This window comes from Mastigoproctus giganteus, chromosome 4 (assembly GCF_048544385.1).
Source record: "Mastigoproctus giganteus isolate SK-2022 chromosome 4, ASM4854438v1, whole genome shotgun sequence".
Taxonomy (NCBI): domain Eukaryota; kingdom Metazoa; phylum Arthropoda; class Arachnida; order Uropygi; family Thelyphonidae; genus Mastigoproctus; species Mastigoproctus giganteus.
Genome location: NC_143578.1, coordinates 55,722,974 through 55,795,062, shown reverse-complemented (window position 1 = coordinate 55,795,062; position 72,089 = coordinate 55,722,974).

Here is a 72,089-nt window from a genome sequence, read left to right as displayed (position 1 = left end):
TCGATTCCCGCCTCGGGCTTGGATCAAAGTACTGCAAAAACCTTGGGAGGTGCAATATGGCCACAGAAGCCGATGCGCCAACAACTACCAAATCAAAAAAAAAAAAAAAAAAAAAAAAGAAAGAGAGAGCAGGAATTATAGAAGCCAATTCAGAAGAACAGTGCCCATGGAAGTATCTGTAGAAAAGGTATGCAGCAGAAACAGTATGTCTACGAGACAGAGTGGAGAGACTCTGTTAGAGATGAGTCATTAATTAATCTAACTGCCCTCTTCTGAATGGAATCTAGAAGCCTGAGAGAGGTTTTGGGGGCACCGTCCCAGATGTGGGAACAATATTTCATGGTAGGGTGGATTTGCAATTTGTACAGAGTGAACAGCTGTTTGGAAGAAAAGTAACAGCGAGAGCTAAAGAGAAAACCAAGTTTTTTTTTTAGATGCAGAGGGGAAGCAATATTTGTAATGTGCTTGTGCCAAGAGAGATTAGAAGTGAGGGTAATCCCCAAAAGAGATGCATCAACTTGCCTAGAAATCGGAGTGTCACCAAAGATAAGCATAGGAGCAGAAGAATCCTTTTTGCGAGATATAAGACAAGAGTTTTTTTAGAAGGATTGAAATCAAATAAGTTGTCTTTGCTCCACTGGAGAATTACCTGGAGATCGGCATTTAAAGAATTGGTAGCGGATATTTGAGAAGTTGAAGCTGGTTGAGCAGGGCAAGGTTTCTCAAAATGGAAAGTTGAATGCAGTGTGCTATCATCAGCAAAACTATGGATAGGATTTCCAGACAATGGAAAAAGGGCATTAATATATAAGAGGAAAAGAGTGGGGGAAAGAATTGAACCTTGGAGAACACCAGCATTAATGGAGAACTTAGAAGACAGAGAGCCATCTACCTTCACCCTCAGTGAGCGATCAGAGAGAAAACTGGATAACCAATTACAAAAAACAGTTGGCAAACCATAAGTTTGAAGCTTGTTAAGAAGACCTTTATGCCAAACACGATCGAAAGCCTTTAATATGTCTAGAGTAAATGCTTGTTTCACCAATCTTTTCCATTGAATTTATTCATAAATGGGTAACATAAGCCAGGATATCCTGGATTGACCAGTGGATTGACCAATCACCAGTGGATTGACTTTGACGGGATCCATACTGGCAATCGTTGATCAGACAGAAGGTTTCTAGGTGGTTTAAGAGTTAGTGGTTAATTCATTTCTCCATTACTTTAGAAAGAATAGAAGTAATTACAATGGGACGATAATTGGATGGGAGGGATGTCACCCTTTTTAGGAACTGGCTGGATATGAGCAAATTTCCAAGCAGAAGGAAAAACACCTTTGGAATAAGAAAGTGAAAAGAGGGTGAAAATAACAAGAGTAAGTTCAGGAGCACAGGTTTTGAGAACAAGTGGAGAAATACCATCAGGACCTGGAGCTTTCTTAGCATCAAGATTCATCAAAATCCCTCTGACATCCTTTTGACGGAAAACCAAAGGGAGCATTGAATGGAGCACGTTGGGGAATTGTGGGTGTTTTACCAAGATCATTAATACAAGAGTTGAAAGAAAAATGGGATGCTAGCAGGTCAGCTTTATCCTTAGCCGAAGTGACAACAGAACCATCTGGTTTTGACAGAGGTGGGAGCAGAGATGGGCAAAAGTTGCGGCCAATAGCTTTGGCAAGAGACCAGAATGCTCTGCTACCATTAGGGCAAGAAGCAAGTTTTCTGCTCTTGGCCTGTTCAAAATAACTGCTTTCCAGTTGTTGCGAGCTTTGGTGTAGGCAGAAAATGAAACTGAAGAATTGGAAACAAGCCAATTACAATATGCAACATTCTTCTCCTGAACAGCCTTAGCACATTTATTGGAAAACCAAGGTTTAGATAAAAGATGAGATTTTAAAGTGGAGTGTGGGATAAAGGATTCCATTCCTACAAGGATAATTTCACTGACACAATCTGAGCAAACGTTGACATCAGAAGTTTTGAAACAGTAGTCGGATCAAGGAAAAGAAGAAAATAAATCTCGCAGGTCATCCCATTTTGCATTCTAGTAATGCCAAACAACAAGAGGTTCGGAATTGTCATGAGATAAAGGCTCCATTGGAGAAGAGACAATCGCTAAGTTATGATCTGAGGTGCCTAAAGGACCACTCATTTCAACAGTTTACTTAGAAGGGTTGTTTGTGAGAAAAAGATCAAGCACGTTGCCTTTATGGTTAGAATTATCCGGTATTCTTGTAGGTAAATGAATAATCTGTGCAGGGTCATTAGTAATTGCAAAAGCCTCAGCATCTCTACCACCTGGGTCGGTGTGACTAGAAAACGGAAGCCAGCTGGTGTTGTAAACATTAAAATCACCAAGGAAAATTACTTCACTGTTAGGAAAGTTGGGCTGGAGAAAGTCAAGTTGTAAAGAGAGGAAGTCTAAGAGCTCCAAGTGATTAGTGGAGTTGGGAGAATGGTAGAGACAACAGATGAATTTGACACAATGAGGTAGAGAGATGTTAAGCCAGAGAAGATTGAAAAGAGGATACTCCAAATTGGCAAGTCTCTGACAGGGAATATCGGAACGGGCATATACACAAGTACCATCTTTGAGGCGAAAGGAATCGTACAGCGAATAGTTTGGGCAACTGAGATGAACAGTAGTTGAGTCAACTGATAACTGAAATTCTGTCAGGAAAAGTACATGGGGGCTTGACAGACTGCAAGTGGAAATGGACATCGTTGAGATTAGAATTGAGACCACATATATTTGAAATGAACTAGGAAGTGTTAGGGAGATTTAGATCTTTTTGCAGATAAGCTTACTCTATTAGTTTGACAATTCATGATGTATTCAATAGTAAGAAAAATTGTGAGGGGGTACATGCTGTATGAAGTAATGAATTTTTGGATATGGCATTCACATGGTAAGAATATACCCAGATCCTTGACATAACGTGGTCTCGACAATGGCCCCTGCACACTACTTGGACTCCCTCCAGTCACTGTCTGGCAGTGTAGAGCTAGTAAGAGTATAGACTAGCTGATCCAGAAGCCTCCTAAAGAGTTACTATTAGGTTCGGTCCAGTGTACTAACTAGTGGCTGGCCTGCGAACACAGTCTTAGAGCTGTATCCTCGAATGTAAGGAAGATTGGATCTTGCCATGATGTCCATCACAACCACAAAAGTCATTAGTCATACTACATGATGGAAGAGATGGGGTAGGATTGACCGGAACTTAGATCTGGAGAATAAACATGGGTTCCTCTACTTCAAGCCTCCAACAAGTAAAGTGGTGGTATTGCAATGGTTGATGAGAGTCATCTACCACCTAGTATTGCCTGGTAACACAGAGGGGCGGCATTCCTCCATGTGGTGTGGGTGCCACACCTCTAACTCTGCTTACTTTGGTTCACACCTGGGTGGTCAGGATTCATGTGATTCCTGTTGGTTCACACCTGCGGGTGTGAACCAACAGGAATCACATGAATTTGCAGAATCTCGAGGAATGTCAGTAATGAGCACTTTTTTCAAGAAAAGGGTGAGCAGAAAGTGGACATGGAAGAGCCCAAATGGATTAACAACTAATGAAATTGACTCCATCCTCACTAACAGAGGATATATTGTGAATGTTACTGTCCTGAACAAGGTAAATGTTGGAAGTGATTACAAAATGGTAAGATGCACACTTGATATAGATAAATGGAAAAACTGACTTGAGTAAATGATACAAGTCTTTGAGATAATGGAAAAGGAGAAAAAGCATTATGTACTGGAACTTAAGAACAAGTTTAAGCTTCTGCAGACTGCTCAGGACCAAGATATCGATGAGGAGTATTGCAACTTTCTGAACGTGATAAAGCCCAAGAAACCTATAGGTAAAGTAAAATGAAATCCAAAGAAGAAAAATTGGTCAAGAAACACTTGCCATGATGAACCAAAGATGACAAATGAAGAGCAAGATAAACACTGACAAGGAGAAAATTGAGTGTACTGAGTTATGCAAAGCCATTAGAAAGAGACTCAGAGAGGATATAAAAAGATTTAACACAAGAAAAGTAGAACTAGCATTACGGGAAAGCAAAGGACTTAAATCAGCAGCCATGAGCTGAAAGACAAATGATACTGAAACTGAAGAATAGTGATGGTGTACTTATAAATAGCAGAGACGGCATAATTCAAATAACAGAAGACTATTAGTAACACATATGACATACCCGATATCCTTCCTGATGAGTTAGAACATGCGTTGAAGAATCAGAAAGCCCCAAGATAAGATGAGGTTACTGTAGAGTTGTTAAAATTGGGAGGAAGTGACATGACACAAAAACTGGCAGGACTCTTCACAAAATGCATTAGGAAAGGAGTGGAATAATTCAATCATAGTTTTGCTGCATAAGAAAGGAGATAAATCAGAAAATGGAAATTATAGACCAATTAGCTTGTTATCCCACATCTACAAGTTGTTCACAAGGGTCATTACTAATAGATTAGAAAGAATACTTGATAAGAATCAACCGAAAGAGCAAGCTGGCTTTTGGACAGGATTTTCAGGTATGGATCACCTTCACGTAATATCAAAGCTAATGGAGAAAGCAAATGAATATAAAACATCATTATGCCTGGCATTTTGTGGATTATGAAAAGGCATTTGACTCCATACAGCATAAGGCAATGCTTTGGGGTGTGGAAAGACAAGGCATAGATACCCCATATATTATGATATTGAAGAAAATATAGGAGAATGCTACCTCCTTTATTAGACTAGACAAAGACAGTAGCAAATTTAAAATTGAGAAAGGAATTCGAGAAGGAGACTATCTCTGAAGTTGTTTACTGCTGCCCTTGAGGAAGCTTTCAGAAGATTAGACTGGTCACAGAAAGGAGTCAATGTGAACGGAGAGTACCTACACCATTTTCGATTTGCAGATGACATTTTGGTCATAAGCCACGATCCCAAAGAATTAAAGGAAAATCTTAATCAGTTATGCAGAGTTAGTAAGGATTTTGGACTAAAGATGAATATGGCTACAACAAAAGTAATGATGAACAAGTATGCCACAGAAAGGGATATAATGATTGAAGGAGCACTAATTGAAAAGGTGGAGTCATATACTTATCTGGGACAAGTCATTAGCTGTAATAATCATAACTGGCTGGAAGTCAAGAGAAGAATAAATTTTGGATGGATAGCATTCAGGAAATATAGTCGCATACTGAGGAGCAATATCCCACTTTGTCTGAAACGTAAAATAATGAACCAATGTATACTACCCACCATGACTTATGGAAGTGAAACTTGGGCACTCACCAAAAGAATGGAAGAGAAGCTGAGAACTACGTAGCGAAGAATGGAACGAATTATATTGGGAATCGGACTATTAGATAAGAAGAGAAACATGGATTAGGCAGCAAATTCAAGTAAAGGACATTCTTATCAAAACTAAAGAACTAAAATGGTCTTGTACAGGACAAATAGCTCGAAGACATGATGACAGATGGACTAAGAAAATCGCAGAATGGTACCCAAACGGAGCTAGAAGAAAACCGGGAAGACAATGATGGAGATGGACAGATGAAATTCATGAGTTTGTGGGTAGTAAATGGATGGCCATTGTACAAACCAGAAGGAACTGGAAAGTTGCTGAAGAGGCCTTCATACAGCAGTGAATTGAAAATGGCTGATGATAATAGCATTCGGTAGACTACATGCTATAGTGCCGGTAGTCTGCATGTTATAGTAGCACCAAATAAAGTTAAAATCTGGGGCCTGTCAGGCTGTATATCATCCCTGTTACAAAGGGGTGATACCATTGCTGGGTTAAAAAAGTAACTAATGTATCTGGAAGCTTGGGTTAATTACAAAACAGCAGCTTTAGAAATTTAATTTTTTTTGATATATTTTTGGTATTTTTATTAACAGCTTCCAAGTGTGCTCATAGTTGTAAGTGTACTGTGTCTGTAGAAGTGAGAGTTCACTGGCTGATTTGCTTTTCATGCAGGTTGAAACACTGAATTACTCGCAGGGGAAAATTCATACACCTTAATGTGGCATATCTTTCCTTTCCTCTCCAGTTACACCAGTTACAAATTGTCATAATGGTGAAGCTATTAAAAACATTCGTACTTAAAAATTGCCTTCCCACCATTTTTTTTTTTTTTTTTTTTTTATAATGAGACCAAGTGACCAGTAGGAGGATAAAGATATCTATGGAAGATTTGATGAATTTGCTATGACTGGAAATGAATACACCCACCAGGCTGTTTCATTCTGTGGGGTCATTTTGCTATTGCTGTCAACATCTGGCAAATATAAATGATAAGGTTGAGGGCCTGTGGGCAAATATTAGGTTTGCAGTCTAGAGAACGGACTTCTGTGGTAGTCAAAGGAAATTGCCATGAAGTACATGCAAGGTTAGTGAGTTTACTGCAGGGTGTATTTGACTGTGAGGAGGTGGTAGCTCTTTTCTGTTTTGTACAAGTAATGACTTGATTTTTAAACAAGTCAGTCTTATTTTGTTTTAAATAATATTTCACAGAAGTAGGTTTTTTTTTTTTTCTCTTTCTTTTGTAATATGTTGAAGTTGGATTTTAAAACAGATGTAACATATATTTCAGAGTCCAGAAAGTGATGGTAGTCTTTTAAAGAAAGTAGAAATTCAAATTGCTATGGTTAATGAAGTGATGAAGCCTTTATTTGGATCAAGTTTTATCCATCAACCTGTAAGTATACTAACTGATCAATGTGATGCTGTTAAAGTGGCTGCTCATTTGCATTGCTGTAGATATTTTTAATTATCATGGACATTATTGTTATATGACTAATAGTTGTAAAAAATTTTTTGGTCAATACCTAAAAAAACAAAAAAGAGAGAGAAAAAGGAAAACTGTTTGCCTCTTGTATGAAATGTGTTGTCACAAGCATAAAATGCAATATAATTATAAATAAAGAGCTGTAAAAACTTATTTTGTTAGATAAGCACTGCAAAACTCAAAATTAAATACAAATATTTAATAATTAATTAAATGCAAACAGTTCCAAGACATTGAACATATATAAATACGTACGAGAGAGATATGAGATGCATATAGGAATATAATATATACAAGAACATATTTATACTTGGAGAAAGTAAGGTGCAAAAATGAATCTTTGAAAAGTTGTTGCATAATATATTTTTTTTTTTTTTTTTTTTTTTATTATTTATTTTATTTTTTTGTTGTTAGATGTCTGTAGTTGATTAATTTGATTATTTTTTGCAAATTTAACAACAACAGAATGGAAATAAAAACTAATCCTGGTGGAAGGAGTGGCCATATTTGTTCAGCTTGGTTTTCAGTTACCTTGTAGATCTGTTGCCAAGTAACTGTAAATAAACATCAATCATGTAGCTGTCATGAGATCATAACCTAAACCACGAAGTGCTACTAATGAATAAAACAGGATAACTGTATTCTGAAAACAACTTCAAAGAAGTGTGTAAGGATGCTGTTCCGCCAGTATGGAACCAAATTACATTAGTGGCTGCTGCATTCTAACAAGTAACAAATTCCACTCATAGGATTTGGCTCATACAAGACCTTTCTTGGTTATGTAAAACATTTCCAATTCTGAAGTTTCTGCAAGATGAAAGCCAGTCTATATTGTTTAGTAATGTCTTGTTTTGTCTTAATACCTGAGATAGTGGACTATAAGTGGATTTATAAGCAACACATTATTAGCATGATCCATGATTAATGGTGTGGAAAGGATATGGGACAGGCATCTAGTGGGATTTTTTTTTAATGCTACATGGTGTGCAAAACATATCTAGCTGCTCTGCAGAAGTTCTTCTTGCCTTTCTTTGACAATATCCCATTATCAAAATGCATGGCTATGTTCTTTCAGTAGAACAGTGTACTACTACATATTGTACGTAGCACCAACACCTCAACTGAGTTTTTTACTAATTTAGTATATTCATGTTTATTGTCTTTACTGTGTATGGGTTGAAGGCTCAGTATTCTGACAGAAGGTACCTTGATGTTAGACTTGAATTTCTGTAAATCGTAATTTTTGAGAAATACATGATGAAAAGGAAGGTTCCAAAAAAAATAAGAATTAGAAAGAATAAATAAGGAAGAGGAAAACTTGGTTCTCTGATTTCGGAGTTGGATGGTGAATGGATGCTGACTACGTGTGACATTTGTTCGTCACTTTTTTGGAAAAGAGTGAAAGAATTGCAGATGCTAGTTCAGAAGAAGAGTGCAGAATTGTGGAAATACCTTTAGAAAAGGAATGCAGCAGAAACTGATCTCTATAAGAAAGCAGAAACATTTCTGAGACAGAGTGGAAAAACTTTGTAAGAGATGGATCATTAATTAACCTGACTGCCATCTTTTGAATGGAATTAAGAAGCTTGACAGAGGTTTTGAGGGGCACAACCCCCAGATGTGAGAATAGTATTCTCTGATAGGGCGGATTTGAGATTTGTACACAGTGAATAGTTATTTGCAACTGAGGGCAAAAAAGAAACACCAAATTTTTTTTTTTTTTTTTGATCCAGAGAAAGCAATGTTTGTGATGCATTTATGCCAAGAGATATTAGAAGTTCCCTAATAAGAGATATGCCATCTTGTCTATAAATCTGAGTGTCATCAAAGATGAGCATAGGAATAGGAGATTTTTTTTGCAAGAAACAAGACAGAGTTTTAGAATGATTGAAGTTAGCAAAGTTTTCTTTTCTCCACTGGAGATCAGTTTAAGGAATTTGTTGTAGATATTTGAGAAGTTGAGGCTATTTGTGTAGATCAAAGTTTCTGAAACTGGAAGGCAGAAACTATTAATAGGATTTCCAGTCAGAAAAACATTTATATTATGTCATGAGCAACATAAGTCAATATATCATCAGTGGATTAATACTGATGGAATCCATATTGCTGATCATTAATTAGAAGGTTTCAAGATATGTAGTTTAAGATCTGGTAGTTAATGTATTTTTTTCCATTACTTTGGAACTAGTAGAAGTAAGTGCATTTGGGGAGGGATTGTAAGGGAAGGATTTATCATCCTTTTTAGGAGCTGGCTAGATATGAGCAGGGTTCCAAAAAGAAGGGATAAAACTAGTGGAATAGGAAAGTGTGAAAAGCACCACAGAACAGGAGAGTAAGCTTAGGAGCACAGATTTTGGGAGCAACTGGCAAAATCCCCTCAGGACCTGGAGCTTTCTTGGCATTTAAGATTGTTCAGAATTCTTCTAACACCTCTCTTTAAGAAGACTGTGGGAGGCATGAAGTGGAATATATGACAGGAGGTGGGTCACAGATTGTTGATACAACAATTAGAAGAAAAATAAAAATAGGATGCTGGTAAGTCAGCTTGGTCTTTAGCTGAGGATTTTTTGCCAGCAGATTGTAACAGAGGAGTGAGTATTGATGGACAGAAGTTGCAGCTAATAGCTTTGGAAATAGACCAGAATGTTCAACTACGGTTTGGACAAGAAGCAAGCTTTCTACTCTTAGCCTATTAAAAAATAGTTTGTGCTAATTAATAACCATTTTACAATTCTTGTGAGCTTAGTATGGGCATTAGCATTAGTAGAGGCATTTGATGCAAGAAAGCAAGCTTATGCAGCATCAGCCATTGTTAGCCCCATCAAATTTTTGTGTACCCCTCTGTCGCGAATGGGCAGATAATGAAGCTGAAGATTTGAATACAAGCCAATGTGATATGCTACATTCTTATCTTGAACAGCCTTAGCACATTTATTGGAAAACTAAGGTTTAGATAAGGGATGAGAGTTTAGGGTGAAATGCAGAATAAAGGATTTGATATCTACAAGAATAATTTTGCTGCTAATAGATTTGGGATTGGAAGATTTAAAACCAGTGATCCAACTAAGGAAACTAAGAATATAAATCACATAGATCATCCCATTTTACATTCCTGTAATGTCAAGCAACACAAGGCTGAAAGTGGCCATGAGGTAGAGGTTCTTTTGAAGTAGAGACCGTCACCAATTTATGATCTAAAGTGCCTCTAGGACAACTAATATTTGCCATGTACTTTGATGGGGTTGTTAATGAGAAAAAGATCCAGAGAAAGCAATGTTTGTGATGCATTTATGCCAAGAGATATTAGAAGTTTCCTAATAAGAGATATGCAATCTTGTCTAGAAATCTGAGTATCATCAAAGATGAGCATAGGAATAGGAAATTTTTTTTTTTTTTTTTTTTGCAAGGAACGAGACAGAGTTTCCTACAGAATATTAGTATTGTCTAATATTGTGTAGGAAAATGAGCAAGTTGTATGAGGTCATCAGTAATTGTAAAAATCTCAGCACCTTGATCATCCGGGCCTATGTAACTCGAAAACTGAAGTTGGAGTTGAACATTAAAATCGCTAACGAAGTTACTTCACTGTTAGAATGGAGAAAATCAAGTGTCGAAGAAAGGAAGGCAAAGAGTTCCAAGCGATTAGTGGAGAGCAATAGAGGCAACAGAAGAATTGCCAGAATGGGGTATACAGATTTTCAGCCAGAGGAGATTCCAAATTAGGAAGTCACTGGCAAGGAATATATGAGATGATATATGCATGGATATCACCTTTTGAAGTGAAAGAAAGCTTAGAGCAATTAATTAGGGCAGCTAAGATGAGTAGTGATGAGGCAACCAATATTTAGAATAATGACAGAAAAAGTGAGCCTTGGGAGTTTTCAGGTGAAAATTGACATCATTGATATTGGAACTGAGACCACATATGAGGAACACTTGAAATGTACATGGCCTGAGTATGAAAAGTTTATTTAAGGATTCAGATAACGTTACCTAGCCAACATACTCCCCTTTGGAGTCGATTCCCTTTTGCCACCAGTGCTGCAATGCATTGATTCCAGCTGCAATTTTTTTTTTTTTTTTTTTTTTTTCCCCTCTTGAGCCTCCAGGAATTAGCATTAGTAGAGGCATTTGATGCAAGAAAGCAAGCTTATGCAGCATCAGCCAAAAAAAAAAAAAAAAAAACCACTTCACCCCTCTGTTCATTCAAAAATACCTGTCCAGCTGAGCCTTAAACTTATTTAAACTATCAACTTCCACGACAAGGGTTGGAAGTCTGTTCCACCAACCAACCACCCACTGGCTAAAGGCAAATTTCCGCACATCTATCCTACATCTGTCTTTCCTCAATTTGAATTTATGCCCTCTCAGGTGATTATTCTGGGTGAGAGGAAGAATCCCACTAGCATTGAGCATGCTCAAACCATTCAAGGCTTTATACACCTCTATCAGATCACCTCGCTGGTGCCTAGTCTCCAGACACTGTAATTTGCAAAACTTAAGCCTTTCTTCATAAGAGCACCCCTTTGTTCCATTCACTAATCTTGTTGCCCTTCTCTTTACTCGTTCCAGCAGCTCTACATCCTTCTTGAAATGAAGCCTCCAGACCTGTATACAGTACTCTAGGTGTGGCCTGACCATTGCCTTATACAAGGGAATAATCACCTCCTTGTCCCTGCTAGAAAAATTCCTATATATCATTGACAATACACCATGAGCTACTCTTTCAGCCCATCTGCACTGCTCAGAGAACTTCATATCTGCCTGCACAACCACCCCCAGGTCCCTTTCATTCTCTACCACTGTCAATGTAGTACCACAGAGTTGATGCGGTGCTCTGGGGTTGCTGTTTCCCATGTGTAGTACTTTACATTTGTCAATGTTAAACTTCATTTGCCACTTCTCAGCCCATCTGCTCAACCTTTCCAGATCCTGTTGCAGCAGCGTAGTGTCCTTGACAACCCTGCCTACCTTTGTATCGTCTGCAAACTTTGACATTAAGCTTGATATACCATCATCAATATCATTTATGAATACAGAAAACAATAATGGACCCAACACTGAGCCCTGAGGGACTCCACTAATAACATTAGTCCACGATGAGCAGTGTCCATTGATTACCACTCTGTCTTCTCCCCCTCAGCCACCCCTTTATCCACAGCAGCAATTTGCCTCCAATGTCACACTGCTCCAATTTGTGCAGCAGTCTTCCATGTGCAACAGCGTCAAAAGCCTTTCTAAGATCCAAGTGTATAATATCAAAGTTATTCCCTGCATCCAGTTCCTTTGACTGCATCATAGTATCCAATCAGATTGGTCAGGCAAGACTTCCCCTTAACAAAACCATGCTGTGTCTGAGCTATAACTGAAGTCTTGTCTAAATGATCCTGCAGTGCTTCTTTAACTAGTGCCTCCATTAATTTTCCTGGAACAGAAGTTAAACCCACAGGTCTATAATTACTTGTGTCAGCCTTTGATCCTCCTTTGTGAATTGGGGTCACATTTGCACATCTCCAGTCTGTGGGTACCTCCCCTGAGTCCAAGGAAGCTCTCAAGGAAGCTCTTCCTCTGCTGCCTCCTTTAATATAACTGGATAGATCCCATCCACCCCTATGCCTTTCTTGTGTTTATCTTCAACAATTTCTCCTCCACTTTACTCTCAGTTATTACAAGATTCTGTAGCTTACTGCTAGAGTTGAATACACATCTGGCTTTCCCCTCGCTAAATAACTCCTCATGTGTGAATGTCGATGCGAAATATTCATTTAGTTTGTTAGCTACCTGAGCAGGATCATCAACAGTTGACCCATCGATATCAAGTGGACCAATCTGATTCATCCCCTTCCTTCTAGAGTTTACATAAGTAAAGAACTCGTTGCTGTTTTTCTTTGCATCCCTTGCCAAAGATTTCTCGTAATCTGCCTTCGCCTGCCTAACCTCCTTTGTAACTTGGTTACAGATCAACTTGTATCTATCATAGGCTTCTGTGTCATTTGTTAATTTGTATGTATCCCATGCATGTTTCTTCTCTGCCATATGCCTCATCAGATCATCTGACATCCATTTAGGCCTAAACCTTGAACAATATTTCTTGGTTGGTATGTAAAGCCTAGTAGCTTCCAAGATAAGTTCTTTGAATGCTTCCCATTTTGCATTTGCTGTTGGTAACATCATCAGTTGGTCCCACTGTATAGAATTTAAATACTGTCTCAGTCCATCGTAGTCGCCTTTACGAAAGCAATAACCGTTCCCTTTACCCCTAATGGTAGTTACCTCTTTGAGTAAATCTCACTTCAGCACACTGATCACTGCCACCTAGTGGTTCATTTATCTGCAGATTCTTAATGCATGAAGAATCACTGCTGATAATCAAATCAGGAGTATTCCTCCCTCTAGTTGCCTCCCGAACATGCTGATGTAGAAAACAATCATCCAATAAATCCACAAAAGCCTTGCTAGTGTGTGAGTGACCAGCCCCCAAATTCCAGTCAATATCTGGGAAATTAAAATCTCCCATTATAAGACTCTGATTTACTGGCCCACTCTATTTCCCTGTACAGTTTCTTATTATACTCATCAGAGTCATTAGGCCTATAGCACACTCCTACTCTCAATTTTGATCTCCCAATGCTTATGTCACACCAAACTGACTCGACACTGCGCTGTCCAGCGATGTCCACTGGCTTCACTTCCTTGGATTTTATGTATTTCTTAACTAATAGCATAACCCCTCCTCCCTTCCTATCCAGTCAATCCTTTCTGTAGACATTGTACTCCCCAAATTCCAGTTCTGCATTCCTTATATCTGTGTGACACCACGTCTCTGATATCCCAACAATATCTGCCTTTGATGTTTTGAGCAATACCTCAAATTCATCAAATTTATTTACTAAATTCCTAGCATTGGTGTACACGCAAGTATACGTGCACCTATTTCTATTCTTAGCTACCAGAATGCATATACTGCAGCAGTGGGATCACAATTGGTGGGAAAATGGATGTCAACTAAGTATTTTTTCCAAATACAAAACATGTAAAAGTTCAATGATGCTAGATCTGGTGAATACAAGAATGGTACAATTTTTCAAAGCCACACTCATGCAGTCTAACCATGGAAGTGATAGAGGCATGTTTTCCTGTGGAAAAAGACTCCTTTCATATGTTTACCTCAGTATTTTTCTTTGATATTTTCATGCAAACACCTCAAGGTCTGTGTAGTATAACCCCTGTCACTGTCTGGTCTTTCTGAAGCTAATCCACTAAAAACATTTCATCAGAATTCCAAAAAACCAATGCCACCATCTTGACAGGTGGTGGCATCACCATCTTGAAAGCTAAGGAATCAACTTAGCTTTCTTTGGAGTTGGAGGAGAGCTGAGTTTCCACTATTTGGACTGCTCCTTTGTCTCTAACTGAAAGCGATGCCCACATCTCATCCATGGTCACAAACCTCTGAAGTGAAATTTGCTGGTTCTGCTTGAAAACAATGAAAATGTTTACTTGACAACTCTTCTATATTTTTTATCTGCTGTCAACATCTTTGGAACCCGTGGTGCCGACACCTTTTTCATAGCAAGAACCACTGTTATTATGCGATACACACCCATTCAGACAAGACTCCCAAGCTGGCAATGTACCGAACTGTCACTTGCTGATTGCTCATCATCAGATTATGCACACTGTCAACAACTTCTGGAGTGGAGTCGTGGACGTTGCCAGTCTTCTACAGCATGGGTCACCTTCCAGGCTCTGGCCCCAGGTGCCAAGCATTTGTGACAGCAATTTCTCTGACTTTCAGTGCGATTTCTTAAAAGTGATATACAGTTATTTTACGGTCCTTTCGTTAAGCAATCTATTTATTTAATAACAGCTCTTGTCAAAAAAGTTCTTGTACAGAGCAAGAAAGGGAAGCCACCTTTCTTTTTTCTCATAGATCTATTACTAACCCTATACTATTTTATGCTTGGTCACACCAGGCACTGCTCCTGCCTCCCCGTGGCGGGGCCAGAAACCTTGACAGAAAAGCTCATCTGGCAAGGGCGAAAAAGAGCAAATATGGAGCAAAATGTGTTTCCACCTCTAGAGCCAACAAGCTCTCGGCCAGAGAATGATACTGATTTTTGTCATCATACAACCAAAGAATTTGAAAACTAATTCACCAACAACAGAGTTTCCTGCATTTCTAATTATGCACTCACTTTCAGACTAACCTGTCAGCAAGTTATCTCCTTTCCTCATCCAGAAAAACCTGGAGAGTATTGCTGGATCTCCTAAGACTGTTAAAAGGTTACAATCTGGAGACCTACTATTAGAAACAGCAAACCGTAGACATTCAGAGAAACTTCTACAACTGACAAATTTTGGAGGTATACCAGTGAGTGTATCTCCCCATAAAACACTAAATACATTTAAAGGTGTGATATCTAGCTGGAATCTGTTGAATGTGACGGAGGACAAAATAACTCAAGAACTTCATGATCAAAATGTTATTGTGGCTAAAAGAATCATGATTAAAAAAGACAATAACCTTACACCCACTAGGAATATTATCCTTACATTTAATTCCCCAAACCTACCATCATCAGTGAAAGCTGGTTATCTTCTTTGCCGTATTCGTCCATACATACCCAATCCTTTGAGATGTTACAAGTGCCAAAAGTATGGCCACTCTCAAACGACATGCAGAGGAAACCCAGTATGTCCCAACTGTGGATCTTCTGATCATACACAATCTGAATGTTTGGCGACAGAAAAGACTTGCCCCAACTGCAAAGGCAACCATCCTGCGTACTCATGTGACAGATGGAAGGCTGAGAAAAAAATTGTTAAATATAAAGTTGAGAACAAGGTAACCTATCAAGAAGTGAGAAAAGTAATTGCTCCTACTATGCCCAAACGTACCTATGCTAATATTACACAAAAACAACAAACTGATGTTACAGTCCCCTTAAACATATCAATCTCCGACTGGGCTCGAGCTGTCCTCTCTCAGCAACAGTCCAGTGTCCCTAAACAATCAGACCAGGCAAGTAACGCCTCTTATAGTACCGGTGACATGTCCTTCCCCACCCATGATTGCTACTGCATCACATAGTAAAAGTTGCATACAAAAGGTTTCAAAAAAATATATTCAAGACACCTCCATGGATACTAATTACTCATCCAACCAGGAAGATCCGATTTTAGAAATATATGTGGAGGAAGAAATGGACACTGTCGGCCTGCATTTTCAAAAAAAGACAAACAGAAATCTGACCGACATAAAACTACCATACTGAAAAAGCAGTCAGATAAGCTCCTTGTTCTCATCTCAAGTAATGCCTTATATTTTACAAAATAAGGTAATATTCATTACCTTATTTTTTGCTACTCTCCAGTGGGTTTCTACTTGCAAGAAACCCACTACTCTCCAGTATTTAACTTCCCAAATTTCCACCTCCATAAAGAACTACTCTATATATCGAAAAGATCGCAATACATCAAATGCTGCCCATGGTGGTGTGGCCATCTTGATCAACTCGCAGATCCCAACAAAGCAAATTGTTCTTCAAACAGAAATTGAAGCTGTCGCTGTAAGTTTCATTACTCAGATTGCAATAACACTAGTTTCAATCTATCTTCCACCAAATCAATACCTTCTCTTACCAAGGTCTGGAAAATCTTCTACTGCAGTGATCCCTACCCTTTATGTGGATCTTCCAAATTAGATACACATGTCCGACTGATTGAAACCTTTATAGATAGGCAAAATCTTACCATTCTTAATACAGGTGAACCTACATACATACAATTGCCAACTGGACAAACTTCTGCAATTGACCTCTCAATTTGCTCCCCGGTACTGTTTCTAGTCACAGAATGGTCTGTTATGAATGATCCCATGGGCAGCATTCATTTCCCAGTTATTTGTAATATGCTCACTGCACAACCACCATTAGCCGAACCCTGCCGGAAATGTAAATTTTCTTGTGCCAACTGGGTGAAATTTCAGTCAGCAATTAAGCTGAATGAGGAAGTTATCCGATTACAACCCATAGATGAAGTGACAGAATATCTCGCATCCCACTTGTTATCAGCTGCTAAAATCTTGATTCCATTGATGAAACCCATGGCCTGGCGTCATTTTAACTACTAGTGGAATGATGAATGCACGAAAACAAAGAGGGAAAAAAAAATAAAGTGTGGAATTTATTCAGACAATCCTCAACCACAGCTAATCTCATCAACTATAAGAAACTAAGGGCAAGAGTGCGTCTCATTCAAAAAGAAGCCAAGAAGGACTCCTGGACTTGCTTTGCATCCACTGTAAATAGAAACACTGACTGCAAATTAATATGGAAGAAAATTAGACAACTTTCTGGAAAGTTTCTGACCATCCCTTCAACAATCCTTTCCTGGAATGGGCAAGAACTCTCTGCTCCTCTGACTATAGCAAATGCCTTGGGCAAAACCTTTGCTTAAGTCTCAGCGGCATCAAGCTATTCCCCGGAATTACAGAAAACAAGAACATCACTGAACAGTGACCCATCAACTTTCGCACCTCTGTAATCTTTCCATATAACCGGCGTCTTCAGTATTTGGAACTTCTACAAGCCATTAGAACAGCACGCAACAGTGCAGCAGGGCCCAATGGAATATGTTACAGCACCTTGAAGACAAACAATTACAGCTGCTGCTGTTATTTTATAACCAAATATTTCTTGAAAACGTTTATCCTACATCTTGGCACCATACCACAGTTTTGGCCTTTTTGAAACCTGGTAAAGATCCCTCCAGTCCTTTTAGCTACTGGCCAATTTCCCTTTCCAGTTGCCTTGGTAAAATCCTTGAGAAAATGATCCACAGATGACTCGTTTGGATAATTGAAGACCAAAAACTAATGAGTAATAGTCAACATGGCTTTTGCCAAAACAGGTCTGCCTTTGATCTTATGATCAAGGCCGAGTCGCAGTTCGCAATGCCTTTGTCAGACATGAACACCTTATTATGGTCTCCATCGACATAGAGCAGGCATCTGATACCACTTGGCATCACGGCATTCTTAGAGACCTTCATGCCCTTGGTCTAAGAGGCAATCTGTCTATATTCATTAAGAACTTTTTATGGAGTTGTTCTTATCAAGTACGATATTTTAACTCCCTTTCTATGACATTCTTGCAGGAAGGAGTTCCACAAGGGTCTGTACTGAGTGCAACTCTTTTTGCCATTAGAATTGACTCCATTACTAAAGAACTTCCAAATACTGTTGGGGCTTACCTTTATGATGACTATCTTTCTTTCTTGCCATTCTCAGAACATGAGATCTATTGAATGTCAATTGCAGAAATCACTAAATAAAAGTACCAAAGTGGGCAGTGCTCAATGGTTATCGTCTTTCGCAACAGAAAACTGTCGCTATACATTTTTGCAATCAATGCAAATTATGTTCAGATCCCGAACTTCACATATCAGACTTTACCATTCCGATTGGCAACAGCATCAGATTCTTGGGGTTAACCCTTGACAAGAAGTTAAACTTCCTTGAACATATTAAATTCATACATAATAACTGTCTCAAAAAGCTCAATATACTAAGTTTTATCCGCCCTGTCTTCTTGGGGAGCAGATCGTACCTCATTGCTTCGACTATATAGAGCATTGATTAGATCACTTTTGGATTATAGTGCTTCAGTCTAAGGTTCTGCCCGAAAGAGTGTACTACGCTGGCTGGATCCTATACAACACAGTGCATCACGAATTACGCTTGGAGTCTTCAGGACATCTCCAACTCACAATCTATATATTGAAGCTCATGAACTCCCTTTGCACCTCCACAGAAAAATGTTACTACTGAAGTATGCAGCCAAAATAGCAAGTTGCTGTTTGCATCCTATTCACCCATACCTCTTCAATCCTCAACTAACTAATCTCTACAGAAATAAACCTAATAAAATAAGGCCAGCAGGCCTATGGCTTTTTGAAATATCACAAAGTTGGAAAGTTCCTCTTCACAATAGTCAACAGGTAATGAATTACTTTCATCCACCTTGGACTACTCCTCCTCAACTGAAATTTGATACTTATTTTCTTCTATGAGGTAAGAACCTTCTACCGACTCTCAACCTGAAACAACTCCATGCAAGTCATATTCAGAGCCATGTTGACTTCCTGCCAATATATACCGATGGGTCCTATTCTCAATCAGCCATTGGAGCAGCAGCAGTGTTTCCTTCCACTATTATTTCAGCTTCCCTTCCACCTGAGTATAGCAACTTTTCCACAGAACTAATGGAATAAAATTAGCTCTAGAAATTTGAATCTTTACCCATCTTCTAAATTTAATTTACAGACTCTCTCAGCTCAATTAGAGCAATGCAAAATTCATTCCATATGAATTACCCTGTTTTAAACCAAATCAGGAAGTTGCTCTTGAAAATTGAACAAGGTCAACAATTAGTGAACTTTTGTTGGATTCCAGCACATTCAGGGATAAAGGGAAATGAACTGGCAGATATATCGGCAAAAAATCCCTCCACATTAGATTTGACCTCTGCTCATATTCCAGCCTCTGACCATAATATCATCATAAAAGCAGCATGCTCTGAACAGTGGAAAGAGCTATGGCACACCCAGAGTAATAACAAACTTTTCCAGTTGAAACAGGAACCAAAATTTTGGCACTCAAGCATCCAACCAACTAGAAGGGAAGAAGTGGTACTTGCACAGGCAAGAATAGGACATACTCATCTGACCCACCTCCATCTACTCACAGGTGATGTCCCTCAGTGTCCACACTGCTTAGTACATTTAACGATCAAGCATATTCTTGTTGACTGTCCTGAATATAACCAAGACAGAACATCAGTCCTGCTTTCTCTGAATAAACTACAAGAACCAATATCACTAGAGCATATTATAGGCAACAAGGCAAATATTAATGAACATTTCAATTTTTTGAAAAAAATTGGAATTTATCATTGCTTCTGAATAGTTTCTAAAATGACATTGAAATGCCTTCAATTGTGAATTATTTCCTAATACATCTCAATGGACAGGCGCACTATAGCCAGTGTAGCCACCATTACACACACTCACATTCTTCCAGCTCTCGCTTACCCTTTTAAATTCTGCTGCCCACTTTTTAACTATGGAATAGGAAGGGGCATCCTCCCCCAATGTTATAACCATATGTTCATGAATTGCAATTGCCATTAGTCCCTTTGTTCCCAAATATTGGGTGACTGCACAGTGACTGATTTTTGTCTACCTTTCCTCATTCACACAATTTTAACTTTGGGACCTGTATTTAAAAAAAGACTTTATTGAACCTCATGATCAAGTTATAATTGCAAAATCCAAAGATGAACTACAGATAGCAACAAATGAACTTAATAAAATAGGTAAAAAGTAAGAGATGAAAATCTCCACCTCAAAAACAAAATCAATGGGATTATGTGGAAAAAACATAGAAAGCGTCAAAATTGTTATTGATGATAAAATAATAGAACAAATATGACTTCACCTATTTGGGAAATTTAATATCAAATGAAGGGAAAGATATCCACACTAAACTACAAAAATATAATAAAATGAATGGAACGATTAAACGCCACTTCGGAAAACAAAATTACGACTGCACAACATCACTTCAAAACCACCCCTCTTTTACAGCTGTGAGACTTGGGTCATAAATAAGAAATATGCACACAAACTAGAAGCAGCAAAAATGAGATTTTTAAGACCATTATTAGGCTTTACAAGACTAGACCACCAAAGAAATTTAGATATGTGCGAGAAATTAAAAGTAGATAACATAGTAAATGACATAAAACTGTATCAGGAAAAATGGATCAGCCACATAGAAAGAATGAACCCACACCGGATCCCAAAATTAGCCTTTAACTACAAACCTACAGGCAAGAGATGTTGGTCGACCAAGACAACGATGGGGGAGATCAAGAGCTACAACGGAACAGGTTTTAAAAGACCTAAGCCATACCAAATTCATCATGATGATGATGAACCTCATTAAATGTGGTGAGTTACTGTTTGAAGCTATAAATTAAGTGTAGAAATTTTTAATGCTGTACCACTATCCTTTCGTACCTAGGCAACAACTTTTCAAACCTTGACCTTGTATATTTGTGAAATGAGTAAGTTTTTGGAAGGTTTGGATCTTTTCACAGAAGTTTGTTCTATTTGAATCTAACAGATCTTTGGTTACTATATGTATCGTGCTGCTTTTGTTACTTATTTAGCTCCTTTGTTGATAATGCCACCACATAGTGGCCTCTTATTTCATTTTGCCATGCCATAGATGACAATGCAAGCTGTCAACATCAAAAAACTATGTGGGTAAACCAAAACTGCTAATGGAAAACAGAAATACTTATTTGAAAATCACAGTAGTAGTAGTAGATTCTCTGGGATTCACTGAGAAAATATTTATTGTTCAGATCCTTCCAAAATAGTTGTCCTGAAGGGTGTTTTTGAATTCCAGACACCTTTCTCTTTAAAAGATAATCGGTGTATTTCTTTTTTTGCACATTTTGTCTGTCTTTTTTTTTTTGCCCGAAACATAGAAGGCTTCATACCATTGCATTAACCATGTCAAAATATTGGAAACGTAGATAGTGTTAATTTTAAATTCACAGATATAAAATTAACAGTAGTTCATATTGAATTATTTTTTTCATTGCTCCCTTAAATTTCAAATTAACAAGGTTTTATATTATATTGTAAGGTACATGCAGTGAATTAAATTATTTTATATATTAATTAATTGGGGAACATTAATTAGTTATTTACTCTTAAATAAATTTTAAAAATTAAGTTTACTTAATTATCTTAAATAATTAAATGTAATCTCCATAAATTACACTAATAACATTAAAATGCAGTTTATTACATTTTATAAAACATATCTAATTCAGAACTAGCATTTCATCATCTACAACTAATCATTTTTAATGCAGAAGTAAAGTTTTGAAACCATGTTCCTGCAAAAAATTAATTTTTGTGTATGAAAAGATATATACAGATTCGGATTTTTCGAAACTTACAATTATGCAGTAGGGATTTAGTTTATTGCTATAGCATTGATGAGATAGACATGAAAATTATAAATGGTTAAAATGAATCTTATATAATTAATGATGTTTGCTAGTCTATTTTCCATGACTTATGAAGAATTCCTTATGCTTATGTTTTCCTTCTTTTAGATCCTAACAAAGTTAACTGCTGAAGAAGTTAAAATAATTAACTCAGTTATTCAGAATTGTAGACCAGGTATAATATTTTATATAGTTGCTTTGTTAATCCTGTACTTGTTTGTTTGTTGTTGGTTTTTTTATTTTTTTTTTCTGCAATATGTTAATAAGTTAAATTGTAATTAGCAAGAAAGAATATTTTTATAATATAACCAGTGGTGAGCTATAGTGAGCTCGCAAGAGCCCATTGTTATTTATTTATTTTTTTTTGAAAATTTGCGAGCCCATTGTTGACGATAATTTATTTTACAAATGAAATCCTGAATGCAATTATTGAGTATCCAGAGCCGAAACTATGGTGGGGCGAGCGGGGACCCCATTCCCAGCATTTTAATGCCGCAGTCAATCGGTTATGTATATTAAAATTGCTTCATTTTTGATTTAGTTATAGTCGGACCTTGTTTAACAAACTTCTTTATAGCAAATTTTTTTGATTTCCCCTTGGTAATTACATTTAAAATAGTTTCCATTGAACGAAGAAAATTTCCATATAATAAACGGATTAGAAGAGACAACTTTGTATGTATTGTTTTCACCTCTGGCCTTTAGGTAATTAGAAAGTGGGAATTAAGGGTGAAAGGGATTACCATTTCACTATGTTAGTGGTCTGCATAAAACCTATGCAGTCGTATACAGAGAAGTCACGCTAGTCAATATTTTCCATAGCCAGTCAGAGGATTAAAAAGATAAGTCTTCTTAATCCTCTGACACCAACCGGGCTAGCCGGGTGGGTAAAGTGCCTGCCTGGCAACCCAAAGGTTGCGGGTTCGAATCCCACCTCGGGCTTCCATAAAGTACTGCAAAAACCTTGGCAGGTGCACTATGGCCACATAAGCAGATGCGCCAACAACTACCAAAAAAAAAAAAAAATCCTCTGACTCTGGTCAACCTATGTTGTGGGTCCCCTTTATTCTGACAAACAGGCGTATGTTTTTTGGAGAAGTGAGTGATCCACACCTTCCAGTAAATATCTCCTATCTATGTTTACATGGTCACAGTAGCTGAATATCTGTGTGATTCCAACATTTTGCACTGTATTCAAAGAATTAGTGAGAGTAGTAACATGGGGGGGGGGGGGAATTGAGGTAACTAAGATATTATATAAACTTTATGAAGATGAAATGGTGGCAGATTTTTAAACTTTGTCGAGGCTTTCACTGTGTAGAAAATGTTTTAAAATATAATGGCATACAGGCAATAATTTAAAAAAAAAAAAAAAAAATACCATCACCAATCTCCAACAAACTAGCGCAAATTAAGGATAATTGCTAAAGAACTATCGGTTGTGTGTTTGGGCGACGATGTGCAGCTTGTAGCTTGCGGATGGCAATTGCGGATTAGAGGAATTATCCCACTTTGTGCAAACATTTTGAATCAGAAGTTAAATATTCCGGATTATTAAATTGACTTTTAAATTTGGAATTTATTAACCATTTAGCACTAATGATCGACATCTTGCAAGGAGCTCTTACCTCTCAGAAGCTTTACAGAATCACAATGGTAAAAGCATATAAACTAATTATTCGAACTATCAATGCTATTGCTAATTTGAAAAATTCTGAAGGAATTATGAAGCTAAAATTGAGAGCATGTTGAAGTGGAAAGAATTTGAAGGAAAATCAGAAATAAAAAAATTACCTGGTGACAAGTTACTAAATGCATTGTTTTATCCTTAAAGGATAAGTTATTAATGCAACAGGATGATTTTAAATTAAATAAAGAATGAAGATACCATTGAAAGAAATTTTAAACATATGCTACCCGAAATCATGGAATGTGAAAGAACTTTCGTCTTGGTAGCAAGACTGTAAAAACCAAATAAGAAATTTAAGTTTTCTAATAAAATATGAAATAAAAATTGATGATTTTAGAGATTTTGTCGAAGACAGTTTATCTTTTAAAATCGAGTGAAATTCCCTTTTCAATTAAGAAAGCCAGAAAATATCTTTTGAAACCATTGTGATTAGCAGTGCTGAAGCTGAGTGAGCTTTCAGCATAATGAATAATATTGGGACAGTTAAACATGTTGCAGATTATGATGACCATACATCTAAATGAAAAACTATTGCTTCTGTTTGATCCGGATCGTTATGTCAAATCATAAAGAAGTACATTCTATATGGCAATTTTTAGAATAAATTTTCTTGAATATTTGTGAAAATTTTTTTATGTAATCTGTGGATTTTTTTTTTTTTTTTTTTTTTTTTTTATGTAATATTTGTTTTTATATTGTGGAATATTTTGTGATATGGGAAATATTTCATGTTATTTATTTGCAATATTAAAATTTTATCATGGAAAAAAATTTATCCATTAGTTAAAGAAAGTAAAAAAAACGTATAAAAAAAGTTGCGTGTGTGTGTCGCGTGCACACGGTAGATGGTTATGCAAAACATCCTCCACATTTCTTTTAAGTATTTTGATTTGTATATATTGATTACGAAACAAAATAGCTTTTTTTATTGTAAATATTTTATTGATCATTCACAGATTTTCATAATTTCTGGAAGACAAGATACAATGGATTTATAACTAAAGTAAGAGATGTATACTTGCGATTGAAACGTATCTAAATGTCTCTGTAAAACAGCACAGACTGATGTACCGATCTTGTAGCGAAGCGACATACGCAGCTGTTGGGGCACCTGACAATGGAATGTGAAGATAAGAAATTTTTGACAAATAATTGTTGCAATCATACTTCCTGCAGTAGTAACTTCAGGAAGCATGAGTGTAATGTCATACTATTCTAAAAAGTTAGAACTGCAGACACTGTCTTATCCAGTTATCATAAGGTGAGGCATGATGACCAGGTTTTTTTTTTTGTTAGATAGACCTAGGAACGTTTTACACATTCACTTATACGCATGGTTAAGGGGATAATATGCTGCATCTGTCCATCCGCCCATGACTCGATATCATACCAGTCATGAAAAATGCGCCATGCGCTCTAATCACACTACTAGTAGTGTGAGCATGGGAAGCACCTCTGGTGGAAGCTGTGGATGACGTCACTTCCACGACCGGTCAAATATACTTGGTAGAAAGTCAGAAAAACTGCGAGCCCATTGTTAAAATATTCACAGCTCACTACTGAATATAACTATTAAAAGTATGTCTAAAACCATATTAGTGTGTAGAAAATTTAGGTATAGCTGAAGTTTTAGCAGTTTTAAATGTGCAAATTATGTATCATCATCAGCTATTTTCAATCCACTGCAGGATTTGAAGGCCTCTCCGGGAACTTTCCAGTTCCTTTTGTATTTGTGCAATAGCCATCCATTTATTGCCCATTAACTCTTTAATTTCATTTGTCCATCTCTGTTGTTGTCTTCCTGGTTTTCTTTCAACTTCTCTTGGGTACCATTCTGTTATTTTCTTAGTCCATCTGTCGTCATGTCTTCGAGCTGTGTCCTACCCAAGTCCATTTTAATTTTGATAAGAATATCTTTTACTTGAGTTTGCTGCTTAATCCATGTGTGTCTTATCCAACAGTTTGATTCCTTATATAATTCATTCCATTCTTCGCTGTGTAATTTTCAGCTTCTTGTCCATTCTTTTGATGAGTGCCCAAGTTTCACTTTCATAAATCATGGTGGGTAGTATACATTTGTTCATTATTTTACGTTTCAGACAAATTCGGATATTGCTCCTCAGTATTGACTATATTTCCTGAATGCTATCCATCTGAAATTATTCTTCTCTTGACTTCCAGCCATTTATGATTATTACAGATAATGACTTGTCTGAGATAAGTATATATATCCACCTTTTCAATTCCTTCAATGATTATATCCCTTCCTGTGGCATACTTGTTCATCAGTACTTTTGTTTTAACCATATTCATCTTTAGTCCAAAATCGTTACTATCTCTGCATAAATAATTAATATAATATTTTCTTCTAATTCTTCGGGATCGTGGCTTATGATCACAATGTCATCTGCAAATCGTAAATGGTTTAAGTACTCTTCATTCACATTGACTCCTTTTTTGCGACCAGTCCAGTCTTCTGAAAGCTTCTTCAAGGGCAGCAGTAAACAACTTCAGAGATACTGTCTACTTGTCAAACTCCTTTCTCGATTTTAAATTTACTACTGTCTTTATCTAGTTTAATAAAGGAGGTCGTGTTCTCATGTTTTCTTCAAAATCATAATATATGGAGTATCTATGCCTTGTCTTTCCAGTGCCCAAAACATTGCCTTATGCTTTATGGAGTCAAACGCCTTTTCATAATCAATAAATTCCAGGCTTAATTCCGTCTTATATTCATTTGCTTCCTCCATTAGCTGTGATATTACAAGAATTCTGTTCTAAAGCCAGCTTGCTCTTTTGGTTGATTCTCAAGTATTCTTTCTAATCTGTTAGTAACGACCTTTGTGAACAACTTGTAAATGTGGGACAACAAGCTAAATTGGTCTATAATTTCCAATTTCTGATTTATCTTATTTTTTATACGGAAAAATTATGATTGCATTATTCCACTCCTTTGGTGTTATGCCTTTCCTAATGTATTTTATGAAGATTCTTGCCAGTTTCTGTGTCATGTCTCTTCCTCCCAACCTTAACAACTCTACAGTATCTTCATCTGGGACTTTCTGATTCTTCATTTTCTTCATTGCATGTTTTACCTCATCAGGAAGGATGTCGGGTATGTTGTAAGCGCTGATAATTTGTGATTCATCTTTCCCCATTGCTTGAATCATTCCCTCACTCCTATATTTCTTTGTAGTTTGTTTTTTGTTGTTTGTTTTTTGGTTTTTAGGAGCATTAGCAACTAAGACCATATTGCTCCGGGAATATGCGGTGGTCATTCCCTGACCTTTCCACATCCTCCGTATGTGGTCTAATCAAGAAACGTGTGTTATGCACTGCTGCTCCTTCCCACCTGGCTACGGAGGCGCCAATTATTCTTTGTAGTGGTCTTCTATTTGAATTATGCATTCTCTGCTATTTATAAGTACACCATCACTATTCTTCAGATTTAGTATCATTTGTCTTTCTGTACTACTGCTCATGACTGCTTATTTAAGTCTTTTGTTTTCCATTAATGCTTGTTCTACTTTTCTTGTGTTAAATATTTTTTTGACCTCTCTGAGTCTTTCTGGTGGCTGTGCATAAGTCAGCATACTCAATTTTGTCCTTGTCATTGCTCTTCATTTGTTGTTTTTGGTTTATCATGACAAGTATTTCTTGACTAATTTTTTCTTTGGATTTCTTTTTACCTATAGGTTCCTTGGGCTTTATTGCTTTAAGGAAGTTGTTGTATTCCTCATTGATATGTTGGTCCTGCAAGGTCTGCAGAAGCTCAGACTTGTTCCTAAGTTCCACTACATACTGCCTTTTCTCCTCATCTATCATCTCAAAGACCTTCATTATTTACTTGAGTTAGTTGTTTCCTTTATTTTCTTACATGTATATCAAGGGTGCATCTCACCATTCTGTGATCATTTCCAACATTTACCTTGTTTGGGACAGTAGCACCATTTAAATATCTTCTGTTAGTGAAGTTGAAGTAAATCTCTTTAGTTGTTTATCGTTTGAGTTCTATGTCCACTTTGTTTTCGCACTTTTCTTGAAAAAAGTGTTCATTATTGATATTCCTCTAGATTCTGCAAATTCCACAAGTCTTTCAAAAATTACCCATGGTTTCCATTTCTGTGCTGTTTTGCCTCTTTCCAACCTTAGCATTGAAGTCCCCCATAATTATGATGTAGTGAGTTTTCTGTTCGTCTAGATTTCTCTCAATTTCGATGTAGGTTTCTTCAACCACTTCATCGTCATGGCTAGATGTTGGTGCATATATCATTATAACCTTTGGTTTGTACATCTTAGAAATCCTGCATAATAGTCTTAACACCTTGGTGATGTACTTTTGAATTCCAAAATGTTGTTGTTTTTAATGTCTTTATTATCTATATAATATCGGTGTAGATACCCCATAGATAATTCTTAAGAAACTACGATGGTAGTGTGGGAGGCATCATTTGCTCTGTATCTCATATTGTGCTCTTCCTTTGCGAGTCACCATGGTATTGCACTACCTCGAATAAGTAACACTTCCCCAAGAGAGAAGACTATTGTTACTTATTCTCAGCGTGTACCACCACCTAGACGACACAGTTTCAAAACTATTGGCTTATCACCGGTGGCTGGGCAGGTATCCTGGTATATACCAGGATGCCTGGGCAGGTATCTGTAATATACTAATATATATGATATTAGTATATTACAGATTGTTATACAGGTTACATAAAGAAACAAACTTTTTCAGCTGACAGCACTCTAAAATTGCTATAATTTGTGGCACCCTTTGAAACAGCACCATAACTTGGGCAGGATGACACAAAACCATTCTTAAAATCTTCGCTTCATGCTGCTTTTAAGTGTTGATTTTTCCAGCAGTTGAAGCTGCTGTATTCCAGATTTGTGATTTGCACATTTTAACCAGATGTGCTTTTTCTTAACTATGATAAATTTACCCATGGCAATTGGAACCAACATGGAAAAATGATACTATAAATAGAAAAAACAGAAGATAAAAATGAAATATCATGTAGAAATAGTAATAAAGAAATGAAGATACGTTAAAACTCACTAATGCTTGTTATTGTGTGGGAGGAAAAAAGACACAGCACTAGACTATAAAACTAAGCAGTATGTGAACCATATAACATTTTGCTTAACACATTACAAGATAATTTCATTAAAGTGAGGGAATTTTGGGATTTCTTTTATGGTAGAATGCTAGTTAACTGAGTGACCAGTTACCAGATTAAAGAGCCCAGACAAAATTTCAATTACGGTTCTCTGTACTGATTGTTAAAATAAGTTTATCTATATATTGCATCCCTCAAAAAAATAAATTTTCAGAAAGTTTGCAGCACCCAGTTTGCAAAGCACTGTTATGGAATATGGCACCATTAACAACTGTAACTGTAATTAGAGCATGAGAAATCCATGGTATCTTTTAAACCACTTTGGCACAATTATGATCACAGTAGTCTGCATCTTGCAAAGGATTGGTGCAGACATATAGCACACTAAGTTACAGTACAATGCAGTGACTTGATTAGTTGATAAATAGCATGACTTACTGATTAAAAGAACTGTTCTATATATTGAAAAACGATAGCCCAACTAGTCATTCTGGTTTTCATTATGACAGTGTGAAAACAAAGAGTTACATGAAGTATTCGGCTTTCGTTGTACAGTATAAATAGATAAATTTATATTGTACACAGTATAAATGTATTGTGAGTCTTTAATCAGTTTCATTGGATTGTTTCTGTTACATATGTATACTGTTGAGTTTAGTGAATAAATGTACATTATGCAAATGTGATAAAGTAGTATTTTTTTTATACAGTATTTAAAAAAAAAGTGAATTTCAAACCATACAGTAGATACTGAAAATCTTGCTCATTGCTATTTTGAATATCATTTTCATCGGACGGTACAACCATTATATCAGGTGACTGGTGGGCCTATTGTTTACTCCATTACTGGCTGTATGGAAAGAGGAGTACATTAAAGTGTTAGAAGCTTAATCTGTGCTTAAAAGAGATAATACACAAATATTTTGCAAAATGTTTTCAGTTTAGAGAATTAGTTGAAAGAACAAAACCTTTTTTTAAATGCTGTACTGTATATTTTATTTCTAATACTTCATTCTTACAAAACCTTTTTTTAAATCCAGGGATGGGATACACTTAAATAGAAAGGGTGCAAGAATATTTGCTGATGCTATCGAGGCAGTGTTAGGTGGGTCGGAAAACCGCTAGCTTGGGGGGAGACAAAGACCAATAGATTGACAGTAGCCACTGGCAGAGGTGAAAGAGATTCTTACACTGCTTCTATTAGAATGAGCAGAAGCCTGAAAAACAAGATGCATGGTATTTCAGAGACTGCTGGGAGCCATTGCGGTACAAGTAAACACATGGGTTGTGTTAGGGTAGCTAAGAATAGAAACAGGTGCAGGTATACTTGCGTGTACACCAATGCTAGGAGTTTAGTAAATAAATTTGATGAATTTGAGGTATTGCTCAAAACATCAAAGGCAGATACTGTTGGGATATCAGAGACGTGGTGTCACACAGATATAAGGGATGCGGAACTGCAATTTGGGGAGTACAACGTCTACAGAAAGGATAGACAGGATAGGAAGGGGGGAGGTGTTATGCTATTAGTTAAGAAACACATAAAAACCAAGGAAGTGAAGCCAGTCGACATCGCTGGACAGTGCAGTGTGGAGTCAGTTTGGTGTGACATAAACATTGGGAGATCAAAATTGAGAGTAGGAGTGTGCTATAGGCCTAATGACTCTGATGAGTATAATAAGGAACTGTACAGGGAAATAGTGGGCCAGTAAATCAGAGTGTCTTATAATGGGAGATTTTAATTTCCCAGATATTGACTGGAATTTGGGGGCTGGTTACTCACACACTAGCAGGGCTTTTGTGGATTTATTGGATGATTGTTTTCTAAATCAGCATGTTCGGGAGGGAACTAGAGGGAGTAATACTCTTGATTTGATTATCAGCAGTGATTCTTCATGCATTAAGAATCTGCAGATAAATGAACCACTAGGTGGCAGTGATCACAGGTGCTGAAGTGGGATTTACTCAAAGAGGTAACTACCATTAGGGGTAAAGGGAAGGGTTATTGCTTCCGTAAAGGCGACTACGATGGACTGAGACAGTATTTAAATTCTATACAGTGGGACCGACTGATGATGTTACCAACAGCAAATTCAAAATGGGAAGCATTCAAAGAACTTATCTTGGAAGCTACTAGGCTTTACATACCAACTAAGAAATTTTGTTCAAGGTTTAGGCCAAAATGGATGTCAGATGAACTAATGAGGCATATGGCAGAGAAGAAAAATGCATGGGATACTTACAAATTAACACATGACACAGAAGCCTATGATAGATACAACTTGATATGAAACCAAGTTACAAAGGAGGTTAGGCAGGCGAAGGCAGATTACGAGAAATCCTTGGCAAGGGATGCAAAGAAAAACAGCAAAGAGTTCTTTACTTATGTAAACTCTAGAAGGAAGGGGATGAATTAGATTGGTCCACTTGATATTGATGGGTCAAGTGTTGATGATCCTGCTCAGGTAGCTAACAAACTAAATGAATATTTTGCATCGACATTCACACATGAGAAGTTATTCAGCGAGGGGAATGCCAGAGGTGTATTCAACTCTAGCAGTAAGCTACAGAATCTTGAAATAACTGGGAGTAAAGTGGAGGAGAAACTGTTGAAGATAAACACAAGAAAGGCACCCGGGGTGGATGGGATCTATCCAGTTATATTAAAGGAGGCAGCAAAGGAAGTAAGCAAACCCTTAGCCATAATTATGAGAGCTTCCTTGGACTCAGGGGAGGTACCCATAGACTGGAAATGTGCAAATGTGACCCCAATTCACAAAGGAGGATCAAAGGCTGACACAAGTAATTATAGACCTGTGAGCTTAACTTCTGTTCCAGGAAAATTAATGGAGGCACTGGTTAAAGAAGCACTGCAGGATCATTTAGACAAGACTTCAGTTATAGCTCAGACACAGCATGGTTTTGTTAAGGGGAAGTCTTGCCTGACCAACTTGATTGGATACTATGATGCAGTCACAAAAGAACTGGATGCAGGAAATAACTTTGATATTATATACTTGGATCTTAGAAAGGCTTTTGATACTGTTGCACATGGAAGACTGCTACACAAATTGGAGCAGTGTGACAATGGAGGCAAATTGCTGCTATGGATAAAGGGGTGGTTGAGGGGGAGAAGACAGAGAGTGGTAATCAATGGACACTGCTCATCGTGGACTGATGTTATTAGTGGAGTCCCTCAGGGCTCAGTGTTGGGTCCAATATTGTTTTCTGTATTTATAAATGATATTGATGATGGTATATCGGGCTTAATGTCCAAGTTTGCAGACGATACAAAGGTTGGCAGGGTTGTCAAGGACACTACTGACACTATGCTGCTGCAACAGGATCTGGAAAGATTGAGCAGATGGGCTGAGAGGTGGCAAATGAAGTTTAACATTGACAAATGTATAGTACTACACATGGGAAACAGCAACCCCAGAGCAACGTATCAACTCTGTGGTACTACACTGACAGTGGTAGAGAATGAAAGGGACTTGGGGGTGGTTGTGCAGGCAGATATGAAGTTCTCTGAGCAGTGCAGATGGGCTGCAAGTGTAGCTCATGGAGTATTGTCAATGATATACAGGAATTTTTCCAGCAGGGATAAGGAGGTGATTATTCCATTGTATAAGGCGATGGTCAGGCCACACCTAGAGTACTGTATACAGGTCTGGAGGCCTCATTTCAAGAAGGATGTAGAGCTGCTGGAACGAGTACAGAGAAGGGCAACAAGATTAGTGAATGGAAAAAAGGGGTGCTCTTACGAAGAAAGGCTTAAGTTTTGCAAATTACAGTGTCTGGAGACTAGGCACCAGCGAGGTGATCTGATAGAGGTGTATAAAGCCTTGAATGGTTTAAGCATGCTCAATGCTGATGGGATTCTTCCTCTAGCTTCCTCAGAAAAATCACCTGAGAGGGCATAAATTCAAATTGAGGAAAGATAGATGTAGGATAGACGTGCGGAAATTTGCCTTTAGCCAGCGGGTGGTTGGTTGGTGGAACAGACTTCCATCCCTTGTGGTGGAGGTTGATAGCCTAAATAAGTTTAAGGCTCAGCTGGACAGGTATTTTGAACGAACAGAGGGGTGAAGTGGAAGTGGTTTTTTTTTTTTTTTGGCTGATGCTGCATAAGCTTGCATTTCTTGCATCAAATGCCTCTGCTAATGCTAAAGTGTTAGAAGCTTAATCTGTGCTTAAGAGATAATACACAAATATTTTGCAAAATGTTTTCAGTTTAGAGAATTAGTTGAAAGAACAAAGCATTTTTTTAAATGCTGTACTGTATATTTTATTTCTAATACTTCATTCTTACAAAGTCACTTAGGGTTGGTAACAATATTGAAATCCATACTATTTCCACATAATGTAACTACTTTGATTTTAATGAACTTAAACTTTTCTGTTCTTTTTACTCGCTTTGGTTTTATGCACATAAAAAATTTTATTTTATTGATGTGTTACAGATAGAGAAAACATTTTCCTATTTTTTAAACCCATGATGGTTCTGATTATTAATATTTTTGGCAATTTTTCTGAATTTCATGTGGAACTCTGTCATCAAGCCATAGATTGGTATCTTCATTAAATTAAGAAAGATTAAATGTAAGCATGCTATAAGGTTAGTTTTCAATTTTACTCTTCAGTTTGCATTTAGTCTTTCATGATTTAATGCAAATACCCTTATCTTTGATCATCATAGGAAATTCAAAAATGTTTCCAAAGGTTTTATAATTGGAACTACTATTTACATTATTAAATTTAATTTAACAAGTTTATTTATTAGCTTACAGGTGCTCAAAATATGTAAAAGAAGTGGAAACATATGGATTATTGCTTCCAGATTATTGCTCTTTACCACCATCTCTGAATATACATCCTACTACAGGATCTGTTCTAGGGATAGAAATTAAAGTAAGGTCTGACTTAAGCATTTTTCAAATTTTAAGTTATACTTCTAATACTAATTTACTGTATACAATTATTACAACATCCACCTATGTTATTTCAAATAATCAAATATACTTGGATATTTTCAGGGGATAAAAATGTAAACTCTCCTCCTTAGTTGAAAACTTAACAAGTGGGAATATGTAGAACATGCTCATCATTTGAAAATATTAAAAAAAAAAAATAGATTAATATGGACTTTTTTACAATAAGAGCCATAGAAACATCAAGCTCAGCAAAAGTTAGATGTTTAATAGAAAAATGTAAACTGAAGTTTGTACTAGCAAAAGCAGTTTTCCCTAATGGTATATGGCGCCTCCGTAGCCAGGTGGGAAGGAGCACCAGTGTGTAGCACACGCTTCTTGATTAGACCGGGGTTCGAGCCCGTCACCACCAAATACGGAGGACGCGGAAAGGTCAGGGAATGACCACCGCACATCCCCGGAGCAATATGGCCTTAGTTGCTAATGCTCCTAAAAACCAAATAACAACAACCCTAATGGTATATATCTTTCATATGCATCATGGTAGTTCAGTATTGCACAGCAAATAATTGATACTGTCCAACATGAATGCTTATATATAAATTTGAACACTATGCCAATGGTTGGCAGGAAGGTGCTTTGGTGATAAAAGATTGATTAAATGATAGGAAACAAAATTATTATAAATGGTTAGTAAAAACTATTACTAAAGTTAAAGTTAACATGGTTCAGTATAGGATCGCTCGTTGTTTTTGAAATTTGTTAATAGCACTGATGAAGATTTAAGCTTATGTTAAACTTTTGCTAAACAAAAGCTTATGTTAAACTTTTGCTAATGGTATCAGGGTTGGTAAGGTGATAAACAGTGGTAACTAAGGTATGCTATTTCCACAAGTCCTAGATAAATTATTCAGTTTTCTGAAAAATGACAGTTAAAGTAATAGGATGATAGTAATCAGATTTCTTTATTATTTGGGAAACAACTTTTATCCCTACAGTTAGTTCGATCTGGCTCCAAGGCAAGTGCTATTGGACCATATGGCATCCATTAATAAATGGTTAATTTCTCAAAAATATATTGATCACCTGCTCTCTGTGTATAACAGAATCTTTATTGAAGAGCAATTTCCAGATGTCTGGGGCATGGCAATCATTCTTGCTTTTGCTAAGCCAGGAAGGGATCCTAAACTTCCTATCATGCCCATCTTATATGGTATTTAGAATCAAATGACCTTCTCTCCATAATGCAGTGAAACTTCTGAAAAAACAAGTCTACGCTGAACCATTTAATTAGACTGGAAACATCCTTCTGGGATGCTTTTCTAAAACAACATCTGGAGTCTGTATTCTTTGACATAGTAGAGAAAGCATATGACAACCTTGGAGATTTGGAATTTTAAGATCAACATAGCCTCAGTCTTAGAGGATATCTCCCTGTTTTTGTTAAGAACTTTTTAGCCAATTGGTGTTTCTAAGTTTGTGTAGTATCCACCCTCTTTTGACCCTTTTGCTAAGAGGAGGGTGTATTGCAGGAATCAGTTTTAAGTGTTACGCTTTTGCCATCAAAGTAAATTCAATCACAAAGTAACTTCTCCCAACTGTAAATAGCATCCTATATATTTGACTTTAGCATGCATTTCTCAGTAATGCAACATGAGAGTTATTGAGAGACAACCGCAACAAGCCCCTGATCGCCTTAATTGTTGGGCACTAACAAATTGATTTAGGTTCTCGCCACAAATGAACATTTGCATACGTTTTTCTCATAAGTGTAGTCTTCATCCTGAACCTGAATCGAAGCTTGGATAAAATGCTATTCCAGTAGGTTCAGCCCAAAATTCTTGGGACCCATATTCAATAAAAAGTTGACCTTTCTGAAACATATCCATCAACTCTGTACAAAGTGTAAGAGAGTACGATCCAAACTAGATTACAGATCCTAGGTATATGCTTTAGCCACAGATACTCTACTTTGATGGCTGGATCCTGTCCGTCATTGTGGCTACTGGAGCATTTTGAACATCTCCTGTCTAGCCTGTACATTGAAGCCAGTTATCTCTAATGTATGCTTTCAGACTATCCTACATGGACATCTGTTTTTAAGACATGATGGAAAAATTTTTGCAATGACTATCAGACTGCCAGTCATCCTTTTGGCAATTGCATCCAAAAGCTACTCAGAGTTTAACATCATGGTAGACAAGGTTGCCTACACACCAGAGCAAACTCTTCCACCTGGAATTCTCATATTCCATCATGCCACTTTTCCTTTAAGAAATGGGTAAAATCTGATACTCCATCTGTCTACTTGCACCTCTGTTCTGCACATAGAGAAGAACAGTAACTTCGTACCAGTTTACATGGACGACTCAAAATTGGAATCATGTAGTATCTCCTGCTGTCTTTCCAAACACTACTATATCTCAGCAGATTCTTCCTGAATCCAGCATATACATTGCAGAGCTGAATGCTAGCTTTGGATCACATTAGAACTTGTTAATACCAAAGTTCTATAATATATTCCAATGCTTAGAGCGTATTACAAGCTTTATTATCTTTGAGACAAAATTCTCATCCATTCTGTCTTGGGTTCGGTATCATTCATCTTTAGAACACAATTTTGGTATTCACGTCTGGATTCCTAGCCACGTTGAGATTAGGGGAAATGATTTTGCTGACACTGCAGCCAAATCAGAAATTCTCATTAATATTAATTGCCTGTCAATTCCCTATACAGACTACAGGCAAATCATACACAACAAGATTATACTCCCAATAGCATAATTTGTGCATAGACAGACAACAAATAAATTATATCAGATAAAGCCTGTAATTGAAATGTGGCAGTCTAGTCTGCACAGGAATCGTAGCAAAGAAGTTGTTCTTGCTTGACTCTGCATAGAATGCAGTCATCTTACTCACTTATCCCTGCTGAAGGCTGATGATCCTTCTATGTTGGTTGGTTGGTTGGTGTCGTGTCCATTTGAAGTCAAATTGAACCATGCGCTGATATCACTGCTTTAGCTAAGTCCATGATCTTTTCGTTATAAAGTTCTCCCTGAAAAGGGGATTCGTCCATGCTTTGCAAAGTCGCCTGAATTGCAGGACAGCTGAAGATGTGTTCCGGAGTAAGCTGTTCTTTCGGACAGTTTCTGCAACGTTTATAAGTTCTGGTACCATCCGCACTAATTTTCATACCTGCCATGTGTCGAGTTCTCAGTCTGGCAATGGTCTTAGTGATGTTCCTATTTGCATTAATCTCGCAGATTTGGTGATCAGTTTCTATATGTTTCTGTCTGTGTCTGGCGATGGCGTTAGCATCATCTAGAGTTATGGTTTTTGAGGTGTTGTGATTTAAGTTTCTTGCCTCTTTTGCCAGTTTATCAGCCGCCTCATTTCCTTCTATACCCACATGCGCAGGCATCCACTGTAGTGTGCAGCTCTTTCCCAATTGATGAACTATCTCCAAATGTCGGTGAATGTCCTGTGCGTCCATGTTTTATTGCCAGCAGGGCCGCTCTTGAGTCGCAGAAGAGTACAAGCCCTCTGGCTCTGTCTATGTCTCTTAGTGAAATATAACTATTTAGGGCCTCAAGGATTGCCCTTAGCTCACATGTAAAGTTAGAGGCGATGCTGCCTGCACCTATGCTTTGTTGCATTTTTGTAGTATTTGTCAGGGTGGTGTGTATGCCTGCTCCGCCCTTGAGGATCGTCTCGTCAGAGGATCCATCGGTATACATCTGTACTAAGTCACACCTCGAATAAGTCTCAATTGTTTTGATTCCTATAGCTTTGACAATGGTCTCGATTTCTTTTTTTGTGCAGTGTTCCACGAGATCCAAGTTTATTGTGGTATTTTGGGGGATGCAAGATGGTAAGGTAGGCTCTTGAAGTATGTCATATTTTGTGAGTTCAAGATCAAGACTTTCTCTGATTTCCTTATCGTATTTCATGGTAGATGACCTTTTGAGTCTTGACCTGCAATTCCAATTTATAAAGGTCCTACGGGAGATATGATCAATGTCTCTGCTGTTAGCCTTATTAGTGAATTTAATTGTGTGATATCTTCTTTGATTGAGTGTCTGAAGGCCGCATTCCCGCTCTGCTTTGGTGTTGTTTGTAGACGAAACAGCCCCGATGATTATTTTGGCTGCTCTTGCTTGGATCCTGTCCAGTTTTCCAAGTGCAGACGCAGAAGCATGCGCCCATATTGGTGCTGCATATTCCAAATTAGCCCTGATAAGTGAGGTATAAGTTGTTTTAAGTGTTTTCGGATTTGCTCCCCAGTTCGTACCACATAAGCTTTTTAGGATGTTTAACTTCTTCAGTGCTCTGTTGGAGCTATTTTCAATGTGTTTGGTGAAACGTAGTTCTGTGTCGAGGGTTATACCCAGATATTTTGGGTTATCCATTTTTGAAGTGGGCACGCCGTCTATAGCGATAGCTGGGTTAAAGTTCTTTCTGCGGCTTCTGTCTGTGGTAAAAACTGTGTGGTTAGTTTTATGGGGATTTATCTGTAATTTCAGTTCTCTTGCCCAGTCCACAATTCCTTTTAGTGATCTGTTTATGGATATTTCTGATTTTGCCATGTCTCTGCTGGTATGCCATATTGCTATGTCATCTGCATAGCATGCAATCTTGGTGTCTTCGTCTATATGTTGATGGACGTTATTAGTGTATAGCAGGAAGAGCAGGGGACTGAGAACAGAGCCTTGCGGGACTCCCTGCCATGTTCTTCTGTCCCTGGAGTAGGCCCCATTATATCTTACTCTGATCTTTCTGTCTCTTAGAAAGTCTGCAATCCATATTAGGGCGTTACCCTTTATACCATGTTTGTATGCTATTTCAATTAATTTCTTTCTCCAGACTGTGTCAAAGGCCGATGTCATGTCGAGGAAGACAGCAATAGTCTTTTTTTGAAGGGTTTTCTTGCAAGCCGTCTATGATTGACTGACATAGATAAAAGAGTTGATCTTCTGTGGCATGTTGTTTCTTGTAAGCTGTTTGGTAGAAATTTAATATTTTTGTTTTTGTGAGTTCATTCATAATTCTAGAATGTATTATACGTTCCGTGATTTTGCAGAGAATACTAGTGAGTGCAATGGGTCTGTAATGTTTACACTCGGTGGGCGATTTCCCCGGCTTAAGTAAGGGGACAATGATTGAGGTTTTCCATGCCTTGGGGAGTTTTCCCTTTTGCCAAGTTATGTTTATTATTTCCAGTAAGCATTTTGTAGCGGTTTCTCCAAAGTGCTTGACCATCTCCCCAAAAATTAGATCACTGCCTGGAGATTTTCTTGCATCAATGTTCCTGATCGCTGTCTTAAGCTCTTGGCAAGTTATAGCCTGAGTAAAGATATCATCATTTTTGTATCCTCTTGCCTCTGTCAGAAGTCATCTAACTCTTCTATTCAATTTCTTGTCTTCCCTATTGAAGGATAATTTACTGATGTTGGAGTAGTGTGTTGCTAGCATATTTGCTGCCGCTTTGTTTGTATCTGCATCAGAACCAGAAGAGTTAATGATGTTTGAATTCTGATCTGTTGTACTAGAAGAGCATTTATTTAGGGCTCCGACGACTTTCCAATACTTTGCATCTTTCCTTGGGTCTAAGCTGTTGCAAAATTCTGCCCATTTTTTACTCTTACCCTTTGCTATCTCTTCCTCTACCTTTCTTGTAGCTTCGGCAAGCCTGTTTCTGTTTAGGCTTGTGTTGTTGGTCTTTACTAGTTCGTTTAAATGGTCCCTTTCTTTAATCAAAGAATCAATGTTGAGATCTTTCCAATAAGGGACCCACTTTTTTTTCCTTTTACCTCTGGGTATGAACCTCTTGGCCGCAATTGTGATGTTCTTTGTAAGGTTTGAAGTCTTTTCTTCAAGACATTCAGTTCGAGGCTCATTTAAGCATAGTTTGTCCAGTAACTGTGTAAAACCTGTCCAATCTGCTTTTCTGAAGTTCTGTGATCTCTTTTTCTGATCAACTTCCTCCACTTGAAATTTAAGTGTGGTTATAATGGGGCGATGATCACTCATGGCACTATTCAAGATTCTCCAGCTGCAAAGGCTTGAGATATGATAGCTGACTGCTGTGAGATCAAGGGCAGATTCCGTGCCAGTAGTTCTTGATAAGTAGGTATTTTGCTTGTTATTTAATATGATCAGACCTAGATCAATTAGGATATCTTCTACCTGCTGTCCCTTTTCATCCAGGACAGGTGATCCCCAAGTGGGACTTTTTGCATTAAAGTCTCCTACCATAATAACAGAGTCTATTGGGATGTTTCTTATTTCATTGAATGAATTGGGGCTGATGGAGGAGTTATCGGGATGATACACATTGACCAAGATGAAGGAGTGCTCTGGAGAGATGATCTCCAGAGCCTGGACTTCTGTGTTGCCAGTATCTTGCCCTGCAGTGATAACTTTATACTTGACAGCAGAGTCTTTAATTAGGAACGCTAATCCACCTCCACGTTTATTCTCTATTCTTTCGAATCGTAGTGTAACCTTTAATGTTGAGCTGTATTTTGTCGTTCAGCCATGTCTCCTGAAGACAGGCAATGTGAACATCATTTTCAAGACTCACACAAGATCCTTCTATGTGTGAGTCTTGCAACACCATTTTAACTATAAAACATTTTAATTAATTGCATTTAATTTTACCTATGCTTGGAGTATATGTTTTACCTAGGGCTTACAATACGAGTCAAAATCTTAATATCGGTATTTTTAATTTATGAAACTGGGATACTGGTATTCCAAAAACAGAGGTTTTTCTCAATAAATTTTGATGACAGTTAGGTGCAATAAAGTAAGGAAAAAACAAGTACTGTAATTACTTGAATTAAAGTTTTAAATAAACATTTATTGCAATAAGAATTATTCTGAAAAAAAATCATAAAAATACACTTATTCTAAAAACAAAAAAATAAATATTGTTACTGCAAAGTTTAGTTATGTTTAAACATCCACTCTACCTGTCCAAATAAAGTGAGCTCTTAAGAAACATAAGCAATCAATAGTATGATCGTTTAAAATGGATCTAATTTTGGTACATATTTGATTAGCGGCTGAAAACACCCTTTCAGATTCTATTCTGGTACTATTGTACTGAGATAATCGTAAACAATCTGTCTATATTTTCTAGGCTTTGAACTTTTTTAGCAAAAATAATTAAGTATTTCATTAATTTCTGGTTCATCTTTTAAAATCTCATTGGCATCAGGCAATTTCTTATTTTGGAAATAATTTGTGGAACACTGATGTTCTGCTCAGTGTTGGTCTTCCATAGTTCAATTATGTTCATTTTCTGAAGGAGAAAGGCATTTTATTCAGCAAACTATAATTTTCACTATAGTATCTTTACTGAGTCTGGGAGAGAGCAAAGAGTTGGGATAAGGAATAAAGAGAGCAAAGAGCTCTTCTTCATATATAAATGCAAAGAAGAGGAGGATAAATCAGGTCAGATGTATATGTAATTGCATGGGATAGTATTAGATACCCCAACTGATGTTGCAGATAAACTCGACAGTTACTTTGCATCGATATTTACAGAAGAAAAACGCTTCACGTCAATGAGAAATTATGGGATTGAAGTTGAAAAAAATGTAATTAATGATGTTGAAATTTCATATGTTGATATAATGAGAACTTTCACTCCCACAGGCGAGTAAGACTCCTGTGGTTGATGGCATATACCCTATAATCTTAAAGGAGGCGGCAACTGAGTGCATTGAACCATTAAGGCTAGTTATGAGAGTGTCACCGGACTCGAGAGATTCCGTTGGATTGGTGTGAATTGGAACATAAAGGCGGTTCTAGGAGTGTAACGGGAAATTACTGACTGGCCAGTCTAACTTCAGTAGTAGGGAAAATCATGGAGGCAATGATCAAGGGTGGAATTCAGGATCATTTAGATGGAAATGAAATTCTGTAGGATACACAGCATGGTTTTGTAAAGGGAAAATGTTTAAAAAATCTGGTTAACCATTTTGATAGGTCACTCGTGAGCTGGATTTAGAAAATAATTTCAACATTGTTTATTTGGATTTCAGCAAAGCATTTGACACAGTCCCATGTGAGCAGTTACTTTATAAGTTGGATCAGGCTGGAATCATAGGGAAAATCCTTAGATGGATAGCACGAGGGCACCAGGCAGGGGGTTGTGATAAATGGTTATTCCTCAGATTGGATTAATGTAAGTGGGGTTCCCCAAGGATCAGTATTGGGACCACTGTTTTTTTTTGATTATCTTAAATGACATCTATGAAGGGATATAGAGTGTGATGTCTAAACTTGCAGATGATGTAAAGATCAGTAGAGTAGTGAATAATCTAATCGCCGCCAAGCAAAGCTTTCTTCAGAGTGACCTAGATGGCCCAGAGTACCAAGCAGGCCCCGGGTGCCAAGCGATTGTGACTGAGCGATTTCTCTGTGCTATTACTGTGATTTATCAAAAGTGATTTATAGTTATTTTGCGTTCTTCACGTTAATAAATCTATTCATTTAAAAACAGCTCTTGTTACAAAAACACTTGTACAGAGCAAGAAAGGAAAGGCACCTTTCTTTATTTCTTCTAGTTTACTACTAACCACTTACTACTTTTCGCTTGGTCACACCAGGCACTGCTCCTGCCTCCCCGTGGCAGGGCCGGTAACCTTGGCAGAAAAGTTCATCTGCCAGGGGCTAAGAGGAGCCAACATGGAACAAAGTATGTTTCCAACTTTAGAGCCGTCGAGCTGTCGGCCAAACACAGAAAATGACCATGATTCGTCGCAAGCAAAGAGGTTGAAAACCAATCCCTCGGCGACAGACTTACCATTCTTAATTATGCACTCACTATCTGACCAGCCTCTCAGTAAGCTATCCCCTTTTTTAATCCAAAAACACCTGGAAGGTATTGCAGGGTCTCCCAAGACGGTTAAGAGACTGCAATCAGGGGACTTACTTATTGAAACTATAAATGGCAGACACGCTGAAAAATTACTAAAAAAGACAACTTTCGCTGGTATTCCAGTGAAAGTAACTCCACATGCAACCCTAAATACATCAAAGGGTGTAATATCTAGTTGGGACCTGATGAATGTGATGGAGGAAGAAATTAAAGAAGAGCTTCAGGAACAAAACGTAATTGCTGTAAAAAGAATTATGATAAAAAAAGACAATATTCTCACACCTACCAGAAATATCATTCTTACATTCAATAGTCCAAGCCTACCCACATCAATAAAAGCTGGATATCTACTTTGCCGCACTCGTCCTTTCATACCCAATCCGTTGAGATGTTATAAATGCCAGAAGTATGGCCACTCTCAAACAACGTGCAGAAGCAACCCAGTTTGTCCCAACTGTGGATCCTCCGATCACATTCAAAGTGATTGTTTGGTGAAAGAAATTATATGTCCCAACTGCAAAGGCAACCATCCAGCCTACTCTAAGACATGTGAGAGGTGGAAAACAGAGAAAAAAATTGTGAAATATAAAGTTGAAAACAGAGTTAGTTATCAGGAGGCTAGAAAATTAATTGCACCGAGTATACCTAATCGTACCTATGCCAATATTACAAAAAAATATCAAACCATTGCCACACAAACCGATGTTACCGTTCCTTCAAACACTTCCATCTCTGACTGGGCTCGGGCTGTCCTCTCTCAGCAACAGTCCAGTGCTGTTAAGCACTCAGACCAAGCAAATAATACGCCTCTCACAATACCAGCAAAATCTCAATCTCCGCCAGTGAATGCCACTACAAATAATGATAGTTCGAGTTCGAAAAAGATTATCCAAGACAAATCGATGGAGGCAGAGTATCCATCCAAACAGGAAGATCCAATTCTGGAAATATTTGCTGAAGAAGAGATGGACACTGGTCACCCTTCCTTTCCGAAAAGAGACAAACCAAAGCCAGAACGCCATAAGACAGCCACGTCAGATACAGCTTCTTCCTCTAAATTCAAATAATGTCTAACATCTTGCAATGGAATTGCAGAGGCTTTCGTGGAAACATTGACGACATCCGTTATTTAATTAATCGCTACTCTCCAGTTGGTTTCTGCCTGCAAGAAACCTATTTAACTCCTCAAATTTCCATTTCCATCAAAAACTACTCTGTCTATAGACAAGATCGGAATACATCAGATTCTGCTCGTGGTGGTGTAGCTATTTTAATTAGTAAAAGGATTCCAGCTAAGCAAATTACTCTCCAAACCCAAATCGAAGCTGTCGCTGTGTGTCTGATTACTCAAACTGCATTAACTTTAGTCTCAGTTTATCTCCCACCAAATCATGCTTACTCTTATAATGATCTTAAAGAACTTTTATTGCAGCTACCCTCCCCTATCTGCCTGCTAGGGGATTTCAATGGCCACCACCCTTTATGGGGTTCATCTAAATTAGACAGACGCGGCCGACTGATTGAAACTTTACTGGAAAAAGAAAACCTCACTCTTCTTAACAGTGGCTCGCACACCCATATACAGTTACCCAATGGACAGACTTCTGCCATTGACCTATCGATTTGCTCCCCGATACTGTTTTCAGCTATGCAGTGGTCCACCCTGGATGATCCCATGGGCAGTGATCATTTTCCAATTGTTTGTAATCTGTTTACTACCCAACCACAATTACAACATCCCTGTAGGAAATGGAAATTCTCTAAAGCCAATTGGGCGAAATTTCAGTCAGCAATCACTCTTGACAAAAAAACTATTCAACTACAGCCCATTGATGAAGTTACTGATTATATTACATCCCGCCTTTTAGTTGCAACTAAGTACTCAACTCCGTTATCAAATCCCCCGTCCCGACGGCATTTCAACTACTGGTGGAACGAAGAGTGCACAAAAGCAAAGAAGGAAAAAAATAAAGCATTTAATTTATTCCGTCGATTTCCAACCACAGCTAATCTAATTAGCTACAAGAAACTAAGGGCAAAGGCGCGTTACATTCAAAAGCAGGCCAAGAAAGATTCTTGGACTAGGTTCGCATCAACTATCAATAGGAACACTGACTCCAGACTAATATGGAAAAAAATTAGGCAGCTTTCTGGGAAGTTTCCAACTGTTCCTTCCCCAATTCTCTCCTGCAATGGGCAAGAACTCTCTGCTCCTGTAGATATAGCCAATGCCTTGGGCAAAACGTTTGCTGAAATATCAGCTGCATCAAACTACACTCCAAAATTCCAGAAAATTAAGACTGCCAAAGAACAGAGACCTATCAACTTTCGAACCTCACTGTCACTTCCATATAATCAGCCTCTGCAATATTGTGAACTTTTACAGGCCATCAGAACAACACGAAACAGTGCCTCTGGGCCAGATGGCATATATTATGTCATGCTGCAGCATCTCGATGAGAAAAACTTACAAATGATTCTAATCTTTTTTTTAACCGGATCTTCCTGGAAAATATCTATCCAACCTCTTGGCACCACGCTACAGTTTTGGCATTTTTGAAACCTGGAAAAGATCCCTCCAGTTCTAATAGTTACAAACCAATATCACTGTCAAGTTGCCTTGGTAAAATTCTTGAAAAAATGATCCATAGTCGACTCACTTTGATCATTGAAACTCAACATCTACTGAGTAATTGTCAACATGGCTTTCGCAAAAACAGGTCATCCCTAGATCTGATGATCAAGGCGGAATCTGAAATTCGCAATGCCTTTGTGAAAAACGAACACCTTGTCATGGTCTCTATTGACATAGAGAAGGCATTTGATACTACCTGGCGGTATGGCATTCTCAGTGACCTATATAATCTTGGTCTACGAGGCAACCTACCCATATTTATTAGGCTCTTCCTGAAGAGCCGATCTTTCCAGGTGAGATATCAAAATTCCCTTTCTGCTACATTCTCGCAGGAAGAAGGAGTACCACAAGGATCAGTTTTGAGTGCAACCTTGTTTGCGCTTAAAATTGATTCCATTACAAAAGTACTCCCAAATACTGTAGAGGCTTACCTTTACGCTGACGATCTCGCTATTTCTTGCCATTCTCAGAACATGAGATCTATCGAAAGGCAATTGCAGATGTCCCTCAATAAAGTTCAAAAGTGGGCTGAGCTCAATGGATATCGTCTTTCCCCACAGAAAACAGTTGCGATCCACTTTTGCTGTCAACGCAAATTGCATGCAGATCCTGAACTTCGGATTTCAAATTCCACCATTCCGATTGCCAGCAATATGAAATTCTTGGGACTAATCCTGGACAGTAAGCTCAACTTCTTAGATCATGTTAAATTAATACGTACTGCCTGTCTTAAAAAGATCAACATGCTAAGAGCTTTATCTGCCCTCTCTTGGGGAGCAGATCATACAACTTTGCTGCTCTTATATAGAGCACTGATTAGATCCCGTTTAGACTATGGTGCTCCAGTTTATGATTCTGCCCGAAGGAGTGTGCTACGCTGGCTGGATCCTATTCAACATAATGCATTGCGGATTGCAATTGGTGCATACAGGACATCTCCAACTCAGAGTCTATACATCGAAGCTAATGAGCCCCCTTTGCATCTTCGTAGAAAAATGTTACTACTTAAATATGCAGCCAAAATACAGACTTGCCCTTTGCATCCTATTCAGCCTTACCTTTTTAATCAACCACTAGTTAATCTCTATAGAAATAAACCAAGTAAAATCCAACCGGCTGGCCTACGGCTCCTTGAAATATCGCAGAACTGGAATGTTCCTCTCCACAATAGGCAACAGATAAAGAATTACTCTCATCCATCATGGACCACCTTTCCTCAACTGACCTCTGATACCTATTTCCTTCAATGGGGAAAGAATTGCCTACCGGCAGTGACTGTGCAACAACTCCATGCTAGCCATATTCAAACCTATGCCGACTTCTTACCGATATATATATACGGATGGTTCCAAATCTCTGTCAACTGTTGGAGCAGCAGCAGTGTTTCCCTCTGCTATCATATCAGCTTCTCTTCCACCTGAATATAGCAACTTTTCAGCAGAACTGTATGCAATACAGTTAGCTCTAGAAAATTTGAATTTACATCCATCTACAAAATATATAGTTTATACTGACTCTCTCAGCTCAATCAAAGCAATGCAGAATACATCTCAAAAGAATCACCATATTGTAATGAAAATCAGGAGTTTGTTATTGCAGATTTATGATCGTCAACAACTAGTGAAGTTTTGCTGGATTCCAGCACATTCAGGCATAAAAGGGAATGAAGTGGCTGATATATCTGCCAAAAGTCCAAATTCAGACCTAACTTCTGTCCCTATTCCAGCGCCCGATTATAATACCTTAATTCAAGCAGCATGCCATGCACAGTGGACAGAATTATGGCATAACCAAACGAATAACAAACTTTTCCAGCTGAAACAAAACCCAAAGTTCTGGCATTCCAGCAATCAGACAGTGCGGTGGGAAGAAGTGGTACTCACACGAATGAGAATAGGACACACCCATCTGACTCACCTCCACCTACTAATGGGCGATGATCCTCCTCAATGTCCACACTGCTTAGAACATCTAACAGTCAAACACATTCTGATTGACTGTCCGCAGTATCAACAACATCGAGATGCAATACTTCAAAATATGGATAATCATTCAGAAACATTGATATTACATCATATCATTGGAGAGGATGCAAATGTTAACCAACTTTTCTGCTTTTTAAAACAAATCGGAGTGTATCATCTTTTATAAATAGGCTACAGAACTGAAACTAATTTAAACTGGATTATTTTTTAATATTCCTAAGAATAGGCGCACTATAGCCATAGCAGCTAATGCGCCAATAAACACCCATACCACACACACACACAGTACCAAGTAATTTTTCTTAAGCGAATTATAAAGTGACCTTCCAAGTGAATCCCGAAGTCACAACCTCACAAGTACTCCCACCATAACAACTGGTGGAATACAGATTGTTCTAATGCTAAGCGTGAGAAAAACCGTGCTTGGAACAAATTCCGTAAGTTTCCGACAACCAATAATCTAATAGAATACAAAAGACTTAAAGCCAAAGCAAGGCAGATTAGGAGAAAAGCCAAACGTGACTCGTGGATCTCATTTGCCTCAACTATCACCAAAGACACTGACCCACGATTCATTTGGAGAAGAATTAAAGCACTAAATGGAAAATTCACTCGACCACCCTCTCCAATACTCTGTTGGAATGGGAAAGATCTATCGGCACCTAAGGAAATCGCCAATGTGCTAGCAGAATCATTCTCTACAATATCTGCTTCTGCTTCCTACTCTATCTCCTTTCAGCGCATCAAGGCAGATGCAGAACGCCGCAAAATTAACTTCTCCACACGGCTCTCACTTCCATACAATCAACCATTTAATATAACAGAACTCAAAGAATCCTTAAATAAATCTTCAAATAGTGCTGCCGGCCCAGACGACGTACATTACATCATGCTAAAACAATTACTTGAAGAGGACTTACATACCCTATTAATTTTCTATAATCGAATCTTCTCAGAAAATGCCTATCCGCTTTCCTGGCGTCATTCTCCCATACTTGCCATACCAAAACCAGGCAAAGACCCTTCTTTGGTTAACAATTATAGGCCAATATCTCTCACAAGCTGCATGAGGAAAATTTTTGAAAGAATGGTACATACGAGGCTTACCTGGATCTTAGAAGCAGAGAACCTTTTAACAGATCATCAGAGTGGCTTTCGTAAGAACAGATCCACTCTTGATGTCCTTATCAAAGCTGAATCGAATATTCGCAATGTGTTTGTCATGAAGCAACATCTAGTCATGGTCAATTTAGATATTGAAAAGGCATTTGATACTACCTGGCGACATGGTATTATTATGGACCTTTATCACCTAGGACTAAGGGGTCATCTCCCTCAGATAATTCAGAATTTCTTGCGCCACCGCTCTTTTCAGGTCCGCTATCAGAATGTACTGTCTACACCCCATATTCAGGAAGGAGTACCACAGTGATCTATACTCAGCGCAACATTATTTGCAATTCGAGTCAACAGCATAACTAGAGACATCCGCAAAACTGTGGAGGCTTATATGTACGCGGATGACCTCGCCATCTCCTGCCAATCGCAAAGCATGAACACCATTGAGCGTCAACTCCAACTTGCCATTAACAGAATTGAATCCTGGATGTCACGCAACGGATATCGACTAGCTGAACAAAAGTCTACCACCACTCACTTTTGTAAGAAACGTGCTGTCCACCACCATCCTGAATTACGGCTAAACAATTGTCCAATACCAGTAGTAAACAGCATCAGATTTCTCGGTCTGATATTAGATAGTAAGCTTAACTTCCAAGCACATATCACATATCTACGAACTACTTGTCTAAAACAGTTGAACATGCTTCGATCAGTCTCATCCATGTCGTGGGGAGCTGATCGATACTCCTTACTTCACCTCTACAAATCTCTGATCCGTTCACGCTTAGATTATGGTTCTCCCGTATATGACTCAGCTAGGAAAAGCACATTAGATTGGCTGAATGTCATCCAGCACAGTGCCCCGAGGACTGCTCTGGGCGCATTCAGGACTTCTCCCATGCAAAATCTTTATATCGAAGCCCACGAGCCTCCGTTACATCTTCGTAGAAAAACATTATTGCTTTTCTATGCTTCTAAGATCCAGAGTCTTCCATCGCACCCCAGTTGGGAGTATCTTTATCACACTCGGTGGGATTCCTTTTATGAGAATAAGCCACATGAAAATCAACCTGTTTCTCTCAGGATCAAAGATCTTATTCTGAGTTGGAACATTGATTTAGCTGATATTTTTCAGAACAAAACTGCACCTATTCCACCTTGGATGTATGTTTGTGCCTCACATGACACACATTTTCTCCAGTGGGGGAAGAATGTCATATCTCCCAATAACATGAGACAGTTGCACTCAGCTCATGCTACTCTTAACTCAGATTTCTGTAAAATATATACTGATGGGTCCAAAACTGATAGTATGGTAGGTGCTGCAGCTGTTTTTTCTACATGTACAATTTCAGCCACACTACCTTTATCATGCAGTGTCTTCACTACTGAACTTTATGCCATCAAGTTAGCACTTAGTAAGATTATTGAACTTTGCATCTCACCCGCAATAATTTACACGGATTCCCTCAGTGCTATCAATGCCATAAGGAAGAATTTCTCCTCTTCTCATCCTACATTGAAAGAAATTCATTCCCAACTATTTTCCTGTAGTGTGTCCAATCAGTCAATCTGCTTTTGCTGGATCCCTGGCCATTCTGGCATTCCGGGAAATGAAAGTGCAGACTTTGCCGCTAAACATCCTCAACCCACTCTCTCACAACATCCTCAGGTTTCGTACACTGATTACAAACCTGTTATTCGTAAAGCATGTTACCACAACTGGTCACAGATATGGAAAAGGAATACTAACAGCAAACTTTACCAAATTAAACAAGAACCAAAGCTGTGGCTCTCTTGCTTCAGACCAAAACAGACGTGAGGAAGTGGTGTTGGCAAGGCTAAGAATTGGACATACACATCATACCCATCTCCACTTGCTATTGGGAGAAATCCCACCTCAGTGTTCATCCTGTAACAGTCGGCTTACGGTCCGCCATTTTCTGCTTGATTGTCCCTTGCATTCAACCATCTGGTCAAACACTTTTCAATCAGTTTCCAGGCTTAACGTATCACCTGATTTATCTCATATCCTAGGAAACAATGCAAATATTGAAGAACTTTTAATATACTTAAAATGTATTGGCCTATACAAAAGTATATAATTTAACAACTATAAAGATAGGGTCATGCAATTAAACGATGAATAGACACAATTTGGCCTCAGATGCCCTTGTGTCTTTAAACCCAATAACAACAACAACTTCCAAGTGATTTTGTTCTGTTTCATTTCTAGCTGCTCTTATACTCAGTTCATTATAAGTTCTTCACTTAGCAGATTTTAAGGAAGGAAAATCACCTTTCTTTTTTTAGGATATTTATCCATTTTCTCACTAACAAACTAATCCTCCAGCTGCTTGGTCACTAGGTGGCACTGCTCCTGCCTCCCCGTGGTGGGGCCGGAAACCTGAGAGGAAAAATAATCCTTTCAGGGCTAAAAGGAGCAACAATGGACTTGACAAACCAGGCTTCTCCTGGAATTATGGATCAAACTGATCATAATCGGCAGCCAGATGATCCTAATCCATCTACTGCCAAAAGGCAAAAGAAAGATGTGACCCAAACCATCTCTCCACTCTAATTTTTCATTCCCTATCAGACCAGCCAGTTAGTAAACTTTCTCCTTTTGTTATACAAAGGTGTCTAGAACATATAGCTGGTCCACCGAAAATGGTTCGCCACTTGAAATCAGGCGACCTACTGATATAAACGACAAATCATCGACATTCTGAGCTTCTTGAAACAAAAACGTTTGGAGGGATTACCATCAAAGTCACTCCACATGCCACTTTAAATTCATCTAATGGGGTTATAGTGGAATGGGACCTCTTAAACAGCTCTGAAGAAGAAATCGTACAAGAGCTACAAAACCAGAATGTCATACATGCCAAAAGAATCCTTATTAAAAAGGATGGTAACCTCATTCCAACCCGCACTATCGTACTTACTTTCAGTACTCCAACTCTACCATCATCAGTCAAAGCAGAGTACCTGAATTGCCAGGTAAAGCCATACATCCCCAATCCAATAAGATGCTTCAAGTGTCAAAAATATGGCCATTCCCAAACAGTATGCAGAGGATAAGCTATTTGTGCCACTTGTGGCTCAAAAGAACGTAACTGTAAAGAATGCAATACAGTCTCCTTGCTGCCCAAACTGCAACGGAGACCACCCTGCCTATTCCAGAGACCGTAACACATGGAAAAGAGAAAAGCAAGTTCAAAAATATAAAACTGAACATAAGATCATATATCAAGAAGCCAAAAAGCAGATACCACTATTTCCAGTAGTGAGATCATATGCAGCAGCAACTACAGTGCAGAAAACAAAGGTAATTGCAACAGACTGACATCACAGTCCCGCCTAACATCTCAGTAGCGGACTGGGCATGTAGTCTTCTTTTACAAACAAAACCAAAAGTTCACCAGGCAATTAATACACCCATTGTAATCTCACCAGATGCTGAAGATCCAACACAAACAAGCAGTACAAATCCCACAAAACCTGTTGAAAAAACACAAAAAATATACTGACACTATAGAAATTGATGCAAAGGAGCAAGAAGACTAACCAGTTCTGGAACTTTACGCAAATGATGACATGGACAGTGATGGCCTACCAAGCTTCCCTAGAAAAGAAAATATCAAAACAGATCGATTAAAACAAGCAGCTCATCGTAAGTCATCTGAATCGGGTACTAAGCCCAAATAATGCGTACACTTCTACAATGGAATTGTCGTGGCATTCGAAGTAATCTATGCAATATCAAAGATCTTATTTCCATATATGCCCCTGCAAGTATCTGTTTGCAAGAAACAAACCTAACTCCGCACATAAGTATTTCAATCAAGAACTACAATGTATATAGGCAAGATCGAAAAACCACTACTGCTCGTGGAGCAGTCTCCATTCTTGTTGACTCTAATATATTCCATCCAAGCATATTCAGCTGCAAACACCCCTTGAAGCAGTCGTGTTACGCATCGTGACTGGAATTACCTTGACTATGGTTTCACTCTACCTTCCACCTAATCATGCATATACACTGCAAGAATTTGAGGACTTAATTGAACGATTACCATCTCCTTTCTGTTTGATGGGGGACCTTAATGGGCATCATATCATCTGGGGATCACTCCATACAGACAAAAGAGGACAGATGATTGAAAAACTTATAGATAATAGGAACTTAACACTCTTAAACACAGGTACTCACACCCATGTCCATTTACCAACAGGGACTACCTCTGCAATTGATCTCGCTATCTGTTCCCCGGCTCTCTTTCCTCTCCTTGACTGGTCTGTTTCCGATGATCCCTATAGCAGTGATCGTTACCCAGTTGTTTGTCACCTACTAGCAAATGATGTACTGCAACCTATAAGAGGTATAAAATGGAGATTTTGCAAAGCAAACTGGGAAAAATACCAATGTGCTGCTTCTTTAGATGAGAAAATCATAAGACATTCTGATATCAATAATGTTGTTACTCATATCACAAATCAAATAATTTCTGCAGCAAACATTGCAATACCAAAGACAGCTAACCAGTTCCATGAACATTACAAGCAGTGGTGGAATGAAGAATGCTTGGAAGCAAAGAGAGAAAAAAAAAAAAATGCTTGGAGTCAATTCAGAAAGTATCCGACCACCACTAATCTCATAAATTATAAGAAAGCCAGAGCAAAAGCACGTTATATATGCCAGAAATCTCAGAAAGAGGCCTGGATATCTTTTGCAAGCAAAATTAATAGAAATATAGACAGCAGAATAATCTGGAATAAAATTAGACAAATTTCAAGCAAATATACAACCGTCCCTAAACCAATCATAAGTTGGAAAGGTTATGACATAACTGAACCAGAAAAAATTGAAAATCTACTAGGAGAAACATTTGAGGAATTGTCAGCATCAACGTCATACAGACCAATCTTTCAAACGTATAAAGCTCAAATCGAAAAATACAAAATTAATTTCCATGCAGCTCATGAGATTTCATACAACCAACCCTTTACTATAAATGAATTGCATAAAGCCCTAGCCAAATCTAAGGAAAATGCAGCAGGTCCGGATGGAATCCACTATCAAATGATTTAAACATCTCACTAAAAATTCCTTATGCATGCATGCTCTTACTGCTATATAATAGGATATACCTTGAGGTTACATATCCAGACTCTTGACAACATTCGTTTGTACTGGCCTTTCCAAAACCTGGGAAAGACCATTCAAACCCATATAATTATTGCCCCATTGCCCTCACTAGCTGTCTAGGTAATATTTTAGAAAAAATGGTGAATGATCGTTTAACATGGTTTCTTGACTTCCATAACCTCCTTAGTCCTAGCCAATACGGTTTTCGGAAAAATACATCAACAATAGACATAACAACAAAAGCTGAATCAAATATTTGCAATGCCTTTCTCCAAAACAAACACCTTGTAATGATATGCCTTGATATTGAAAAGGCGTTCGATTACTACCTGGAGATATGGTATCCTTCATGAATTTCACAAATTAGGACTTAGAGGCCATCTACCGAAGTTCCTTCAGAATTTCATGACTAAAAGAACTTTCCAAGTCCGCTACCATCATATTCTGTCTCTAATATACAATCAAGAACTGGGGGTCCCCCAAGGCTCAGTCCTCAGTGCAACCCTTTTTGCTATCAAAATCAACCCTATAACAGAAGTTATTCCAGCAATAGTTGAAACCTACCTATATGCCGACGACCTCACAATATCATGTCACTCACAGAATATGCAGACAATCGAGAGGCAGCTTCAATGTGCTATTAACAAAATAGAGTCCTGGTCCATCTATAATGGGTATCAAATCTCAGTACAAAAGACAGTAGCAATACACTTCTTTAGAAAACAAAAGATGCATCCTGATCTGGAACTAAGAATAAGCAATCAACAAATTCCACTCAGAGTATCAGACTACTAGGACTAATCATGGATCACAAGTTAAATTTCCTAGAACACATAAAATATCTACGTACAATGTGCTTAAAGAAATTAAACATTCTACGAGCTGTATCAGCCATGACATGGGGAGCTGATCGTTTTTCACTTTTGCACGTTTATCATGCAATGATAAGATCTAAATTAGATTATGGTTCTCCCATTTACTCCTCAGCTAGGAAAAGTGTGTTGAATTGGCTAGATCCAATTTATCACAGTGCATTACGTGTTGTTTCAGGAGCCTTCCGTACCTCACCTGTCTATACACAGAGCTCCATGAACTCCCACTCAGTCTTCGTAGACAAGTTCTTATGAACTATGCTGTGAAAGTTCAAAGCCTTCCTGGACATCCAACATGGCAATATCTGTATAAACCAAAATGGGAAACCTTATATGCGAACAAATCTAACACATGCAAACCTGCAGGCATCCGACTAAAAGAAATACTCTCACAATTGAATTTAAGTATGGATAAAATCTACCAAAATACCCCCACATCCCTCCCACCGTGGGAAATCAGTTCAGATGACTGTGACATGGTCCTTATAAAATGGAAACAGAACAATATCCCAAATCAACCTATAAAACAGCTACATTCCTTTTATGTAATGCAATTCTTTGACTATTCTCATCTGTACACTGATGGATCCAAGACAGATGCACACATTGGTGCTGCAGTCGTACTGCCAAACAGCATGATTTCAGTCTCTTCCAATAGAGTGCAGTATCTTTAGTGCTGAATTGTTTGCAATAAGTCTCGCCCTAGATCACATTGCCAAAACTTCCCTCGTAAAAAGTATCATTTTCACAGACTCATTAAGTGCAATATATGCTTTACAGACAGAAGATCATCCATGTCATCTGTATGTAAGAAAAATTCTTTCCTCCTTATCACACCTTAGGAAAAAAAAAACAAAGTTGGATTCCTGGACATTCTGGAATACTCGGTAATGAACGTGCGGATGATGCTGCAAAACATCCGTCAAACGAAAACCCTCACTTACATAAAATCCCGCTCGGTCACTTTAAAAACGTCAATCGAAAAGCAGACCTGGAAATCTCAAACAAACAAATTATACCAAATCAAACAGCAGCAGAAATCCTGGAAATCAAGTTTTCAGTCAAACCAGACACGAATAGGTTATCCTTGCCCGGCTTTGCATCGGCCTCACACATTTAACACTCTCTTACCTTCTAACGAAAGACAATCCTCCTCAGTGTCTGAACACGCTAACAGTGAAGCACATCATCATAGAATGTCCACGATACCAAATTGCCCGCCAATCAGCTTTCAGATTGCATTAAAATGAGCCATTAAGCCTTGAGCTCATTATGGGAGAAAAATCAAATGTCAGTGAACTCTTTTCATACCGCAGTTTAATAAACTTAACCAATCATATCTAATATGTCAAATCAGTAACAGTATAACAGGAAATAACAAAACTTGAACAGGCGCATTATAGCCGAAGCTGCTCTTGCACCATTAAACCCCAAACAACAACAGTGACCTAGATAGACTTCCGGGATGGTCAGAAAAGTGGCAGCCATGTGCTTTAATTCAGCAAAATGCAAGGTCTTGCACCTGGGGAACAGCAACCCCAAAATAACTTATACACTTGGTGGAGTTGAACTAAAGTCAGTAGTTCAGGAACGGGACTTGGGAGTTACAGTACAGTCAGACGTGAAGTTGTCCGAGAATTGTGGACATGTTGCATGGTGTCCTATTGATGATTTATCGAACATTTGCTAGTAGAGGTAAGGACGTCATAATCACATAAAGGTGATTTTATAGCCTTTATGTGATTAAATTATAATTTTTTTTTTTTTTTTCTTTAATTAGTACCGAAAAACTGGTATTTGAATACCAGGAAAAAAATGACTGGGATCTCAGTATTGTAAGCCCTAGTTTTACTGCTTTTACCCATGTGACTGAGCCTTATACACTTTGTCAGATTTTATCAGACAATGACTGTCGGATGTTTTTAAATTTTTACAGATTTTTAATTTTGTGCCTATATTTTTAGTCTGAATATACTAGTATTTATTCTATTTTACATTTGTATATATATATATTTTGATGCAGTAACCTTTTTGAAAGGTTACCAAAAATCCTATTTATCTCTTATGGCATGGCCATGATACATGATAGCCTTGGTTGCTTTTGTGCCAGAAAAATAGAAACCAACCAAACAATCAATCTAACTGAATCCCAGGCATGTGGGATTGGGCAGTGAAGAAATTTAGACATTAATTCCTTTGTCCCCTCTTTATGTATTCTAAACATATTCATGAATGAAAAGCTTTCTCTGAAAGCCATCATTTACAAAAGCATTATCATTTACAACTTTTGCTCGTGACTTCAAACATTCACCATGCATAAAGAGTGTTTATTGCTACCAATAGAAACTCCACACTCTCCTTGATGATGCTGAAGATTTCTGCTGGATTAGTCTACTAGTTTTTGCATTATAAATGGTTTTAATGCCATAGAATGCTGTTAATTTCCAATAATTCAAGTCAGTCATGTTAATACTAGGAAACTGACAAGTGTATAGTAGGTCACTGATATAATATTTTTTAGTTCCTCAGTTCATTATAATTTATCATAAAAAGCAGTTGTTAGTTAATAAATATCTATCTATCTATTGGCAACTGATATTTCAGTGTATGTTTTTTCTAGCCTAAACAAGGTTTCATGATGTCACTAGACACTTCATCCTCTGATAATTTGCAAAAGCCTTCAGTTTGCCGTTTTTGCATGATGCAGTATTATAAGGTAAAAATTTTTCACTGTTTCAGAGTTAATTTCACATAATCTGAATAAGCTGTAATTTATTTTTTTTCCCTCTCATTTCTGAGTGTGTATGTGGGTTTGTTGGTGTACTGTGCATTTTGCAGTTCTCAGTTGTTCATTTTATCATAATCACTAACAGAAATTCTGTGCTAAGCAGCATACTGCAACAAGCATGCTTTGCTTGCAGCAGTTTGATATGAAATCTATCATACATTTCACTTAAAAATAATGAAATGTGACCCTCAGCTCTCATTCATTCCTTATACAGTCAGAAGAGTGATATTTTTTTTTTTTTTGTATGATTCCTTGACACTTGCCAGATGTTTCAATCAGCTCATCTCTATGAGAATATTTTTTTTTTTTAGACTTTTTGAAAAGAAACTGTACAAGGAGCTAATGTGAGCCTTTTTCTATAGAAACAAGCCACATGAAACGAGTAGTAAAGATAAAGAAGCTTGTTATAACCTATGTGATATGCTGTTTACATTGTTACTAAAATGACATAATGAAAACATTATTTACTACATCTTCTCTAAATAAGGTAAGAAATAATATGTCAAGCAAAAACAAAAGTGAGCAAGTGACTTCAAATTTTGTTATTGATTGTGAATGTCAAAGGTAGTCTTCTGCTTGCATATCTAAGTCATGATGGTTTTATTTTTTTAAGAACATAATGGAGAATTGTTCGTGCTAAATTTACAGTTTGTAAATGTAAAAGGTAAATCTTTGGTGGCTGGAGGGATTGAATTGTATAATGAGTGTACCTAACTTCAGTAAAAAAAAAAAAAAAAAGTAAATGGTGATAAGTACACTGAGTGGACAGAAATCATGGGATACCTACCTAGTAATGGGTCGACCCGCCTTTTGCACTAGTAAGGGCAGTCACATAGCGAGGCATTGAGTCTACTAGTTCACAAAAGCATTCCATGGGTATTTCTATCCATGCCTGCTGCACTCCTGTCCATAATTCCATCGCATTCCTGAGTGGAGGATCAAACGCTCAAACGGACCTTTCCACAGCATCCCAAAGATGCTCCACAGGGTTCATGTCCAGTGAATGGGGAGACCATTCCATAGTGGTAAAATCTGCGGAATACTTTTCAAACAATGTTCTAGTAACTATGGCCCTATGGGAATACAGTATTGTCCTGCTGGAAGAGTCCATTGCCCTGGATCTACATTGAGTCTGCAGGGATGGACTGTTCAGAGATGCACCTCTGAATGGTCAAAGCTGTGGCACTCCATCTTTCAGAAAAGCAGGTGAGAAGTAATTCTAGGAAGGCTTAGAATTGGGCATACTCTCCTCACACACCTCTATCTATTAATGAATGGCAGTGCTCCTCAATACACATGTCATGTGCAACTGACTATTCGTCATTTATTAGTGGACAGGCCTCACCTTGTCAATATCCACTCACACAGGCTTTAAATCATGTGCTGATGCACAGTCTTCACTAACATTAATGCATATTCTTGGAGATAACCCTAATAAAACAGAACTGTTTACCTTCCTAAATAACATAGGAATATACCATAAAATATAACAAGTATTACAATACAGTTAGCATTTCCTATTAACCATTAGAAAGACACATGGCCCTAACAGCCCATGTGTCATTAAATTTCATCACAACAACAGCTCTCTGGTTGGCTGAAACAATGTAAGACAGGCATCAACAGCCACATTCATCCACCACCTTTCTCTGTCCACAGCGCTGTCTGCGATGAGGTGTTATTCTGGAAATGGCATATTCCCAATACACTCTTGATACTGTCAAACGGGGATAGTGCAATTTCTGTACTACATCCATAATAGTGACCCATGCGTCAGGCACCCACTATCATCCCTCTTTCAGAGTCGGTTAACTCAATGTTTATCCATACTGACATCAAATTTCAGTCTACGTGAATGCGATGATGCAGTGTACCTATATACGTGCCAAGCGGTGGGTTCATCCACTAGCAAGAGGAGTGATAGCGTCCCATTGCCCAGGAACCAGGTATTCCATGAATTCTGTTCTTTTAGTGTATAAGGCAGTGTGCATTTCATGTAATATGATGTTTGATGTCAGCAATATGGGGTGACTTAATGTTTGTTCACATAAAGAAAGCAAAACCACAGGATAAGTTTTGGCAGAAAAAAAGCTTTTCACAAACTAAATTTCAAAATTAAGTTAAAGGGAAAGGGAGGTGGTTTTGGTTGGAAATAATCCACAGTCAGACAGGGATTCTAATTATCCAAATAAAATTCCTTAACTTTTAGATTCCTTAGATATTCTCTATAAACACAAAGCCAATGCTATCTTTGTGACAGATGTAACTTGGTGCAAAAATATGTTTGAGTTTATATAGCATTTCATGCCATAGCTCAAATTTTTGGTAATGGAAGTATATCTGAATTATTTTCACTGAAGTTCCCTGATAGTGTTGTGGAAAGGAACTTCAAATGCATAATGTTACTTGTACATTAACACTTGAGCTGAGTCTATTAAGAATCAGCTTCCCATCATAGTTTGCTCATCTCCATTCTTTATGGCATCTTTTGTTAAAAGATTAAATATGATGGCCTATAAAATCCAAATTGATCTAGTTCTTTGTTTCTAGAACAGTGACAATGGGGTATTTGACATGAATCAACGAAGTATTTGGACTCTCCATTCTTACAGTGAATTGCAGATGATTTACTCTCAAGTCAACAATATAAAGAATTGTCAAACTTAATGAAATTTGGCAGTTGTTGAAAGACTATGTTAATCAGAAGATCTTGACTTATGGGATGTAAGGTGTTCCTGTATGTTGTTAACAGCATATGTAAAACAGCCCATAGTAAATGCAGTTGGCATATTTATGAATTCTTAAAAGCTGTGAACATTACTTATTCAAAAACTTCACAACAAGAATGATATTAAGTGAGTGCTATTTATTATACACATGAAGTCACTTAAAAATACATCACCTTCAAAATGATATTGCAGAAGACCTGTACTGATAGTGAAACCTTATTTTATTATTTTTTTAGAGTGCACTCTTTCTCAGCTTATATCCGATTTAGTCTTCTCTTCCCATTTCTGTGTGAGCACTTTTCATTGCTTAAAAGTTTTCTTGATTCATAAAGCTAATTCTATTGATTTGTGCCAAGGGAACGTACTGACTTATTGATATATTACAAACAAGTACAATCAAAAATCCATCAATGCAGTTGACATTGGTTTAGCAACATCTGCTTTCTTGCTTGTTTACAAAGTTGTAATTGAAAAAGACCTTCTTAGGTTTCTTAAAGGATTGTTGTTCCTTTATTAATCCCTGAACATGTAAACCCCTGGCCTGTGGCTCCAACAAGTAGGTTGCAATATTGGGTTGCAACTGTATTTTGTACATCTTATTATTATTACTGTTGCAATAAAGATTCTCTTCTGCTTAAAACTTTTTGAGAAACCTTCTTGCTTCAAAATTGGTTCAGTTGAGGAGCGTGCATTTATCATCATTCAAAATTATACCAACAGAGAATAAAAGAACACTGCTTCTTAGAGGCATTTATTGAGAAGAATGGAACTACTCCAGAGAAAAGACAGTTAAGAATGACTTCATTACTTTGTATGAAAATCTAGCTGTTAAAGCAATTTTTATCAAATTTTCTAGCATAATTTGGACAGTTGTTTTAAGGATTTTGTTGGTAAGAGATTTAAAGATTCCTTTAAGGAAATAGCCCCTCGACGTGGGCACCTCTACGTGGTGAGGGGACCTCCCAGTGACGCTGCTGGACTTCCAGACTAGCATCACTGGGATCTAACGCCCACAGCCCAGGTTCCAGGCTTACATCAATGGAATCCGGCGTGTTTGCCGTGCGCTGCGACCCGTGGAAATTCGGAAAGGGGGATCCTGGTGGTTGAGGGGCCCAGCTTCAATACACCACTTTCGCCCCTGCTTCAACAAGACGGGTGGTCCTGGAAGGCCCGGCTAGGATCAATCGGCTAGTAGGCTCGCCTGCGAGGGTCAACAGTGTCAATGCCACGCCCCTACCCTCATGGTCCGAGGGACAGGATTCAGGCTGGCGGCGGTGCTGGTATAGTGTCTGGGTAACCCTGGTGTTCCACTCCCAAGCACATTTATTGCATGCCGGGTAGTGGGCGTCCCTTTGGGCTCCGTGGTGGGTGGGGAGCCTGGGCACTGAACCATATAAAAACTCTATGAATCCTGATAAACTAAATTCTTCAGGGGCCCCAACCCAGTCCCTATCTGAAACTTTAGAAAAAGATACTGATAGCATTATTGCTAAAAAGAGGCAGCGAACCGAATTACCATCAGGGCCTGTCCCAAGGTTCTTAATCATGCATTCTACCAATGAAACACCGATTGGTAAAATGTCTCCCTTTTTTATTCAAAAAGGGTTAGATGGGTTAGCAGGTTCACCCAAATCAGTTAAGAGGCTTCTTTCTGGAGACCTTTTAATTGAATCTAAAAATGACAGGCAATCTGAACATCTACTCCGAACAACATCAATTGGAGGAATACCCATAACAGTGACACCAGACAGAACACTCAATTCATCGAGAGGTGTCATTTCGGAGTGGGACCTTCTCGACGTAACAGAGGAGGAAATCTGCTCAGAATTAAAACCACAGGGAGTCATTGCCGTCAAGAGAATCACTGTGCGAAGGGATGGAAAAATTGTTAAAACCAGGAGCGTTATCCTGACTTAACTATCCTAAACCTCCTGATGAGATTAAAGCTGGATACATCAATTGTTCAGTACGTCCATACGTTCCGAACCCTTTACAATGTTTTAAATGCCAGAAGTATGGACATTCTCAAATGGCCTGCCGTGGAGTCCTTGCATGCGCCCAATGCAGTGCAAAGGACCACGAAACAACAGCATGTTCAGCCGTAAAACCCACCTGTATTAACTGTGAAGGTGAACACCCGGACTACTCACGAGCATGCCAGAGGTGGAAAGAAGAAAAAGGAATTCAACGGCTGAAGGCAGAGCTAAACATATTATACCAGGAGGCAAGGAAATCGGTGAAACTCCTGAATATCAACAGACCTACCTACACCGAGAAGGTAGCAGGGAGATGTTCTGTCGGAACTCAGATGGACATGACCATTCCTCCAAAGGAGTCTTTCACTCCCATCGTGCGTTATCTCTTAAGTTCTCAAAAACCTGCACAGAAGGACCAATCAGCTGCCACTCCTATATCGGTACCTCCTAATGCTCCACAAGTAACAAAGGTAATTATGAAAGAAAAGAATAAGAAAGGGGAAGTCCACCCTAGTACCCAAGAAAACATGGATGTCGAGCAGAAGGAGGTACCCGAAGATTCAGTCTTGGAACTCTTTGCGGAGGAAGAAATGGACACGGGACAGCATCCATTCTTCCCCAAAAAGGATAAACCCAAGACTGACAAAAGTAAGCCCTCAGCACCTTGGAAACCGCCTGATGGACCCACCAAGCCAAAATAATGGCTAAATTCCTACAATGGAATTGTTGTGGATACCGGCGAAATACTGATGACATCAAAGCCCTCCTGCAAAAGCATGAGCCAGTTTGCTTTTGCTTGCAGGAGACTTATCTAAAGGCAAATGATGATCCCACAATGCATAACATAATTTTTTGTAAGGATAGAATTGGCTATGGTCCTGCTTATGGGGGAGTGGCTATCCTTGTGGGTAACCAGACCCCAGTGCAGACCTTGCTAATTACAACAAGCATAGAAGCTGTTGCAATTCGCCTTACGGTGGGATTTTTATTAACGGTCTGCTCTATCTATTTGCCACCTGGGACTGACATCTCCCAGGAAGACCTTGATGATCTTGTAATGCAGTTGCCTCCCCCTTTCTTACTTCTCGCGGATTTTAATGGACATAACACCCTGTGGGGTAGTGCTAACATCAATGGAAGGGGACGAGTCAGAGCATATGCTAAATGACAATGACCTTTCCCTTCTAAATACTGGAACAAACACCTTCTTCCACATGCCTTACCCATACTTTTTCTGCCATTGATCTCTCTATCTGCTTCCCTTCTCTACTCCCTTCACTCACCTGGAAAGTGGAGGAGAATCCATACGGAAGTGATCACTTCCCTGTGATAACCTCGTTACACAGTGGGAGACCATGTCTTCCCTTCAGGTTACCACGGTGGAAGATTGATCAGGCTGACTGGACTGCCTTCCAATATCAGGCTAATTTTGATCTTAGCACAGTCAGTCAAGAGCCTATCAATGATGCAGTTAAGTACATTACAGAAATTATTGTCCAAGCAGCTGCGAATGCTGTTCCAAAAACATCTGCCCGGTTTCCACCATTTCCCAAACCTTGGTGGAATTCACAATGCACAGCAGCAAAAAAGGCTCAAAACAAAGCTTGGGGGATATTCCGCCGATATCCGACCACGACCAACCTTATAGCCTTTAAATGTGCACGAGCCAAAGCACGATATATCTGCTGTCAGAGTCAAAAGGAATCGTGGATCCGTTTTACATTATCTATTAACCAGTCTACCAACTCTAAGGTAGTCTGGGATAAAATCCGGAAAATAAAGGGAAAATATACATCCCACCCTTCTTCAATCGTAGAATATAATGGATGCGCTATTGCAGATCCAACTGCAATAGCCAATTCTCTTGGGGAAACATTCTCCAACATCTTCGTATTCCCCAGAGTTCCTGGTCCTGAAATATAAAATTGAAAAACAGGCACTTAACTTTAAATCTAAGAGCATTTATCCCTACAACGGGGATTTCACTATTCAGGAACTGAAAAAAGCCCTCGCTCTTTCCAAAGCAAGTGCTGTTGGACCAGATGGCATCCATTATGAAATGATTAAGCACCTTTCACCAAAATCTATGGATTATCTGCTCTTTCTATGTAACAGAATCTTTATTGAAGGGCAGTTTCCAGATTCCTGGTGCAAGGCAATCGTTCTTGCCTTTGCTAAGCCAGGAAAGGATCTAAAAGTCACTACCAGTTATCGTCCTATTGCTCTGACTAGCTGTCTGGGCAAAATCCTGGAGAGAATGGTTAATTCTCGTTTAATATGGTATCTAGAATCAAATGACCTTCTCTCCAACATCCAGTGCAGCTTCCGAAGGAACCGGTCCACTTTGAACCATCTTATTAGACTGGAAACATCCATCCGGGATGCTTTCCTAAAACGCGAACACTTGGTGTCAGTGTTCTTTGACATGGAGAAAGCATATGACACAACTTGGAGATTTGGCATTTTAAAAGATTTGCATAGCCTAGGACTTAGAGGGCGTCTCCCCTTTTTTATTCAAAACTTTTTAGCCAATCGATCTTTCCAAGTTTGCGTGGGATCCTCACTCTCTCGTTCCTTCAGCCAAGAGGAGGGGGTACCACAAGGATCAGTATTAAGTGTCACGCTTTTCGCCATCAAAATAAATTCAATCACAGAACTTCCTCCAACTGTAAACAGTGCCCTCTATGTTGATGACTTTAGCATATTTTGTCAGTCATGCAACATGAGGGTTATTGAAAGGCAACTGCAGAAAGCCATCGATAGTCTGAATTCCTGGGCACTTGCTAATGGCTTCAGGTTCTCGCCGGAGAAGACCGTTTGCATACACTTTTGTTGTAAGTGTAATCTCCATCCTGAACCCGAATGAACGCTCGGACAATATGCTATTCCAGTAGCAACGAACATAATTCTTGGGACTCATATTCGAAAAAAAAGAAAAAAAAAAAAAAAAAAAACTGACCTTTTTGAACCATATCCTTCAACTCCGCACAAAGTGCACACGTGGGCTTAATATTCTCCACTCGCTCTCCTCTACATCTTGGGGAGCAGACCGATGTATCCTTCTTCTGCTTTACTGTGCACTTGCGCGATTCCAAACTAGATTATGGGTCCCAGGTATATTCCTCAGCCAGAGACAGTGTCCTGCGATGGCTGGACCCCATCCATCATCAGGCCCTACGTATTACTACTAGAGCATATCGCACATCTCCTGTCCAGAGTTTATATGTCGAAACAAACGAACCACCGTTATCGCTTCGACGTCAGCAGTTGTCTTTAAAGTACACTTTAAAACTGAAATCCCTGCCAGACCATCCTACGTGGCCATTTGTTTTTGAGCCACGATGGGAAAATTTATACAATACCCATAAGACTGCCAATCATCCTTTTGGCATTCGTCTCCAAGAGCTACTCAAAGAACTTAATATCAAGTTAGACAACGTTGCCCAAACACCAAAGCAACCCTTTCCACCCTGGCATGCTCATGTCCCGGCATGTGACTTATCTCTTAGAAATTGGGGAAAGTCGGACACTCCATCTGTCTACCTGCAGCTTCATTCAGCACACCGAACTGAATATTCCGACTTTGTGCCAGTCTACACAGACTGTTCGAAGTCTGACTGATATGTGGGATCTGCTGCTGTCTTTACAGACACCACTACATCGGAGCAGATTCCCTCTGAATGCAGCATATTTACTGCAGAGCTGCACGCTATAGAGTTAGCCTTGGATCACATTAGTTAATGCCAATACCAACGGTTCATTTTATATTCTGACTCTCTCACATGTTATAGGCTTTAATATCTGTGAGATATAATCCTCATCCAGTTCTGTCTAGTATTCAGCAGAAGATTCACTTCCTCCGTGGACGTGAATATGATATCCGCTTCTGCTGGATTCCCAGCCATGTTGGGATTAAGGGAAATGATTTGGCTGACGCCGCAGCCAAATCAGTAATTCCCAATAATAACCACTGCCTGTCAGTCCCCTATACAGACTACAGGCAAATAATACACCAAAAGATACATTCCCAATGGCAGGATTCGTGGAATAGACAGACTGCGAATAAATTATATCGTATAAAGCCTGTAATTGAACCGTGGCAGTCTAGTCTGCGCAGGAATCGTAAGGAGGAAGTTGTTCTTGCCCGGACCTGCATAGGACAGTCATTTAACTCATTCGTTTTTGCTGAGGGCTGATGACCCTCCTATGTGTGTGTCCTGTGGCACAATTTTAACGATTAGACACCTTTTAATTGACTCTAGATTTTAGCAATATCCGTCTTACCGCTTTTACTCATCTGACTGAGCCGTATACACTCAGTCAGATGTTATCTGGCAATGACAGTGTGTCTGCTATTTTTAGTTATCTTAAATCAATAAAGGTTTTTACTTGTATTTAATATTTACATGTTATTGTTATTTCTTTATTGATTTATTTTTTCTACATTTTATACCTTTTTGTTATTTTATATACTGACATGGTGACCTAAGTAATTAGGTCGGTGAAAATTTAAATATCACCTGAGTTTGGCGCATTATAGCCTTAGTTGCTAATGCACCAATAACAAACAAACAAACAAGTTAAGGAAATAGTGGATTTTTTTTTTTTTTTTTTTTTTTGGGAAATGCTGCAGTTGTAGGAAGCTTCTCAGTGAATGATCACTGCCCTGTGAGAATTTGCTTGCTTAGAAGCTTATAATGATTGCTAGGTGCATATGGTCAATCACTGTTAACAGGTCAGTGGTTCAAGTAAGTGAGTAGATATCATAAACACAAGTTGTTGGAAGGTGAGCAGATTGCAGTGGAGAAGAAATTGGCAAATGAAATCAGAGTAAAACTAGCATCCCCCCAATCTAAACAGGTTATAATATTGATTTGAGAGTAATTCATCTGCAGTATGCTTCAAGAATAGTCTAAATTTGTTGATACCAGGTATTTGGGTGTATTTGGCACAAAAAAAGGGTTATCTACAAGGTTCATCAAACCAGAAATCTTCCTTCCTTCACTCTCAGCCTTTGATTGGTGTGAACATTGGCAAGTGGTTAGTGCAGCATTGCAGTAGCACATACGTTTGAGTTGACCATAGTTCAGCACCACATTACTGCCAAATACAATAATAGTATTCTTGTAAAAATTAGTTGTAAACATCCTCTGAGTGATGTTGTTGTTCCATATGAAGAGAACTATTTACCAAACCTATTCCTGAAGCCATAAAACAGTTAGCAAATCAGCTAAAACTCATTCATGTTATTAGTTCTTTTAAAGAATTAGCAGGTTGCAGCCATGGCTGGATGTGAACTTGAAATGCACATTCACAAAGAAACCTGTAGTAAGTAGGAAAAAAACACCAGCTAAATTACTCCACATATAAAATGGAGAAAGAGCTAAAAAGTTAAAGGGAAAAAAAGGCAAATCCAAACAAGGAGAGCATGGTCTTAAATATCTAAATGGCCTTACTTTTTGAAACACCCTTGACCAATCTCTGTATTAGATCACTTCTTCTGTAGTAGTAACTTCTCTCTCAGATGGGAGTGCTTCAGGATAGAGTATTCCAGAGTAGTTTTATCGTAATTTTAACAAAATCTATACAAGTGACATCATTGTCAATTTATGAATTCCTCAATTATTGTTTCCATTTGCTCTGCATTATTATTGTAGAAGTTTGGCCATAAAAGAAAACATTTTCTTAATCTTATTCTTGCATATAAGTGTCGAGAAAAGAATTTAAAATTAACCTTCATCCAATTATTGAAGTGCATTATCTATCATTTGATCCCAGCATCTCCCAATACAGTGCTCATCTCTTTCAGACATTTATGAGCATCCTGTCATTGAAGTGCACAGCTTTCTAGATTTTTGTTCATTTGAATTTTTGCTCACTGATAGTGAAAACAATACCCAAATGTGGGCATTTCTTAACAGGTTAAAAACACATCTAAAGAGTAGCAAAGGGGTTTTTATTTAAAAACAAAAATGAATTATTCACAATTGTGTTCATAATAGATTGTAAATAAAGGAGGGGAAAAAAAAGAACATTTAAAAAAAATTTTTCTAGTGAGTTTTAAGATTATACGAGGATAGGCTGATAAGTTTTGCCTGTTGACTCATAACTCAGTAAACAATTTGAGATATTTTTAAAATTCAAAAAAATAAACAACTCTTCAAAATATCCTCTATGCATGCACAACACAGAGACTTGGTAGCCTAACCAAAACTGTCAGTAGCCATTAGAATGAGTGCTAGTGCAATAGGTATGTCAATGCACTTAAAACAGGATGCAGTTATTGTATTCTTAACCATAGAAAAGGCCATTCCTCATGAATTTTATTGGCAAATGAAGGCTGTTTATGGCAATAAATATGTTAATGAAAGCACTGTGTGTAGGTGGGCAAAGAAATGTGGAGATAGTGAACCAGGACAGCTGATTTGAATGATAAACCCTGCATTAGTAGACTGATAGCAGTATCCGATGAAATGCACAAACAACTTTTGAATGTCATGATTCCACGTGATCATCACATAACCCAAAGTCACACTGCTGCCAAGCTGACCATATCAAAAGAAAGAGTTGGGCCACATTATTGGACTTCTCAGGTATCAAATGATTTGTGCCATGTGGGTTCCTCGAATTTTGGGAGGGGAGAGAGGGGGGGCAGAGAGAGAGACTATTGCAATGAAGGAATGGAATAATTGTTGCAGGGTTACCGGAGATGAGACACGGGTCACTATTTTGATCCTGAAGAGGCACAATGACTCCCTATGACCAAAATAGTAAAACACTTTCAAGATTGTTTACCCTGTTTTGGGATCTAACCTATTTTCTTGAGAGGGGAAAACAATCAACTTGCAGTGGTACATAGACATTAACCCGAGCCTGGTCCACCCTGTTTTTGTCTAATTTTTAACCCTAACTCGAAAGTTGCTCCCCCCCCCCCAAAGAAAACTAATAATTTTCATAATTTCTACTCAATTTTCCAAATTGAAACTCTCAATATACATAAACAGAAGTATATTCTTTGATTTCCTACCTTTAGTGCTCAGCAAAAACTATTAATTCACTCTAAAACAGCAAAAATGTACGATCACATTTCAATTTATTAAATTTTGATGTCGGCAAAACAAGATCCAATCTTTGAAAATAAAACGCGTTACTTCATTAGTTCAAAATTCGCGCGTCAGCTCGGCGCCTCTGGCTAAAACGAATCAACGCACGCAGAGAGATAATTGACTGGTCAAGCTTACATCATTAGCGTTACCAAAGTGATCCAAGGAGAAAATGAAACTGTAAACAACTTTCGTGGAAAACAAACAGTTGAGCATCATTACTTGCAAACACTAATTTGCATGGCTCACTCACAACAGTAGCTTTATTGCTTTTTGTAATTGTTGTACGAAAGAATTGCAACAAATTGGTTTTGAAAAACTAAAATATTGCATTTCCTTTCTTCAATATGTATTATCTACTAAAAAAAAATCAAAGAAATTCATCTGCTGGAAGCAGAAAGAAAAAAACTGTCGTAAAACTGATCACTACAATGCGCATTTCGTAAAAAAAAAAAGTTCGCTTTATTGTAATTGTTTCTAGAGGACTAAATCGGAACAGCAGTTTCATGGATGTATATTTGATCTTCTTACGAAATTTCAAGAAAGTATTTCTATTCGTAGCTGCGTTATAAACTTCGAAAACTGATATCGAAGGAACTTCACATGCATCTCGCATGCAAAGAACTGGATGCAGGGAATAACTTTGATATTATATACTTGGATCTTAGAAAGGCTTTTGATACTGTTGCACATGGAAGACTGCTACACAAATTGGAGCAGTGTGACATTGGAGACAAATTGCTGCTATGGATAAAGGGGTGGTTGAGGGGGAGAAGACAGAGTGGTAATCAATGGACACTGCTCATCGTGGACTGATGTTATTAGTGGAGTCCCTCAGGGCTCAGTGTTGGGTCCATTATTGTTTTCTGTATTTATAAATGATATTGATGATGGTATATCAGGATTGATGTCCAAGTTTGCAGACGATACAAAGGTTGGCAGGGTTGTCAAGGACACTACTGACACTATGCTGCTGCAACAGGATCTGGAAAGGTTGAGCAGATGGGCTGAGAGGTGGCAAATGAAGTTTAACATTGACAAATGTAAAGTACTACACATGGGAAACAGCAACCCCAGAGCAATGTATCAACTCTGTGGTACAACACTGACAGTGGTAGAGAATGAAAGGGACTTGGGGGTGGTTGTGCAGGCAGATATGAAGTTCTCTGAGCAGTGCAGACGGGCTGCAAGAGTAGCTCATGGAGTATTGTCAATGATATACAGGAATTTTTCCAGCAGGGATAAGGAGGTGATTATTCCATTGTATAAGGCGATGGTCAGGCCACACCTAGAGTACTGTATACAGGTCTGGAGGCCTCATTTCAAGAAGGATGTAGAGCTGCTGGAAAGAGTACAGAGAAGGGCAACAAGATTAGTGAATGGAACAAAGGGGTGCTCTTACGAAGAAAGGCTTAAGTTTTGCAAATTACAGTGTCTGGAGACTAGGCACCAGCGAGGTGATCTGATAGAGGTGTATAAAGCCTTGAATGGTTTAAGCATGCTCAATGCTGATGGGATTCTTCCTCTAGCTCAGAATAATCACCTGAGAGGGCATAAATTCAAATTGAGGAAAGACAGATGTAGGATAGACGTGCGGAAATTTGCCTTTAGCCAGCGGGTGGTTGGTTGGTGGAACAGACTTCCATCCCTTGTGGTGGAGGTTGATAGCCTAAATTAGTTTAAGGCTCAGCTGGACAGGTATTTTGAACGAACAGAGGGGTGAAGTGGAAGTGTTTTTTTTTTTTTTTTTTTGGCTGATGCTGCATAAGCTTGCTTTCTTGCATCAAATGCCTCTACTAATGCTATCTCACTGGTGTACAAACGGGGAAAAAAAAAAAAAAAAAAAAAAATGCGCAGCTAGTAACAGATTGTGAGAACAATCCGTTACTCGTAGTGAGGGATTGGGAAATTGTAAGTAATTGTTATTGAATACTTCAATATTTCCTTGACATGCATTTGATATCATCAAAAAATTTCCAGAGAAAAATTGAATTTTCATTATCACACAACGCCCGAAAAATTCAACATAAAATGTCATGTGTTTCAATGTTTGAATTCCATTCTGAGCTGCAAATGTAATTTCACTTCTCTTGCGCTGACAGAGTAGCCGTTCACCGAATGAAGAAAAACAGGGTTCATTTTCATGAAATTTCCAGTTCCCTTCTTTCACTTGAGGGGAAAAAACTCCTTAGGGGAGGGAGTCCACCCTTTCTAGTCTGACCCTGGGGGGGAAGAGAGAGAGAGAGAGAGAGAGAGAGAGAGAGAGAGAGAGAGAGAGAGAGAGAGAGAGAGAGAGAGAGAGAGAAATAAAAAATACCTTTTTGGTGGGCAGAAGGCCAAGAGATTGTCAAAGGTCTAGAGCGCTAACTTTCATTTATTTTATTTATTATTATTTATTTATTTTATTATATTATTATTATTATTATTATTATTTTTTTTTTTTTTTTTTCTTGTGTTATTCTAGCAATCCATCCTGGATTGGGGCTTCCCTGGGCCGGGATAGTGCTTCTCCTCTTTTCTCCTTCCCTCTCTTCATCTTATACAAGTTTTTCTTTCCTCCCTGGGAACTTTTTTTTTTTTGGCTGATGCTGCATAAGCTCATACACTTGCTTTCTTGCATCACATGCCACTACTACTACTACTAGTAGTTCCCCAGGGAGGAGGGCGTGCAGTTAGTAGGGGAGATCTTGCCCTCCTGCTAGGGACGAGTACCTGGAGGCAGCCAGGTGATTGCTGCTTCCAGGTAGCCAGAATGCCCAAATACAACATCACAATACAGAACACACACATAAGCTCACAAACAGTTTTTCTTTCCTGTCACTTTCTCCAGTGCGGGATGAAAAATTTTTTTCTCTCTCTCTTGCCTTCCTTTTCATCTGTCTTCATCCAACATGGGATATTCCTAAGCGGGATGATTTTTTTTTTTTTTTTTTTTTTCATGACACACACTGGCCTTACCCTGACAATGCGTAAAAACTGAACAGAGCAACGAGGCGGAGATGAACTTTTTTTCTAGGAGCCGCCCATACAAAAACAAAAAATAAATAAAGAAAATAAATAATAATAAAAAAAACAGCATTGCAGCTCTAAGTCAGCTTCATCCTAGGATGCCGAAACTGCAATTGTTTTAGAGAACAATATTTCGCATTTTTACTTTCTAACATTATGACATCAAAGCGTAACAAGCAAATATCTTCTAA